A 71,502-nucleotide genomic window follows, 5' to 3' on the forward strand; every position below is an offset into this window, starting at 1 on the left:
CGGCCCCCTCCCACTGCTGCCGGTTGTGGTTTGTGGTTTCTGCCTTTAAAAATCGCCTGTAAGCTGAGCTCGGGGCTGCTGTTCTCTCTCTCTCTCTGAGTGAGGCAGGAGCCTCGTCTGCGCAAACGATTAAATCCTCTTGCTTGTTGCATCTCCTGGTCTGAGGACTGAGTTATTGGGGTGCAGCCTCCCGTGGATGTTGGGTATCCCAGTCTGGGGGTCCTACAAGAGAGAGTAGTCTTTTAGCTTACTGACACTGCTAAAAGTCTTCCAGGTACTCTTAGGCTACCAGGACCTCCTGACTAGTGGGAACACAGTGGCTCATGCCTGACGAGTCCCAAAGCCCTCTCTTCTCTTGTTTCCAGCATTCTTTCCCGGCCCTAGCAGTTTCCATCAAGGATTAGCAGTGCTCAGCTGAGGGCTTTGGATCCCTTTACAGATCCAGAGTTCTCATCTGGGAAGGTCCACTAGGTTTCCCTCAAGACTAACCCAACTGTCCCTTCCCTCTCAGCTGAGGCCTAACACCTGTCTGACTCTATGTCTGAAAACTGATATTTGGTTTATTTTGTCCAGGGTCTTAGTTGTTTAGGTTGAAGGGTAAAGCAGCCCTTGTCGACCCAATGCTGACCTTTCAGTGAGGGCTGGAGCTGTGTTTCTACCTCAAATGCTTTCAGCCACTGTGACTTACCCAGTTGGGTTTTGCTGTTTTGTTGCTCTATGTGTTTTGTAAGGCAAGTGGGGAAGACCCAAACTTCTTGCTCCTGCCACTGTTATCTCCAAAATCTGTAGCATTTTCACTCAGGCAAAAACAGTGTCCTACATACCCCCTCATCCAGCTGTCTTTTCTGAACTGCATGTCCTGGTTCCATCAGCAGAGGTCACTCTATTATAATGTGATGGCATCCATCATTTCTCCCTCCCACAACTATGGTGCCAAGATGTGACATGGCAAACATTTACCAAATGATCACAACTGGATGGCCATGTGAATAGTTTCAATATTTTCTATTTTTTTCTTTATTAAGAGAGGGTCTCCCTGTAGCCCCAGTGGGCCTGGAACTATGTAGACCAGGCTGGCCTCGAACTCACAGAGATCCACCTGCCTCTGCTTCCCGAGTGCTGGGATTAAAGGCATGTGCCACCATGCCCAGCTCCAGTTTCAATATTTTCTATGAAAACTTATGCCATAGTTGCTAGCCTTGTGTGTGTGTGTGTGTGTGTGTGTGTGTGTGTGTGTGTGTGTGTATATATATATGGCCAGTACATTCTCTGGGCTACATTTCTACCAACAGTCTTACCAACATACCAAGTGTCCAATACTACATTTTTTATTTTGTCAGTAGATTGGTCAGGAGAGGTCTTGAAGCTAGTGATACCTAAATACACCTGAGAGGAGGAAGGTATATGGGGATATGGGGGTAAATAGCTCTACCAGAGCCTTGAGGTACAAGTGTCTGGTTGGTGTTCCCAGAGGCATAGAAGAAAGCCATACATACACCTTGTGAGTGAGCACAAGGACAGCAGCCAGAGGGAACAGAAGCCAGTCACAAGACAAAACTGGGAGGACTTTTACCCTTTTCTCTGTGAAATCTGGCTGCCTAGCACACTTCACTGAGGTGCTATGAGATCAGCTCAGGACAGCTATGGGCAGGGACCTCTCCAGGAGGGGAGCAAAGCAGAGTTAAATACTGCAGGGGTCACACAGATAATAATGGAACTTGGGTTTAGCCCCACAGTGTCATGAGAGACCTGGACTAAGCATTTGTTGGGAGGTAGGGCAGAAGCCTGGTTAGTATAAGAGAGAACTTGCAGAGAAGTGTGGGTCAAGAGAGCTCAGTTCATTCTGTTTGAAGCTAAGACAGCAGCCTCATTGGGAGTTTGTAAGCGATTGGAAGACCATCAAAGAAGTCTGGGCCAGAGGATGGACCAGCACTCAGAGAGGCTGGCTATTGACAGGCATGAGAAGAAAAGTATTGCCTTCATGATCATCCAACTGAGTGTAATAATCTCAGGTTGAGCCAGAACACATACATGTACCTGTGAACTTGATAAACTACTAAAAACACAATCCCATGATTCCAGGTCTTTAGTCTCAGGGACAACCCCCTCCCAAGTTTCTGCTCTGGGTGAAGCCCCTGGAGGGTTTTGAGCATGGGATATGCCCCAACTAACATTTTTTGAAAAACATTATTTTGTGCTGAAAATAGATTTCGGGGCTAATGAGACCATTTGGAGGTCATTTAATAACCTAAGAATACAAGTTGAGGGTGGATGAAAGGGATATTTGGCTAGATTCTGATGGGTCAACTGATGGCTGGAGAAGTACCCCAGGGTCTTAGCCTCACTGCTAGAAGGTGGGGGCCTAAAGTAGACAACAGCCTCCAGGAAAGACTATAGGTTGTTATGTGAATCTAGAGTTCCCTGAAGATATCCCACATGGCTAGACACAGGAAGTAGGGTCTACATCCTCCATGTGGATGGACCCTAAGCCTGAAATGACGTCTGAATATGTTCTTACCTAAGGCCCAAAAAGCACACTTGCAGACAGGTGGCCCTGAGGTCTACCAGTCCATCAAGTTAGATGACTTCCTGGGGTCTGTTCCATAAGCCCAGGGTTGCTACTGGTCTGCTCATCAGTGCCTCTTTAGTATCTCCAATACCAATATCTCAGCTTCTGTCATTCTGGGATAATCTCCCACACCCCTCCCTCATCCAGAGCCTCCCTGTGACTAAAAAAAGACTGTCAGACTTATCTATGTAAAGTATAGCTGCCTCACAGGGGTGCAGGTTGTGTTTCTCAGAAGGTTTTCCCTCCTTTGATTCATCATCAATTTCCTCTTCCACAGGGCCACCCCATCAGTCTCATGAGTCCATCAGAACTCTCACACAAGAAAACAACCCTCTGGCCCTCATCTCCCTACAGCCAGAGTCCCATTTTATTGCTTCCCTTCACAGCAGTACACCTTTAAATGTGTCTAAGGTCAGAGCCACACTTTACCATCTCTTCTCTGCAACATACACAATCCAGTTTACACCCCCAGCATACCCACACTTCTGACCAAGGCCTTCAGGTCCCTGGGAACTGACTCCAGCCACCCTCCTTCTGCCATGGTGGCTTAGCCTTGGGATGCAACCGCTCTGTGGCTAATCTACTTCAGTTTTTGTTGGCTCCTCTTGGCCCCAATTCCTGTGGCACCTCTGGGGATCAAACCCTTGACTGTCCACATCCAGACCTTACCAGTGAAGGAGCTTCAAGGGTTCCAGCAAGGCCTAACGGAGACAGCACAACTGCACTCCTGACCCTGGCCCCGGCCCCACACCATGTGACCATACCATCAGCAGCTACAAAGCCCCTTCCCTCAGAAGGGTTATCCAAAGGACCCCACGGAGGGCTCTCAAGTAGCCTCCTTTGACCTCTATGCACACATGCCCTTGCTGAATTCCTTGCCCCCAAAATACTTGCTGGGCCCCCTCTAGCCCTTTCCTTTGCCCCCCGCCTGCCAAGCATACTGCTGCCACAACTACTTTGTTCCCTAAAGGACATACTTTCTGTTCTCTGTTGCCCTCTCACACTACAGTGGGGAACACTGATCACTGTGCACGGAGGACAAATGGACAAACTGTGGGGTTCGACCGCCCGAGTCGCGCCTCAGCGTCCGTCTGTCTGCAGCGTTCGGCACACCTGCTGGGTTCCCAGAAAGGACAGGAGTATTAGAAGGAGGTTTACGCGGAAGGAAACCCATAGTCCTAGAGGTCCAAAAGCCCGGACCCGACGCAAGCTCCTTTCGGGACTGGTCCCTCTCACCACCAGGTAGAAAAACTCTTACAAGCCTGGTCCAGGCCCCGCCTCCCGCCCCACGCAGCCCCGCCCCATCGCGCCCTCTAACCACGCCCTCTGCCCTGCCTTTTAGCCCCCCCGTGGCCACGCCCACGAGCTCCGCGAGGCCTGTCTTGCTGCGCAAGCTTCCAGAGCCAAGAGCTGCCCTCACGCGCCTGCGCTCTCTGGCCCCGCCTGGACCCCCCCCCACCCCTACAGGCCCCGCCCTCCGAAGGCCCCGCCCCCGCCCGTTTGAGAGGTGGGAGCTGTGTCTCACACCGCGCATGCTCCAAACCGCGGCGCCCCCGACTCGGCACTCGGCTCGGTTCGGGCATTTCCGCCTCTTTGTTTTAAACTCCGGACGGCTTTTTTCTCCTCCTCTTGGGGGGGACCCAGAGGGAGCGGCGCCCCCTCCCCCTCCCGGCGAGCCCCCGCGTGCGCCCGCTCGCCCGCCGCCCGAGACGCAGGTCAGTGAGCCCGCCCCGCCCGGCCTGGGCCCGCGCGCCCGCTCCTCAGGCCGCGGCCTCGGCCGGTGGCCTGGAGAAAGCTGCGAGCCCAGCGCCCTCGGCAGGCCCGGGAGGCGGGACCCCGAGGGCCAGTGAGAGGGCCAGGACTTGGGAGGGCAGGACCCCTGGAGGGCAGAACCCTGGGCCATGCTGGATCCCAGAACAACCTGGACCCGGGGAAACTAGGACCCGGGAGCAGGCACAATCTGGGGAGGACGAGACCTTACACCAGGCAGGACCCGGGACCAGGCTGGACCTGGGGAGAACAGAACCCCAAATCAGGCAGGACACAGGGCCAGGCTGGATTCGGAGAGGACAGGACCTAGGAAGGAACAAGGAACTCAGACGGGCTGGACCCTGGAACAGGCAGGATTCCAAAGAAAAGGACCCTGGAACGGGATAGGATCCTGAAGCAGGCTAGATCCAGGGAGCAGGACCTCAGACCAGGCAAGACCCAGACCAGGCCAGAATCACTGAGGGCCAGTCACTGAGCAGTCTCTGGGACTGAGCAAGTCCCACAGAGTTCTGGGACCCCAGGATAGGTCATCCAGGAACCCTGAGACAGGTGGAGACCCTTGGATTGGTCGCTGGGAGGGTCAGTGCTGGGGACCTGGCAAAATCTCGGGAAAGGTCATTGAAGAGGGCTGGATCTCAAGACCAGAGAGGACCTAAGAAATGCCAGGATCACTGAGATGGTCCAACTCAAGAGAGATTACAGAGACCTGAGACCACCACCACATCATGGAGGGCAAGACCCTGGGACAAAGCCATAGGAAGGTCAAGACTCTAGGACAAGCCCACTGTAGAGAGCTAGGATACCAAAACTAGCCCCCCAAAAGTCTGGACCCTGGCAGCCCTAAGAGCACTTTTGGGCCCAGAGACTGAACTGTGAGGAGGATTCAGGACATAGGCTCCAAGACCCATGGTGGGTTACTTTAAGGTAAGGGCCTTGGGGCAGGACAATGAGAAAGGAACTTAAGGAGAACATGGATGATAGCTGGGGCTTCATGGGGGGCCTGGAACTCGACACCTAGACCCCAAGACTCCACTGAAAGGAGTACTAAGACATTAGAGGATCTAGAGGTGGCCCATATCTGCTGCGCTTCTGCTGGACTCTTGCTGTGAAGAGCTTGATGTGGGGTCCTGGTTACCTTGAGTCCCATGGTTCAAACCCCACTTTTCCCACAAGGCCCACAAGTAACCCACCATCATGGAGTGGGTGAGGACTTGGGACAGATAGAAGGCAAAGTTGGAGCTAATGCTGGCTCCAGGGACTCAAGGGTATTGAGGGCACGCCTGTACCTGCCTGTCCCATGCCCTAGCCCCAAAGCTGCCTCTTTCCTGCCCTTCCAGCTCCTACATACTGTGATTTTTTTCCTAGCCTTGGCCATAGGTCAGTGCCTGCACCTTTACCACCCCCTTCCTCCCCCTAAGGTCATGAGGATGTGTTCTGAGTCTAGAGGTGTATCTAGTAGGGTGGAGGCACTCCAGTAGTGTGCAGGAAGGTGGGGTTGATCGGCAGGGGATCAAGGAAGCTGTTGCATGATGAGCAGCTAGAACGCACACTTCCACTTAAGCCCTAGAAAGGAGGGCATTAGAAGACCTTGGGTGGGGGGTAGGGAATGGTCTTTATTTCTCTGAAATCTCCCAGTCAGCCTGCCGTCTAGAACACAGTGCTTGTTGAAAGTAATGTACTGATCTTGACTGGGGCAATCACTGAGCATGTCCACTGAAAACCTGATGTATTTCCAGCTCAGAAAGCCAGGGGTGAGGGTTTTGGACCCTGCATAACTCCTACACAGGACTGGGGTAGTCAATAATGGACATGTTCCCCTGTGGAAGCTCCATCTAGTCAGGCTGCACTTAACAGGTGATGATGATGGAGTGAGATACGAGGCTAAACTCTGGGTTGTTTGGGACTGGTTGTTTGGGAACTAATCAGTTCCATGTTTCATCTTGAGCCACTTCTTAGTCCTTAAGGAGAAAATTAGTCTAGGTTCCTTAGCAAACTTAGTTGTGCCCCCCGAATGACCTAAAGTGGAAAGTTGTATTTGCCAAATGCCCCTATACTTGGGACCTTTGTACTCAGAGCTTACTTCTGGTTTATTCTTTTGCCATACCCTTTACTGTTTTAAAAACTTAATTTGCTAGCCGGGCGTGGTGGCACACCCCTGTAGTCCCAGCACTTGGGAGGCAGAGGCAGGCAGATCTCTGTGAGTTCAAGGCCAGCCTGGTCTACGTAGTGAGTTCCAGGACAGCTGGGGCTACAGGGAGACCCTGCTTCAAAAAGACAAAAAAAAACCCTTAATTTGCTGTGTGAAATTAAAGGCTTATAAAACTGATCATTTGTTCAGGTTTGACCAGGCTCTGCATTTTCCCATGTTTGGACTTTTAAACATGCGACAGTACTAAAGGGTTGTTTTATTTTTATGTTGCTATGCAACAGATTACCCCAAAATGTAGCGTCCTGAGCCAACAATCAGTTTTCTGTGGCGGGTGAGTTCTAGGCCAACCTAGACTACAGAGTGAGATCCTAGCTCAGAAACAAAAACTAGAGTGGTGTGTTATAATGAGGCTCTCTAGTTGGCATATAGCGGCTTCCTCTGATGTTATTTTAAAGGTTCAGATGATTGTGATGCATGGATCCTACACAAGAGGAATGATCAGACACAAACTGAAAAGGTTTCCAGTAATTAATATATGTACTATGGCAAACAGACCCCTGTGGATAAAGGAGGGTACTAGAGCATAGTGTCTAACCTCTGGGAAAGGGATTTCCAGTGTTCTAAGAGTTTGTCATGTTATTGTGCAAGAGACTTAGGCCATAAATTATAAACTAACCTTCATAAAAAGTTGTTTTTTGCCAGGTGTGGTGACGCATGCCTTTAATCCCAGCACTCAGGAGACAGAGGCAGGCGGATCTCTCTGAGTTCAAGGCCAGCCTGGTCTCCAGAGTGAATCCAGGACAGCTGGGGCTTCAGGGAGACCCTGTCTCAAAAAGACCGGGGGAAAAAAAAGGTTGTTTTTAGGCATTTTAAATATGTGGGGAGAGTCTTTCTTGGTACTTTAGGCTTTGTGTACTTGGTGATAAATGGCCTTTTTTTTTTTTTTTTTGTCTTTTTGAGACAGGGTCTCCCTGTAGCTTCAATTGTCCTGGACTCACTGTGTAGACCAGGCTGACCTCAAACTCACAAAGGATAAATGGCCTTTTCAAAACAGTGTGTAAGATGTGAGATCCTAAAGTTTGTGATATTTGTTCCTTGTGGAAACATATGCTCAGAGATCCCCTGCAGGCAGGAACCTTTGCTCACTAGCCCAGGTCTTGGGGGTGGGGGTGGACGGTAGCCCAGAGTACGCATCCAAGGCCACCTTGGATGCTGTTGCACTTAATGGCCACCTCCTTGCTATTTCAGGACCTTGAGATGTTCTACCTCAAGATCACAGGCTCTTGGGGTAAAACCTTGGTCATTGACTGGAATTGTTTGAGTTGTGTGATTTGGGTTTTAAAGCAAGGTTTGTTTGGTCTGTGTTGTGGCTCTTTAATGACCAGATTTGTTATTTGCTGCTTTGTTTGGTTGATGATCAGAATTGGATTTAAAATTGAAGACAGAATTTTTCTTTATTTTTGAGATACATTGAAGTTAAAGGACAGTTTCCTGTTGTCTGGTTTTTGTTACCTTCACACTTGCTGTTAATACTGTAAGACTGCTATGTAGTACATTGTGCTTCAAAAATGAACTTTTTTAATTCTATGAGTTGATAGTTTATCATTAAATCTAATGGGCGTGGTGGCATAGGCCTGTAATCCCAGCTACTACTCAGGAGACTGAGGAGGATCACTTGAACCCACAAGTTGGAGACCAGCCTGAGCAGCATAGTGAGTCCTTATCTCAAGAAATAAGTTAATTGCTGGGTGTGGTGGCACATGTCTGTAATCCCAGTACTCAGGAGGCAAAGACAGGTGGATATCTAGGTTATACAGGGCCATCCTGATCTACATAGTGAGTTTGAAGGCAGCCAGGGTTGCATAGTGAGACCGGGTCATTAAAAAAAATAATAATCACAAAGATAAATGAAGCCTTTAAAAATAATAACTTTCTTTCATCTGCAACATTTCTTCTTATAGAACTAAATATACAAAAGGACAGAGAAGATAGTAATACACATTGCCTGCTCATCACTAGATTGAGCAAACCCCCACTGACAGAAGCATCACTCATTGCAAATGCTATCTTGTGTCAGCCCGTTGTTGACTGTGTGCTGTTTTAAAGAGACTCTTTAATGTTTAGTTGACCCTCAAGAGTGGAGGTTAATTGGATTTTTAAAAAATTCATTGATACTAGGTGGACTTTGCTATATTAACAGCAAATTCTACATGTTTAGTAAGAAGCATGTGGATAGCAGAAAGATACTTGTAGATCTCCCCAAAGCCCCTGGATATACTCTGTGTCCTGTGTTGATCTCATAGGATCTTGTGAGATCCTATAGGACTTGCAGGTGCCTGTGGGTCTTGTGGGATGCTATAGGACCTACTATGACTTTTGAGTACTGTGTGATATTGTAAGGCCTAATGGAGGCCACTGGGTTCGCTTGAGGTCTTTGGGAGACTGGTTACTTGCTCTGTCCCTGGTTCCAGGTAGGATTTGGCCTGTATTAGGTGCATAGCAAACTATAACCTAAAGCAAATCATAACCAGTATCTTTTATGGCTCTGTCCTGAGGATGTAGTGTGTTGCAGCTATCGCCCCTGGCACGTGTTCTACTCACTGAGAGTGGGAGTCAAGTGTGAGCCTGTACACACACACACACATATAATTGAATTTTCTTGTGTATTTGATACACAACATCTTAATCCTGTTTACACCCCCTTCCACATCGGCATCCTCCCATTATCGCCCTCCCCCCTACTGAGCCTTTATTTCAAGGACTTTTACTTGTTTTTAATTTTTATAATTATTGTGTGAATTTATGTGTGTGACTGGGCATACACATTTCACAACACACAGTGGATTATTAGGCTTGGCAGCTGGCAGCAAATGCCCCCCCACACCCAGCCATTTCACTGGTCCCTAACCTTAACTTTTAAATTTAAGTACTTACAAAAAAACAACAAAATTCAAACCAAAAACACATAGTGGAGCAAAATTCTGTACAATGAGCATTTGGTTATGTTCTGAATGTTATGTCTAACCCATTTAGGTTGAAGTCCTGACCCTGAGGGGACTGTGTGTGGAATGAGTCTTCAGAAGGCTCTGTCCTCAAAGACAGAATTAGTGCCTTATCAAAAATCCTGAGAGCTCCTCCACTCTTCCTGCCCCAGAGGACTCAGCATGGGAGTCAGGCCTGAACAGTCTCTAAGTCTAGTCTGCTGCACCTTCTGTAACCCAACTGCCAGTGCTGAGTAAACATGTTATTCATAAGCCTTCCAGCGTAAGGTGTTCTATGACAGCAGCCTACAGTCTAGCACAGGGCATCGGATCTGGATCCCTTGGATGGTTACTGATGGTTGGTAGCTGCCATTTGGGTGCTGGGAACTGAATCCAGGTCCTCTACAAGAGCTGCCAGTGCTCTTAACTACTAAGCCGCCTCTCTAGCCCCACATGTGTTGCCTTTATTACAGAATGCCAACCTGTCTCCTGAACACTGTCTTTGCACCTCATGCCACAGCCTGCTTCTTATCAGCATGCTCCATTTTTGCTAATATAATGGGTCTATAACTGAGTCTGACCAGGTTTTTACTTTGTACTTCCCAGTTTAGTAATAAATTGAGCAGCTTAAAATACATTTATTTGGATTTCCTCTTTTGTGAACCTTTTTTATCATTTAGAGCTGAGATTGGCAAACTTTCTCTATCAAAGACCAGACGGTGACACTCAAACTTGATTGAGCAGTGGAGTGTGGATATGGCTGGGTTGCCCCTGTGACATCAAGTAGAGCAGCAGCATCCCATCCTGAGAACCTGAGTTTACCACGCCCTGGGTTCCCGTTGTGGTTCTAACCTGTTAGAGAGATGTACTTTTAAGCGCATAGTAGAGTCATACCCCATTAAACTAATCATGAATTGGAAAAGACATTGAATATCCATAACCTACCCAGCATCCAAACTTGGCTTCACACACTCTCAAATGTTGGTGTTTCTTTGAGGGATCATAGGTGAGCGGGAGTTGTGATTTGGTATGACCGCCCCCCCCCCCGCCCCCAGCACTGTTGATGGCTTTTCCAATTTTACCACTTAGGTGTATGTCTGCCATTTGTTTTAAATTGTAAGATATTCTTTACATCAGTTTGTTGGGTAGTATGGACTCAAGGTGTCTCCTGAGACCCATGGACTACCCTTGCTGGCCAGGCCATAACAGGCAGCTAAACCTTCCTGGAATCCTATGTCCCAGGAGAAAGGCACTGTGTGTTCTTTGTGGGCAGTTTCCTTCTGCAAGGAGACCTACGCAGCTGGGGCACTCTTTTTTTCCTAATGTTGAGTAGCAGCTGTTGTGTTCATCCTTTTCATGGATTACCTGCTGATGGGCATCACAGTTGCCTCCATCTGAGACTTGTGAGTGGAGTTATGGTCATTCACATCTGAGTTACTGAGCAGTCGTGTATTAGTGTCACTTTAAATTGGGAATTTTTGTTTGGTTAAAGATACGTCCTTATAGTCTTCTAGGAATTTGTAAAAGTAATGAATGGGTAATGGATTTTTATCAAATAATTTTTATGTGTCTGTTGGGAAGATTATATGTTTTTCTACTTTTATCTTTTGTTGTAAATAAATTTTCCTTGTTCTGTGCCCGCCTGTATTCCAGGGATAAACCCTTAACTGGTCCTGAATGACAGTCCCTTTGTGTATTATAGGATCAGGACTCTGCTTAGGATCAGACAGGTCTGTCAGTTTCCTTCCAGATCTCATCTTGCCAGGGTTTAGTGTGTGGCTAATAGTCTCATAAAGTGAGCTGGAGATTCTTTCTTTAGGTTTGTATGGTACTGAGGATCTGAACCCAGGGCTTTTTGAAGTCTAGGCAAGTGCATGTTCCAGCTCAAAAATACCTTTTGTTTGTTTGGGTTTTGTTTGCTTGGGGATTTGGCAGGTTTCTTTGAGACAGGGTCTGTGTAGCACCACCTGGCCTGGAACTCACTAAGTAGACCAGGCTGACCTTGATTGCACAGAGATCCACCTGCCTCTGCCTCCCAAGTACTGGGATTAAAGGTGTGTGCTACCACACCCAGCTCCCAAAATACTTCTTACCAGCTGAAAGGATGATTTGTTCTCAGATATGGTAGACTTGCAGGCCCAGAGTTTTCTTTGAAGTAAATTTTGTGACTACTTACTCAGCTATCATAACAGAAAACATAGTAGGTTTTCTACGTTTGTCTCAATTCAGCTATTTTTCTAGAAATTTATGTATCTCATACAAACTTCATTTTTATTGGCATGAAGTTGTTACTGCTTAAGGTGTTCCCTTCTCCATGCAGTGGTCATTGGAAGCCCACATGTTCCTCCCTGATCACTTCCCTGTAGCACTTGCTACTGTCTGTCATGATAGATAATATACCTCCTCACCACCTGTCTTAGGGTGTAAACTGTGGGAATTTTTGTTTGGTATTCCAGTCGTACAGCTGCAGCTGTGCAGCATGGAAATCACTGGTCACGTCTAGTTTAGATTAAAAACAATTAGAAGGCCAGGTGTGGTAGCCAGTGCTTTAACACTAGAAGGAGGGTCACTGCAAGTTTCAGGCCAGCCTGGTGTCTGTAGGGAGTTTTAGGCAAGCTAGGCCTACACAGTGAAACTCTTGTCTCAAATGAGTGAGTGAATGAATGGATGGATGGATGGATGGATGGATGGATGAATGAATGACTTTGGTTCTTCTGTCACACCAGCCACTCCTTTTAAATGTCAATAGCCTGGTATAGTCAATCAGTGGCCTCCAACCTGGGCGGAAGCCAGTTTAGGACAGGCCTGGCCTAGAGCTGGCTCCACTTCTTCATCTAAATGCTTCTGGCATGTCTGCCAGCCCTCCTTTGGTTTACCTGGAAGGACTTAGTCCTACCCTCCCTCTTTTCCTTCCTCTTTCTGTAGAAGTTTCCAGATTAGTTAATAGAGATGAGAGATGACTCAGAAGTTAAGAATGCATACTGCTCTTCCAGAGGACCCAAGTTTCCCAGCACCCATGTCAGACAGTTCACAACTTCCTTTTAACTCCAGGGGATCTAGATGCCCTCTTCTGAAGGCACCTGTACACACATGACATACACAGACCACACATTGCATTTACACAGACATGCACACACACGCAAAGAATAAATTTTTTAAAAATTCAGTTCTGAAAAAAATTTAAGGGTGAAATGATATGAGTTGAATGTAAGAGGAAGATCATTCTAGCACATTAGGATACACTGTCACCTGGTTACGTGTAATCAGTCTTTAAACCATAAATACTTGGAGCCCTGGGAGTGTCCTAGTTAGACTTCATGCAGCTTACCAAGCCCCTCACAAGCAATGCCTGTTCCCACATGGAGCAGAGCCCTGGACTTAAGGGCAGCACTAGGAGAATCCCCAGCCAGGCTCCTGGGAATCCTCAAAGCACCTGGATCAAGAAGCAAAGTGCTTCTTACATTCAGAGTGCCTGCTCTGGTGGAGGTTTCAGGTCACTCTACCACAGTTTCTCTAACTGCCCCCCCACTGCTCATCTCCACCCCTTTGCATGAGCACCTGGCTCACTGGCGGTGCCACAGTGACCACATGGATACACGGCATATTCAGTGAGTCTGTGACTAAGAGAGACTGCCTTAGTCTAAGTGTAAGGATACAGAAATTGCAGGTACCACATGAAGCAAACAATGAAGTTCTGCTCATTGTTCCTTTCCTGAGGGCCCCCAGGTCACCCCTGAAATCTGCTGCCCCCTGGGAGCTTCCACAGATCCCCAACTGCCTTTTGGGTCCCAAAGCAGTATAATGGAGCCTCCCTCTTTCCTTTATCGTCACAAGCTATATATATGCTCTGGACTAGGCAGGACTAAGAAACTCCAGGATGTCTCTGTGGTAGAGCCCTCTTCCCATAATTCTCACTTGGTTGTTTGAAGCAAGTAAACGAGCAGACACATTTACCAAGCAATATTAAGAGCTGCTGGAGGGTGGAGCCAGGTCCTTCCATGGTGATGCCCATCTCTGCTTCTCCACAGGCTTCACAATGTAGCTGCGACTTCAGACTCTCATTCACAGGTAAGTGCAGCTGAAGCTGAAGTCCATCCTAGCTGCCTGTGACAATGTAGTAGTCACCTCATATTTCCTTGAAATTGGTATCTAGCAACTGACTGTGGTGTTATTTGTGCCTCCCTCATGTTCCTCCACCTTTCTGATGGACCTTGTCCCATGGTTTGCTGTGTAAGACTTGTCTAAGTTCTAATGAGGATTCCTTGTGGGACTGGATATAAGACTTGCAGCAGTGTGCTTTGAAATAACAGCACCATTTTTGTGCTAGAAAATGGAAAAGGAACAAGGGGCAGAAGGAAGGTGCAGAAACCAGCCAGAACTCCGAGTGAGGAGGGATCATCATATCCAGTTGGTGGCCTGAAGCCTCCATGCCACGGGGTGAGGAAGGACACGCAGACGTCCAGAGGAGGTGAGGTCCAGGACTTCTTCATAGGTCCTTGTCACCTAGGGGAGGGAGGTCTGGGCCCTGTCCTAAGAGTGAAGAGTTTGGCCTTCTTCATCCTTAATGTTGAGTCTCCAGACCCCTTTTAGCTCAGGATGTGGCAAGTGTGACCTGTAAAGGTCTCTCTTTTGACTGGGAGAACAGAGGGAGGGCCAAGTATATGGGTAGTGGTCAGTCAGTTGTCTATGAGAGATGCATGGCTGGAAGTGGTGCTGTGGTCAGTGTGGGCCTTGCTGAGGCTTCATGGCCTTTCTCAGTCCTGTGTGTCTTATCTGAAGGGCATTGAGGTGATCACACTAAGGGGCAGTTAGTGGGCCTAGAGTTCATGGAGTTCTAAGTGATCACTTGGTGATGGAAGTGCTATCAGTTGGTTTCCTGTGGCATTGAGTGGACATCTTACAGTGTTCCCTCTCACAAAAAATGCAGGGTGAGGATGACTAAACTCCTGAGATGGGATTGGACCCAAACCTCAGCTATGATGCTCAAAGGCCATGTGACAGATACAGGTCAAAGTGGCCAGGGACAGGTTTGAGCCCACAGGACTTTGCCAGCCTCCTGTGGGGCTCTGTGTTTCTGGTGGATAGGAGAATGACCAGTGACAGTTCTTTGAGTTGAGTTGTCCTCTGGTTTGCTTTCTATTGCTGTGGTACAACACTGACCAAAAACAACTTGGAGAGAAATGGGTTTATTGCATCTTATACTTCTAAGTGACAGTCTGTCATTGAGGGAAGCCAGGGCAGGAACTCAGTCTGAAGACAGGAGCTGAAATAGAGTCCACGGAGGAATAATGTTTATTGGCTTGCTGTGCTACTTATAGCCCAGGTCCACCTGACCAGGGATGGCACCACTCACAGTGGGCTGGGTTCTCCCACATCAATAATCAATTAAGAAAATGTGGCCATAGGCCAGTATGTTGAAGGAAATTGTTCAATTGAGAATCCCGCCTCCCAGGTATGTCAAGTTGACAACTGAGGTAGTTAGCAGTAAGTTTGAACTCAACTGCAGCCTTGGCAGTATACACACCATCTGATGATGAGATGGGTTTGGCCATGTGCCCAACTAAGAAGCTAGAATGGGTCCCCATGTCTGCATCCTATGAACAGAGTAGAGGGAAACTGGTAAGGAAACAGATACCCTAGGGTCTCCAAAGGGAATACAGCCCTGACTAGTGTTAACAGTTGTGCTCAGGAAAAGAGGCTAAGGAAACTTTTGCCTTTCTGGAGCTGCAGCCAAATAGACATTGAAGCCCTGAGATCTTGGGATGTGGGATGACCTGCCACATCCCGCATGTGGTGCCTGCCGCTGTGGGGACTCTTCATGCCCATCCATGTCTCCATAGCCCTGCCCTCATCCTTTCTCTCCACCTCAGTTTTTATAGAACAGACCCTGTTCAGTTACCCAAAGGGTCACGAGGAGGCACTGCCTCTAGTCCCAGTTCTAGACCTTCCTGGATCTAACCAACCTGATTTGCTTCATACAACCTCCCTGCCTGGTGCCCCTACCTCACCAGGCTCTCAACTGGGGAGAGAAGGGATGTTGGAAGCAGAAAGAAACCAAGGCTTCATGGAAACAAATGTCTTGTTAAGGAGGTTAGCACTGCATTCTGAAGTCCTTGTTCCATGCCTATACTGGCCACAGCTTCCTGTTCTAGTCCACCATGAGACTACTGTTGTGGTTCCTCTGGTTAGGAAAGTGGGTTCCATCCAGGCTACTCATATACTGTTTCTGGAGGGTGTTGGCTAGATAGAGTGTGAGCCATAGGTAAAACATAAGCAAGTGAAACATTGGTTACTTCACATATGCATTTCTCTTGCAGAAGCCAAAGATGTTGACCAGGAAGATTAAACTCTGGGACATAAATGCCCATATCACCTGCCGCCTGTGTAGCGGCTACCTCATCGATGCAACCACAGTGACAGAGTGTTTGCACACATGTGAGTGTGGCCAGATCTGCCCTTTTCTGGATGGGTTAGGAGTCACTTCAGCATACTCCCTGGGACTTTGGCTTTGGTATAGCATGACAGGACAAAGTAAAAAGTAAAGATCCTGAGGGGAGGTTGGAAAAATTACCTCAAACTGGGGGTGCTGTGGACAACTTCCTAGAGAGAAGTTTCTCTCAGAAAAGCTGAACACGGGAAAACTACATTTTCTTTTTGTCTGCCAGGTTGGCTACTGGTGTAGTGGTACTCATTTCTAGCAGGGAAAGGTGCCTGTGTTATAAAAGGAAGTCTCTTCATTTTCCAGTCAGGCATTCATGGGTTTTAAGGGGCCAGTAACTGATGCCTTTGACCTGTTCAACTTGTCATGCTTCAGTCTGTGCAGGATGTGGTTTCGTGTCTCACTGGAAGACAGATGTCCTGTGTGGGTCCACTTGGTGGTGTGGCTGCTGCATGAGGGTGCATCTGGTGGCCACTGAGTGGTGAAAACTCACAGCACATATGACTTCCATTCTGTTCTTTGCATTTTTGAAGAATTTTTAGGTTCAGGTTAATTATATTGTTAGAAACTGGTAGTATAATTTTGTGTTCAGCAGTTTGATTGAATTTTACCTAGTTTTGTTGTACAGCACAATATTGTCATCTTTAGGCCAAAATAGAGATATCTTAAATGTTAGTCATAGTCTCACAATCTTACGACATATCTTTGGCCTTGGGCAGCCGCTCCTTGCTGTTTTGTCCCCACTCAGTTCCTGACCCAAGAGCGTGGAGCAGGTGGCACCTACATGGTGCAACCCGAAGGCAGACACTGTTTCAGGGGCCAGAAACTGTATAGAAGAGATTGGCTGTGCAAATTCCTCTCAGCCCTTTGGGAATGCCTACTGGCACCTCTCCTGGGGGTTGCTCTCACCCACTCCCCTTGGACAGTCTGCAGGAGCTGCCTGGTGAAGTATCTGGAGGAGAACAACACCTGCCCCACCTGCAGGATCGTGATCCATCAGAGCCACCCACTGCAGTATATTGGGTGAGTACACGTGGTCTGGTACTCCCTGGCCATGATGTCCATACATCTGCGTGGTAGTGGCCACTCCACTCTTGGTCCTCAGAAACTAGACTGAAGGTAGCCAGTGCCATGCCAATGAACTTTCAGCAGCACCTGCCCTGGAGGGGCTAAGTTTTCTTAAACTGAAAATTAAGTTTGAAGTGGAAGGCACCGTAGACCCACCTTTCTGAGGTAACTTGTCCTTGGACTGGCACTTGAGCCCAGGAAGTGAGCAGTGTTTCTGACTTTGAGGGTCACTCTGAAGGAAACGAAATCACATACACATATAATATGAGGGAATCAGAGAATATTAATTAAAGAAAGAGGTGTGTGGGTTTTCCTTTAAAGTTGTACAGCATGTTACATGTACAACTTAGAGTCTCTCAGGCACCTTAGCACAGGGGAGCAGCAGCAGATCAAGCCCTTGCAGCCTCCTAGAAAGCACTACTGATGCCACCATTTCTGCTTTCCACACTGAGACAAGAGTGTGTTTTCTGTGTGCCTTACTTCATTGCCGAATCATCTGTTCACAGCATCTCTGGGGAAGGCCACATGGTCCATACGCCCTGTGGGGTGGATGTCTGGCAGTTTCTAGAAGCTCTCAGTGTTTAGTACTGTTCTGAGTTCTTTTGTCCACATGTGGAGTGGGTGGGGGGCATCTGGTTTAAGGAATTTTCATCCTTCCATTGGCTCTTGAACCAGCTTCCTATGCTCTTGGTACTAGGTTTTTAGTTTTGTCACTGGTAGCTCTGGACACATCTCCTACCGTAGTTATCCCTAAGCTTGGTGTCTTCCTTTGTATTAACTCACTATTGGGGCTTCCCTGTGGTGCCACCTGTCTCAGATGCTCTGTTCTGCTTTTTCTGTTTTGAGAAGGTTCTTGTGTCTCATTGGACAGACTCTGTCACCTACTTTTTGTCTGTGGTACAGTTCTGCAGAGCTCAGAGTCAAGTTCCCCATATGATCTGCTACTAGCAGGTCAGGGGGCTCCATGAGGGCTGGGAGCAGGAGTCTAGGGTTGCTGGAATTTTCCCCACTGTGTCTATGGAAGGCAGGGCAAAAGAGCTATTTTGGAGGCAGACTCTCTCATCAAGGCACAGGCTGTCATTCTCCCACAAGAATTGAGGGAGGTACACAGCAATGGGCCAGGTACAGGGGCCTGGTGTGAAGTAGGTGAAGAAAGCAGGGAGTCAAGTGTAGGGTAGGATCTTGGCCTGGGTATAGTGACTCAGGCTGTGAGCTGGGTGGAGACAATGGCCTTTCATGGGCCCTTGGCCTCTAGAGGCTCTTAGCATATCTCTGTCTCTGTCTCTCTGTCTCTCTCCCTCTCTCTCTCAGCAATGGGCCAGGTACAGGGGCCTGGTGTGAAGTAGGTGAAGAAAGCAGGGAGTCAAGTGTAGGGTAGGATCTTGGCCTGGGTATAGTGACTCAGGCTGTGAGCTGGGTGGAGACAATGGCCTTTCATGGGCCCTTGGCCTCTAGAGGCTCTTAGCATATCTCTGTCTCTGTCTCTCTGTCTCTCTCCCTCTCTCTCTCTCTCTCCCTCCCCCCCTTCTCTCTCTTCCTCCATTTTGCAAGGTCTCGCAGGGTCTTATAGCCCACACTGGCCTTGAACTTCTGATCTTCTTGCTTTTATCTCTCAAGTGCTGAGATAATGGGTGTGTGCCACCACACCCCATTTATATAATGCTGGGGATCAAACCAAGGACTTTTTGTACACTAGACAATCCCTCTTCCAACTTGAGCTATATCACCAGCCCTCTTAGCCCCTCTCTCACTGATAATATCTGGACTCCATCTGGAATTGACTAGGTGGTAGCTTCATACCTTTCCTGATGCCAGCCTCTACTCCTGACTTTACCTGCCCCTACCCCTCAACTGATTCTCTACCTACAGGGCTAGGTAGTGTAGAATATAGTCCCTGTGGTATCATGTTGAGGATTTTCTTGACTTTGGCATTTACATTTCAAGACTTAGGGTGGAAAGATGGTGGGATGCCAGAGATGGTGCAAGACTCATCCCAAGCAGATGCTCATTCTCAACCAGAAGAGTCTGATGGAGACCATGTAATGAATGATGAAAGAGAGTGTGTCACTGTCAGCCTGGAGTGTGAGCATATTCACTTTAAAGAAATGACTACATTTTAAGAGGCTTCCCCCTAAAAAGTACTCTGTGTTGTGCTTTCCCATCAGCTCAGCCCTTCTCTGAGAAAAGTTTCCATTCTACTAGCCTCCACTTCCTAGCCCTCTTGCTGGGCCTCCAAGGTAGGCAAGGCCTGGCCACATTGCTTGGGTCCCATGTATGGAGTTCTGTGGCTACCAATTCTGTTCCACATAATCTTGATCTAGAAGCCACGCTGGTGCTTGAAGGTGTCAAGTACTTCAAATGCATGGAGGGCCCCAATCTACAAAGTCCATCTACATTTGCACCTGAGTTTATGCATTCTGGTCTAGATGTAGACCATGTTTCCTCACATGAATGGTGGTATTAAGAGTTTGGAGCGCTGTCTGGCCACCACATATGGCTGTGCCTTAAAGCCAAGAGATTCCATAGTATAAGAAGTTGGTGTGTGTCGTGAGTTTTGGTCTTATAGCACCAGTGGCTACACTGTAGTAGGACTTGTTCGTGAGTAGTTACCGGACTAAGCCCAGGACGAACAGCTAGATTTTTATGAATTTGGTGAAATATAATCATAAGTTGTTGGATTCATAAGGGCCTTCTTGTTATACAGTAAGGTTTAGGGGCTGGATAAGAGCACCGGCTGCTCTTGCAGAGGACCCGGGTTTGAATCCCAGCATCCACATGGTGACTAACAACCACCTGTAACTCCAGTTCTAAGGGATCTGACGCCCTCTTCTGATCTCCATGGGCAGCATGACACGGGTGCGCTTACATGCATGCAGGCAATACACCTATACACATAAAATATTTAGAAATTCAAATTGATTTGAAAATTAAGAAATTGTCTAACACTTTACCTGAGAAAAAGTAATTCCTTGTCATAATTGTGCTTTATGCTTAAAAGTAGCAAACTAGAGTAGGAACCATATTTGAGATAAAGTAGCTCTGCATCTTCTCAGAGAACCTTATAGATGGATCAGAAAGAAACAGAGCCTGGTGCCAAGAAGCCCCAGGGTGAAAGAAACAGGGACAGATTCACCCTCATACAGGGGTACCGACTGCCCCCAAGATAAGGGCCCTGCATGTTTGCCTATATCCAGGAGGCTGAGCCTAATTCTGTCCAACAAGTTGAGGGCACTGTTCCCAGAGTGACTTTCTCGTCGGCTGTCGTTATTTCAAATGTTCTAAATGAACCTAAATTAAGTGATACATCAATTCAAGTGCTAAATATTTTTAGATAAAGATTTCGTTTTTAAATTTTTTTAGATTTTTATTTTTAATTATGTGTTTGTATGTAGGTATGTGCACATGCGTGCAGGTACCCTCAGAGGCCAGAAGAGGGCATCAGAATCCCTGGAACTAGAGTTATAGGCAGTTGTGACCTACCTGACATGGGTCCTGGAAACTGAACTTAGGTTCTCTGGAAGAGCAGTAAGTGCTCTTAATCACTGAGTCATTTCTCTAGCCTTCAAATTTTGTTTTTATTTTATGTGTATGAATATTTTGCCTGCATCTGCATATGTGCACTGTGTGTATGCCTGGTGCCCATGGAGGCCAGAAGAGGGTGTTTGATCTTATAGACAGTTGTGAGCCGCCATGTTGGATCAAATGTAGGTCCTTAACTACTGGGTCATCCCTCCTGCCCCCTTTTCTAGGATTTTGTTAGCACATTCTTTTCACTGCACACCAGGAGGAAAATCTGACCCAAACTGCAAATTCGTGATTCAGAAGTTTGAATTGTTAAATAGAAAACATAGGTAATTGTAGCATTTACATTCCTGGCTGACCCTCACCTGTTCTCTCTTTGCAGTCATGACAGAACCATGCAGGACATTGTTTACAAGCTGGTGCCAGGCCTCCAGGAAGGTGAGTCCAGATGCTGCTAAGCGCAAGTTCACAGCTGGGGTCTTAGATACATAGACTGTGTTCATCTTGGGAAAAGACAAAGAACACCTCAAAATAAAATGCTAAGATCTCTAGAAGCATTTTCAGGAGTTTTACTCACTCAGCAAAGCACATGAAGACCCCTGTGTGTTGTGGCTGTGTCAGCAGGGCCAGTTGGTTCTGCTTCTACTTGATGGCATTTCATCTGTGATGCTACAGTTTGTGTCCTAATGACAAGAATTCTTTTTAAAAACCTTTTGGTGTGTGTGTGGTGTATGTGTACACACCACATCTGTGCAGGTGCCTACAGAGGCCAGAGAGGGCATTAAGATGCTCTGGCACTGGAATTACAGGTGATCATGAGCTGTCTGGCATGGGTACTAGGAACTCAGGTCCTCTGGAAAAGTGGCAAGTACTCTTACCTGCTGAGCCATCTCTTCACCCCCCCACCCCCAAAATTCTCTTAAGTACCCAGTAACAGTATCTTTAGGATGAAAGTTGCAGTGATTCTTTAACATCAAATATCTACATGTGTAGTCAGGACCCACCTAACACTTGACCCTGGGGCTGACCCACAGGCGTCCCTTGGGTCCCTCCTCTCTCTGTTTTCATCTTCCCATAGGTAACATCCATGTCTAGATTTACAGAGGACATGCCATGATGTCCTCACATCTCCAAGAGATGGAAAAATTGCTAGAGGATCCATCTGGTGGATCTTTCTGGCTCTGGTCTGAACTTTGAGCAAACCCTCTTCTGGGTGGCTTTCTGCCCTTAGCAGGTGCTGTTGACATGAAGTACCATGTGGTAATCCATTAGTGTTCCTTCCAGTCCTGCATGCCTTCATTTCCTAGTTGGAATTCCTCCGTAAAGATACTGCTCAAGTTCCCTGAGATCCCACTTGTGTAGGAATGGGAGAACAGTTGCTGAGTCTCTGTCTATTTTCATGGTAACAGTTTGCTTGCCATTATTGCCCCACGTTCTCAGTTCATTGCAGTTATTGCCCCTTTGAAACTTAAATCCTCTTCTCTGTGACCAGCTGCCATCTCACTTTGGGAAGGGATCCCTGTAACAAATCTGTTGTGTGTCCATAGCTCCCAGAACAGGGAGTGTTAAGGCCACCCAGGTCTCAGTGCTTGGCAGGCAGTGATGCCCTGAGACTACAGGTTAGGAGCTGGGTGCAGAGTGTTGCTTCATCCTAGACCTGTTAAAGGAGAGGGAAGCAGTATGGGTGAAAGATCATCTGGAGTAGACATGTTGTTTGCTCCTCTCCTTGTCCTCACCACCCCCATGTTCCCCTCCAACATAGTGGTTTTTTGGGGGGGCGGGGGGTTGTTTTTTGTTTTGTCTTTTTGAGACAGGGTCTCCTTGTGGAACTCACTACATAGACCAGGCTGGTGTTGAACTCACAGAGATCTGCCTGCCTCTGCCTCCCAAGTGCTGGGAGTAAAGGCATGCCCCACCACGCCTGGCTTTTTCAGCATAGTTGTTTTAACTCCACTTCTTTATTTTGTTTTATTTTATTTTATTTTTATTTTATGTGTATGAGTATACTGTCTGCGTGTATGTGAGTGCACGTGTGTTGTGCAGTGCTGCGGAGGTCAGAAGAGGGCTTCGGATTCCCCTAGAACTGGAGTTAAGGACAGTTTGTAGCCACCATGTGAGTGCTGGGAACCAAACCTGGGTCCTCTGGAAGAGCAGCCAGTGCTCTTAACCTCTGAGCCATCTCTCTAGCCCCTAGTTTTGAAACTCTTTAACAGTGTGGCCATACTCTTAATGAAGGTTGTCTACAATTTGGGGGCTTTTTATATTGTGAAACTCCAATTGTAAAACCCATTTCTCAAGACTGGGACCTACTGCTGGGCCTCTGGATAACCTGGAACATGTGTTACCCACAATGTACAGTAGCAAGACAGCACTGACCCTTTAGTTCCCAGGTTTAATTCTTGCAGGAAAATGCCACTGTGGCTCCAGCCCCTTTCCATTGTTTTGTCTGAATCCCAATGGGACCCTGACTCTTTTGTTTTGCTTCTTGGTGATGCCTTCTTGAATGGCCTATCTATTTTGTGGTTCTGGACCCAACAGTCTCTGACTCAGTTCTGTTCTTTGGCAGATGATGGGGGGAGTTTGTTTTTAGTTGTTTCTCTTTTGGTTTTGTAATTTTTATTTTATGTGTATGAATATCTGCTTGAATATGTAGGTGCACCTGTGTCATGCAGTGTTCTCATAGGCCCAAAGAGGGTATCAGATCCCCTGGAACTGGAGTTAGGGATAGTTGTTAGCTGCCATGTGGGTGCTGGGTCCTTTGCAAGAACAGCAAGTGCTTCTAACCAGTGAGCCATCTCTCTAGCCCTGGTTTTGTAGTATTTAAAAATCTGTCTTCCCAGAGACAACATCTTTAAAATTTATCAAAATACCTACTTTTTCCTTTGACAACACCGCCTTTTCTGCATTTTCCTTATGGTGCCCACAGCTTGCTCCTTCTACTAAGTCAGTATGGGGTCATGAGAATTCATGTCACTCACTCACAGTCCTCTACTGATGGATATCTACCATGCTTATCATCTTTGACTTTATTAAATACTACATTTTTTTAATATTTATTTGGGGGAGGTAGGATGTATAGAAGTCAGAAGACAACTTGGAAGAGTCAGTACTCTCCTTTTACCACATGAGCCCTAGATCAAATGCACCTCACCAGCCCATCTTTGCTGAGCCATCTCACCAGCCCCATCTTTGGCTTTTAATAATGTATCCTCTTAATGAATAAAATTAAAAATATCTGTTGATTTTATTGTGGAAGTCAGAGTTACAGGGCCAAAAAGTATCTTAAGTTTTTTTCCTCCATCCTTATTCACTTGCTAGAACATGGACTGGTTCTCTACAACTCACATGCCCTGTCTGACTGAGCTAGCTCCATGTGGTACATGAGCTCAGAATGTTTGTATTTGGAAAATTTTTAAATAATATTTTGTGACAGATATTTATTATAGTAATTGAAATTTCATAGTACGTGACATCTTATTGGAATTAGCCAGGTTCGTTCATTCATGTAGTATCTGTTTTTGTCCTCTGGTGGCAGTTGTGGTTTTTCTTTGTTCATTTTGTTAGTTCACACTTATTTCCCTTTTATTAACGTCCAAGTTACCATGACAAAGTTTGAGACTCAGAAGAAAATTTGTTCAAATAAAATATTTCCAGGTGACTATTTTAATCAAGTAGCAACAGCAATAAATCCTTAGGAAGCCCATCAAGGGGAGTTTGTACTTTGTCGAGGCCCAGTTCCTCTGGAGTGGAGAGTCCCAATTCATTTAAAGTTGGTGTAAGTTCCTGGATGACATACAAAGGGGTAGATTTCCTTATGAGGTCCTGGTTTATCCTTAACAACCTCTAGGATGTGAACAGCACTAGCAAAATCATTTAACCATCTTCATGCCCGCAAAGCAGCATCAATGATTTTGGGCTCAGGAACCAGATCATAGCCAACAAGTGTGTTCATTCCTTTACAAAATTCCCAGTCATCTGTGTCTAGCTTGCTGAAGGATGTTACCCAGCTAGCATCAAACTCCTCATCTGTCTCATGTGACCCATGAGAATAGCAGCAAGCTGACTGGACAGCAGGGGCAGGGTCAGGAGCCAAGGAAGAGTATAGGAAGCCTTGGGGGCTGGCTTGGGTGGCTGCAGCTGCGCAGCCACAGAAGGCAGTGGAGGGCAGCGGCAAGCATGATAGCAAGCCCAGTTGAGTATTTGTAACAGACCATGTACATGTGGTTGTGACTCAGAACTGCCATTTTGCATACACACTGCATATCTCAGCACTATACTTAAAATTTGACAACCTCTTGAGTGCCTTATGTTCTCACTGAATGGAGACTCTTCTTGCTCTCAGTACATACCATGCAAAAACAAGGAAAGAAAAGAATGGATCTCAAGTGTCAGACTACCTTTATGCTGTCTAGGCACTGCTACATAGCAAAATACTGTGTTCATGCAGTGACAGTTGTAGATGCCTCAGAAGCAAACATGCCACAGTGTTTCCAATCCACAGGAACGCAGTATCAGAAAAAAAAAGAAAACTTAGAATAGCTCATCTGAAAACAGAGTCTTCACAAAAATAAAATCAAAGATGCTCTAAAGTCATCTGCTGAGGGGCTGAAGAATCTCAGTATATGAGTGCTTGCTGCCTGAGTTTGAAAGTCTACATTCAGATCCCAGTACCCACATAAGAAGTTGAGTGTAGGTCTCAACAGTTAAGAGCAGATAATGTTCTTCCAAAGGCCACTAGCTCAATTCTCAGCATCCACTCAGCTTACAAACTCCAGTAACTCCAGCTCAGGGGGATCTAACAACTCTAGTTCCACAGGCACCCACACTCAAGTGCACATACACAGACACACATACAGACATGTTGAAAATAAAATCTTGAAAAAAAAAAAAGACTGAATGTGGCTGTGTGTATTCCTATAACCCCAGTATCGAGGTAGGCAAAGACAAGAGGATCACTGGGGCTTGCTGGCTGCCAGCTCAGCACCAGCTACACTGAGAGACTTAGTATCCAGGAAATAACTAAGAATGATAGAGCAGGATACCTGATGGCCTCATACTACATGCTCAGTGCACATGTTTGTGCCCAACACATACATAGTCAGCTACTGATTGGCTGACTTATCAAACAGAAAACATTTATTTACTAATACCAACCAGTTACAGAATGTTTGATTACAGCTACTGAGGAGAAAACATGTCCACAGAAGATAAGCTTGCTCGAGACCATTAGCCTTTGGGTGAGAATGACTAAGGGACCTGAAGACACTGAAAGTGGCATCCGAAATCAGTCAGAAACAAGGAAGAGGGCTTTGAGGATTCTGTCTGTTTTGTTGTTGTTTTGGTGGAGTTTTGGTTTTGGCTCCTAGCGTCACCCTTGTGTATTCGGAGTCAGTCCTGAGTGGAAGTGCTAAAGAAGAGCTTCTGGGAGGGGCAGGGGCCCGCCCCACCCCGTCCCCTGGAGTGGGATCCGCTAAGATGTTTCTAAACCAGTGGAATCAAGATAAGTGTGGGTAAAAAGATATTTCTGAAAAAAATTAACAAAGCTGACAAAGATGTAGGCGTTTGAATCTTCTGTCATTCATCAGCAGGTACTTGGTAGACTTCATTCTTGTGACCATAGACATCCTCAGTTCTCTGAATTTCTGTCAGATGGCTTCTCAGCCTTTTGACTAAGGTCAAGTGTAAGCCCAGATATCCTGATTTTTCTACCACACACATTTTGGTGACTTGGCAGCGCTAAAATGTGTGTGTGGGGTGGGTTAGAAGTGTGTACACACTCATTTGTATGTGCTTGGTTCTTTGTTTGGGTGAAGGGTAGAAATGGGCATTTTTCTGGATGAGAAGTAGCACTCCTAACCACAGTGCCCCAAAAGTGGATGGTTTAAAAGTGGATTAGTGTAAAATACTAATTTTATTTTATTTTTTAATTTTTTTTAAATTTTATGTATATGAGTTTATTGCCTGCATATGTGTAAGTCCACCTGTGTCATGCAATGCCTGCAGAGGTCAGAAGAGGGCATCAGATCCCCTGGAACTGGAGTTGTGGACAGTTGTTCGCTGCCATGTGGGTGATGGGAATCAAACCCAGGTCCCCTACAAGAGCAGTCAGTGGTCTTAACTGCTGAGCCATCTCCCCAGCCCCCAAAATACTAATTTTAAAAAATATTTTATTTTTATTTTCTGTGTATGAGTGTATTGTCTGCATGTAAGTACATCTGCGTCATGTAATGCCTGAGGAGCTCAGGAGAAGGCATCAAATTCCCCTGGAACTGGAGTTATGGACAATTGTTTGCTGTCATGTGGGTGCTAGGAATCAAACCTGGGTCCTCTACAAGAGCAGCAGTACTCTTAACCACTGAGCCATCTCTCCAGCCCCTAAAATACTAAATTTTGCTAAAGGCCCAACAGTGTTTCATAATGAATTCAACCTAATATTTTAAGGCAAAACAACATTTATATCAGTAAAATTATTTCAACAATTATGTTGCTTGAATCACAGCTACTTGTGCTGGTAAACCTTTCATCATTGTTTTAGTCAAAGTCTCTAGAGGAACAGTACTGATAGAATGATTGGGATTTATTAGACTGGCTTATATGATATTCTCTAGGTAGTCCAACAGTGGCTGCAACACTAGAGAGACTAGGAACTCAGTCGCTACTCAGTCCACCAGGCTGGATGCCTTAACGGTCCCAGTCTGGTGCTGAAGGCATGAAGGATTCCTGGAGAGCCACTGATTTTCAGTCTACATTGGAAAGCTAAAGAAGCTGGGTTCCGGTGTTAGTGAAGGGCACTGGCAGCAGCATCATAGATGCACTCACCAGCAAAGAGCAGAGGTGGGAAAGTGAAAAGCAGTACTATTTTCCCCTTTATATCTGGGCCACTGCCAAAAGGTGCTGCCCACTTGGGAGGAGAATCTTCCCCCCTTAGTTAATCCTTCCATAAATGCTCTCATAGACCAGCCCAGAAGTGTGTCTCTTGGTCGATCCCATATCTAATCAAGTTGGGAACCAAGATTAACTGTCACAGTCATAATAACAAAACACCTCAGTTGCCAGCTTATAAAGAGAAAAGCTTTATTTTGTCTCACAGTTTGGGAGAGTTTCAGTCTATGATTGGTTAGTCCCATGACTTTGGGTTATGTTGAGGTAGCATGTTGTAGTGGGAATATATATGTAGTTGAGCAAAATTGCCTGCCTAATGGTGAAGGAAACAGAAGAGAAATCGGACAGCAAGATGACTTAATGGGTAAAGGCACTTGTCACCACCAAGACTGACTACCAGAATTCAATTTCTGGAACCCATGTAAAAGTGGAGGAGAGCCAAGCATGGTGGTACACACCTTTAATCCCTTTAATCGGAGATAGAGGCAGGAAAATCTCTGAGTTCTAGGCCAGCCTGGTCTACATAGTGAGTTCCAGGACAGCTGGGGCTACAGGGAGACCCTGTCTCAAAAAGACAAATAAGTAAATAAATAAATAAATAAATAAATAAATAAATAAATAAATAAAAAGTGAGCCAGGCGTGGTGGCGCACACCTTTTATGCCAGCACTCGGGAGGCAGAGGTGGATCTTTGTGAGTTGAAGCCAGCCTGGTCTACATAGTGAGTTCCAGGACAGCTGGGAGCTGGGGCTATAGGGAGACCCTATCTCAAAGAGACCAAAAAAAAAAAAAAAAAAAAAAAAAAAAAAAAAAAAAATGAAAGGAGAGAACTGACTACATTCAGTTGTCCTCTGACTTCCACACATGCCACAACATGCATATACACATGTACACACACACACACACATACACACATCCGAGGACCAAACCTTTAACGCATGGACATATAGCCAAGCAACAACACTACTGTACAGATATCCTAGGTTATCAGAACTTAAAAAGAGAGGCAAGGTCTTCATCTACCACACATTGTGGCGAATCTTTTCCAAACTATAGCTACTGATACAGCAGCATCTTTTGGACTTCAGTAAAGTGTGAAGAAAGTTTCTGTGTTTGAGAATCCATTTAACTGTGCAATTGTGAAGCTTCCCCTGACCTTCAGTTGGATGTGATTGATCTACTATAGGTTGGCCTAATAAGAGGCAAATACTCAGAAAAATTTTTTAGTTTCATGGCCACATGTTAAGTAGTGGCTCCCACAGTATGCTTCTAGACTAATATATTTCTGTGTGAAAGACATTTTGAGAGATGAAATAACATAAAATCTCATGGCAGATGAAGGCTAAAAGGGGACTGTGTGCAATCTGTTATAACATTAGGGAACACTGTCCTTTTTTTGGCACTACTGGGGATTGAGCTATCATTGTGAGGCAAGTGCACCACCACTGACCTACAGCCCAAGCCTGAAGTAATAACTGTTAACCACAGCTGAATAAGTGTTTTCCCTAAAAAGACCCCAATCTTCTTGTCAGTAGACCTATATTACAAAAAATTATACTTCATTATCATTACCATAGCTTGATTGATAAGTGCTCTGCAACTGAACTATATCCTTAGTCCCATGTTACTGTATTTTGAATTTCATCAATAAGAAGCTGTGGAAATTTGTTTCCCTCCTGTTACTGAGCTCCCATCAGCATCTCAGTTTTGCCTTCTGGTCACAAAGCTTCAGGTTTGCTTTTCTTCTTTACAGGGTAAGTCTGTACCAGCTGGAACACAGCTTGGCCCTGAGTGGGGCTGGCATATATAGAGCCTGGCTTACTGCCTTGTAGAATTCAGTCTTTACCCCATGGGTCATACCTTGCATGGACCCGGTAGACACTTTTTTCAGGGTGACTCATTGGCAGAGCATTTCATTGGGAATAGCTATGAAGTTTCAAATGTCTTTATGCTTCAAAATCCCAAGAGCGTCCTGTTTCTTTTTTGAGTCACTTAGTTGTGGGCATCACATTGGCAGAACCTGAGCTGGTGGCATCTTATAGTCTGTCTTTTCCATAACTGTGCATCACGGCTTATGCCCCTTGGTACATGCACTGTTTGTAGTGGCACCTGTTGGATTTACTTTGCCTTTGACTCAATAGCGCTGAAAGATTCATAACCTCTGTAGGAGTGTTGTCGAGCAGAGTGGGATATCGTGTGCACTGCAGACCAAGTCAGACTCCTGTTGTTGGATGTGCATCATTTAAGTTGTGTGTGATTTTTCATTGTTACAAATAAGACCTCATACATTTACATGCTTACCTTTAGGATAAATAACAGAATTTTCTGTGTCATTGGCTAAATTTTAATGTATATTAGATACACAATGCCAGAGAAGAGTGTAGTTACTGTTTCTGTATCTGAATATCCCTGACACTGAGTATATTAGTCAGGCTTCTTGTTGTGACAAATACCTGAGAGGAATAGTTTTAAAGGGACAAAGGTTTGTTGCTTTGTCTCAGTTTCAGGATTTCATGTCGACCATGGTGAAACAGAAGAATGTGGTGGACAAGTATGACAGAGCAGAGTTGCTTACATTTTGATGGCTAGAAGCTGAGAACAAGACAGACAGAACAAGGCACCCTTCAGAAGGATGCCTACTACCCATTTCCTCCAGCCAGTCCCCACCTTCTATATCTCTACTCCCTCCCAATAATGCCAATAGATTATTACTCTATCAATGGACTAATCCATTGAAGTCAGAACTCTTCTGATCCAGTTACCTTCCATGACCTCCACAGCTGGCAATCTTAAACATGAACCTTCAAAAGCTCTTTCAGATTCAAACCATACACTGGGTATTGTTGTTTTTATCCTTTTTTAAAGAATTCTGATTCGTGAAAAGTAATGGGCAGTAAACATGGTATCAGTGGCTAGTTATTTCTAACTTTGGTAGGTTCCATTGATCCCTGGATTTTCAATATTCGGGTCACAGCTCTTTCTGAGTGAGACCATTTTGGATGGCTTCCCTCTGTTAGGCTCTGTGCTCCACACTCTGGTTCCAGGGCTGCCTTTCATACATTTAGGTATGGATACCTCTCCTCCCCTCCTTACATTTATTTATTTTATATATGTATCTGTGGGTGCATGTGGGCCATTGTATTCATATGGAAGTCAGAATATACCTTGTGGGAATCTCTTCTTTCCTTCCACCTTATGTTCCCCAGGATTGAACTCACATTGTCAGGCTTGGCAGAGGCACCTTTACCTGCTGAGCCATCTCTCTGGCTTGGGAACATCTCTTCTAGCTGATACCTTTGCCATCTCTTGGGCTGAGCCCTCAATTTCCTCTAGTCTAAAAGGGCCCCTTTTCTGTCCAGGTACACAGCTTATGTATCTTCAAGATACCTATAGTCAGGCTTCTGTAGTGCTTCTGTTTAGGCTTTGTAAGAAACATTAAATTCTAAGCTTTTCTTTCAAGCCCTATAAAACTTAGAACTTGGTTTATGACAAGGAATTCTAATCTTTAAATCCCACCATACCCTAGAAGTCTTTTCTTCAATTTGTTTTGTTTTGTTTTAAATATTTTATTATTTTTATTTTATGTGTATGCATATATTGCCTGCATGTAGGTAAGTGCACCCGTGTCATGCAGTGCCCTCAGAGGTCAGAAGAGGCTGTTGGATCCCCTGGAACTGGAGTTACAGATAGTTGTTAGCTGCCATGTGGGTGCTGGCATTCAAACCTGGGTCTTCTGCAAGAACAGTCAGTGTTCTTAACTGGTGAGCCATCTCTCCAGCCCCCATGGAAGACTTTTCTTTAAGGAAAGGCCCTGATGCATTCCTGATCCTGATGGCCTGGGGCACTGGAGCTCTTCTCCCTTCACCTTTTTTTTTTGGGGGGGGGGCTTTTTTTTGGGGGGGGGGTCTCTTGGAGGCCCCAGGTGCCTGGAAACTCCCTAGTTGGCCCGGCTTAGCCTTAACCCCACAGAGTCCCGCCTGCCTCTGCCTCCCAAGTGCTGGGATTAAAGGCATGCGCCACCATGCCTGGCTTCCCTTCACCTTTTAAAGTAGCCAACTGGGAAAGACTGTGAGGTCAGACCCCAGCCAGTGGAGAAAAGACAGAGTCCTCTGGAGTTTAGATAAAAGCCCACCAAGCTTCTGGGTCCTGTGTGTGCTTACTGGATCTGAGTGGCCACATAAGACACCCTTTTGCAAAAGCAAAATCTGCCTTCCCAAGTTATTTTCGCTTTGTCCATGTGTTCTTTGTGTGGTATTGATGGGGTCCTTGCACCTCGGATTTTATTTCTGACATCTGGACATGTCTAGGACCTGTTCTAAGCTCTCTAGGGCTCAGGTCTTTAGGGAAAGACAAATGTGCAGATAAAGTTTAATGAGGTAGGCATGGTGGTGCACATCTTTAATCCCATCAGAGGCAAAGGCAGGCAGATCTCTCTGAATTTGCTGCCAACCTGGTCTATATAGTGAGCTCCAGGCCAAAAAAAGTTTAATGAAACATTAAACTTTTAATGAACATAAACTTTAATGAAGCATTTCTTGGTTGACTACTCATAAATTATCTTTCACAGAGTGAATTTGTAGGATTTTTTTTATATGAAAAAGTCATTTTAAGTTTCCTTCACCATCTGTATGTTCTGAGTTGTGGCTAGCATCTTTTACATGTCACTTGTATCTGAGTTCTAGTCTAATGGATGGAGCTTTTGCTGAAAGTCAGAAGGCATTGATTATTTCCTATAATATGTAAGGTTATCAACCTGGTTTAGTCAACAAGTATGCTGTCTAAGGACAGACCAAGCTGCTTTATTGGCCAATGATCCAGAGAAACACTGAAGCCCTGGGCAGCTTTGGGACTGACTGCCTGTATTCAGGACAACTTCCTCTATGGGCTGGCAGTTTCTGTTTCCTGGGTTGTTTTTTTTTTTGGTTTTTTTTTTTTTGTACTATGACTACTGGCCACAGACACTAGGGGGCAACCTTCACCCAGCATCAGACAGACATGGCCACTGGCCACTGCTGTAGTCTGTTACGTGACCAAGTGACTTTGGCACACAAACCAGGCTTCCAGGACAGGACTGTACTGAGGCTGTTTTTGTCTTCCTGTATTATTTCCTGCCCTCAGCCCAGTGAGAACTCTTCTGCCCTCCTTGATGGCAGCAGGGACGGTGGATGCCCCAGACAGCATGTCTGGATCTCTAAGCTGCCTGTGCCAAAACAGTATATGAGACATGAATTCACTGATAGCCACACTGTCAGTGGTCATATATAAGGGGTTACCAGAGCCACTTCCTCAGGTCTATAACAGTACACTCTATGAAAGTCACCGGTACTACCACCTCAGGGTCTGTTACACTCTGAAGGTCACCTAATTCACCTCCTCAGGGTCTGTCACACTCTAGGAGTACCCCAAGCTGCCTCCCTGGGGTCTATCATGCTCCAGGTGATGATTAATTCCACATCATAGGTAGCTGAGGAAGTTGAATCACAGTCTTGGGGCAGGATCCCTATTGCTCCAGAGTCTTATCTTGCTGCACCTCACATGTTATATCCTGTCTGTTCCTGCATGCCTGCAGTGTGGACATTAAGGTGCCAGTTCTGACCCATGCTTATAGCCATGCCTGTTACTTTCTTCCTACTAGCATCTTTCAAATTTCATAACCTAACTGCAAATTCCTTCATGTGATATTTATGAATAGTTTTACTACCTAAGTCCTTTCCTACGAAGATTTAAATTCTCTGTTAATTCTTAACAGCGGAAATGAGAAAACAGAGGGAATTTTATCACAAGCTGGGCATGGAGGTACCAGGTGACATCAAGGGGGAGGCGTGTTCAGCAAAACAGCACTTAGATCCCCGAAACGGTAAGTAGCTATGTGGGCCACCATGAAATTCAGGGGCTCATTTATCAAGACTTCTCTCACAGAGAGCATTTTTTCTGTGCCTTTGGTGGTTTTACTAAAAAGTGACAATTTTATAGCCGGGCATGGTGGCACACGCCTTTAAACCCAGCACTTGGGAGGCAGAGGCAGGCAGATCTTTGTGAGTTGAAGGCCAGCCTGGTCTACATAGTTAGTTCCAGGACAGCTGGGACTACAGGAAGACCCTGTTTCAAAAACACCAAAGGAAAAAAAAAAAAACAAAAACAATTTTTTGGTAGGTGGTGGGCCTAGGAAGAAACAGTGGAAGGTGGATGTCCTAAGATAAGATTTAACTTTGCTTTCTTGACAGTAAAGGGGCCAGATAGCAGTTGTGTTTGAACATAAAGTTAATTGATATTTTTAAGTCTGTATATATTGTAAATTATTCAGTCTTTAAGTCCTGACACTTTCTGGTAGACATACAAGTTCTCAAGAAACCTCTAAACCACCCTGTCTGTTCCTGTCAACCTAAGGAGAACTGTACCTAGATTCATGAGGAAGCCAAGCTAGGTTGGGGTGGAACTGGGTAGGGTGGGTGACGATGGGAATCCTGTTTGTCAAACAGTAAGGTTCCATGAGCCAGGCTCCTTAAGAAGGGAGGTAGCTTGCTATGGTGAGTACTGAATAGTCCTGGGGGCTTGTCTCTGCTGTGTTCATCAGTTTTGGTCACTGTCTTCATCTTCTCAGCCCCTCAAGACACATAGTCCAAAACCTACCTTACCCAGCTGTAGCTGTAGTGAGACCTTGTACCACAGAGTTACTTGGTTCTTTAACAAACTGACAGAATGATTTTGACCCCATCACTAGGTTCCTTGTGTGTATGCTCTTAGAGTAATTATCAGCAGCATTTTGAGTATACTGTGAAGTTTTATAAATGTAATATTTTGGCCTTCTTAATATGGGTAAATATTGCTTGTCTGAAATGCTTAGGGCCAAAAGTGTTTCAGAATTGGGTTGATTTTTTATTTGTTATTTTTTCATTTGGGAGTACTTGTATATACATAATGAGATACCGTGTAGAATTTCAAGTCTAAAAGTGAAATTTATTTATGTATCACATTCCCCTTCTACACATAGCACAAGAGTAAGTTTATACAATATCTTTTAGTGCTTCTGCCTTTGACTGCAGTCTGTCATGTAGGGTTGAGTTTGAAAGTTTCTATAGATACCTCAAAAAGTTTTACATATTGGAATTTTTGAATTTTGGATTAAAAGTCTTCAACCTGGACAACATTTTCTGTTTGTGCTAAAAGGTGAAACCAAAGCAGATGACAGTTCAAATAAAGAGACACCAGAAGAGAAGCAGGAAGAGGACAACGATTACCACAGGAGTGACGAGCAGGTGAGATGCTTCCTGTCTGTGCATCCTGTGTCTGTACCCTGCAGCATCTTGTGAAGAAATAACAGGATGAAACACCATAGAGTTTCTTCACTTTACAGGTCCGTTTTATTACTTCTTACCCTGGCCCTAACCTGCACTTATTGCAGGCTGTGACTCAAGCCAGGCATGGTGGTGCACACCTTTAATCCCAGCACTTGGGAGGCAGAGACAGGCAGATCTAGTGAGTTCAAGGCCTGGAATTCCACGCCAGCTGGGTCCGGGAGACCCTGTCTCAAAAAAAAAAAATAAAAAACAACAAAAAAAAATGTACACGCTGTGACTCTGCCTGTGCTTCTGTTTCCCTACCCGTAAAATGGATGGTGGTGATTCATGCCCTGGGTTTCTGTGAGAGTTCAGTTGAAGCAGTTGGTAAACTGAAAAGATGAATAAAGCACCAGCCATTTCAGTGAGGCATTAGTTTAGGTTCACACCAGTTTCCTCTTGTTAGTGCCCTTATGTATCATTGCTATCTTGTCAGTTTCTCCTTGTGATCCCAGAAGTTGCATTGTGTCTGCTGATTTAATAGGGAGCACAGACTTAGTGCTGGTTCACGTTTGTGATAAAGTGTGCCTTGCCCCTGTTGAGTTCTTTCTCTGTGCAGTTTCTTTGCTCTGGGTCCTGACTGGTCAGGCTTTGGTATCACTGCTGCCCTTAATTTCTCTCTGGACCATTCTGTGTTCTGATGCTTTGAGTATGTGATATGGGGTTTGTGTTGCTTTCTTAAACATATCTTGAAGATCTTATTTAATAATGAATTTATTTAGCACACTTGTGTTTATTGAAGTAACTGTCTTGTGTTTCTTCCCTTTCCTATTGACCCATCCAGTGTCAGGCTGATTTCTTCTTTTTGTCTCTCAGTAGTTTGGAAATATTGTATCTTTTTATTCTGGTAGTGAGTACTCTTAAATTTTCAAACATGCATAAATTTACATTTTTAAGTCACCTAAAGTTTTGTTCCAGATTTTTTTTTATGAGAATTGGGGTTTAGTAAAGATATTTTATTATAGCCAAGCATGGTGGTACACACCTTTAGTCCCAGCACTTGGGAGACAGAGGCAGGCAGATCTCTGAGTTCGAGGTCAACCTGGTCTACATAGCAAGTTCCAGGCCAGTTGGGGCAACAGGGAGTGCTGGGACTAAAGGCATGTGTGCCACCTCGCCTAGCTTATTGCTTAATTTTATTAATGTTTTGATGTAACCTGATGGCTCATGCCTATAATCCCAGAATTTGGGAGACTGAATTAGGAATATCACCACAAGTTTGATGCCAATTTGAATGAGACCCTATCTCAACAAAGCAAAACTTAAACTAAAGTTGGTTGTGGTTTGGGGGATTATTTGTTCGTTTCTTTGTTTGAGATAAGGTCCCATACGAACCAGTCTGCCCTTGAGCTCCCTATATAGCCAAGGATGGTCTTGAACTTCCAACCTTACTGCCCCCACCTGTAAAGTGCTAAGATTACAGATAAGCACCACCACCCTCAGAGATGATAGGCATGTACCACTATACCCAGTTTATGCTTCCAGATGAAACCTAGTGCTTTGCTAAGCAAGCACTTAACTTACTAAGCTACATCCTCCCAACTCCCATTCCCCAGTAAAGTTTGTTTTGTTTATTTTTGTTTTGAGACCTGATCTCCCTGTAGCCACAGTTGGCCTGGAACTCACTATGTAGACTAGGCTTGCCTCTGTCTCCTGAGTGCTGGGATTAAAGATGTGTGTCACTACACCTTTATTTAGCTCCCAATAAATTTTTGATGCAAAAGTAGTAACTGTATAGATTTAGTAAGTTTCATGCTTTTACTTTTATAGGATTTTTTGTTTTATGTTGTTTTGTTGTGTTTGTGGTCCTAGGGGTGGAACCTAGGGCCTCATATATTGTAGGCAAGTCCTTTACCACTGAGTTACATCTCCAGCCCTCTTTTTGCGTTTTATTCTAAGGCAAGTTCTCATTAAGTGTCCAGATTGGCCTTGAATTTACTGTGTAGCCCAGGCATACTTTGAACTTGGGATACTCCTACCTCAGTCTCCTGAGTAGCTAGTACTGTAAACCTTTGCCACCAGACCCAGTTCTTTTGGTATTTTATTTTGTTTCCCACACTGTTGGATTTGGGGTTTTTTTGTTTTTGTTTTTGTTTTTTTTATTTTATGTCCAAGTGTTTGGATAGTGAACATTTCAAGTTCTTATATGTCAGTGAGTCAGTGAGTGTATTCATCACATCTGAATGCTTTTTTTGAGACAGTGTCTCCCTGTAGCCCCAGCTGGCCTGGAACTCGCTATGTAGACCAGGCTGGTGTTAAACTCACAGAGATCCGCCTGCCTCTGCCTCCTGAGTGCTGGGACTAAAGGCATGTGCCACCACATCCAGCCTTTGAATGCTTTTTTAAAATATTATTATTATTTTTATTTAATGTGTATGAATGGATTGCCTGCATATATGTAAGTGCATCCATGTTGTGCAGTGCCTATGGAGGTCAGAAGAGGGTGTCATCCCATGGAACTAGAGTTATGGGCAATTGTTAGCCACCATGCGGATGCTGGAAATCAAAACCAGGTCCTCTGTAAGAGCAACAAGTGCTCTTAACCGTTGAGCCATCTTTCCAACCCCAACCTTTTTTTTTTTTTTTTTTGGTCTTTTTGAGACAGGGTCTCCCTATAGTCCCAGCTGGCCTAGAACTTGCTGTGTAGACCAGGCTAGCCTTGAACTCACAGAGATCCTTCAGCCTCTGCCTCCCAAGTGCTGGGATCAAAGGCGTGAGCCACTGGGCTCGCTCCAACTTTTTATTTTTTAATCAGGGTTTCTGTGTAACCCTGGTCGACCTGGAACTCGCTATGTAGACCTCACCTGGAATTCACAAAGAGCTGTCTGCCCCTGCTCCTCAAGTGCTGAATTAAAGACATGTACCACCACACTTGGCTTCTTCTAACTTCTAAGATAAGTCCTTCCACTAGATAGATTATGTGCTTCCAACACTTAATATCAAGAACAGATAATAGACTCTGGGCATGGTGATGAATGCCTTTATTCCAGCTCTTGGGAGGCAGTCAGGTGAATCTCTGTGAGTCTGAGGCCATCTTGGTCTGCAAAGCAAGTTCCAGACCAGCCAGGGCTACATAGTAAGGCCCTATCTAAAGAAAGGAAGGGAATGAAGGAGAGGGAGAGAGAAATGGAAACCAAGAGAGCTGAGGATCAACTTAATGGTAGAACACTTGCCTGGTGTTCACAAAGCCCTAGGTTCCATCACCAAGACAAAGGAAAAGAGGAAGAGAGGGAGGGAGGGGGAGAGAGAGAGAGAAAGGGGGAGGGGGGAGGAAAGGAGAGGGGAGGGAGGGAAAGACAAAAACCAGGAAAACAAATGAAAAAAAAGGCTACCTGACCTGTGTGTCTGTTCCTGTTCTGTGCCCTCTGTGTGCCCTGATAGTGTGGCTGGGACATGTAGCATTTAATGGCAGAAGGGTCTTGGCCACTCTAGAACCACAACTAAGTGATACAAGTGGACCGTGACTATGCTGAACCATGACTTGACTCTAGCTCTTGTATTTGGTTCATCAGGGAATTGGAAGGGATCCTGTTCATGGTTGCCTGTGAGTACACAGGCCATGCTCACCCCTTTATCCTCTTCCCTTCTCTCTCTGAATAGAAGTGGCCTCCACCTCACTCCTTGTCTTCACTACTAACTCAAGGAACAGGCTTATCGACAGTGAGTGATCTACATGGCCTCACTGGGGAGACAAGTTTGTGGCTTGCCAAGCTGTACAAAAGTAGATTCAGTTTCCATACTCTATGTCTTCCAAAGTATTGATTGACACAGCCTTTATTTCTCCATTTCCTGGGGCAAGGGGACAACGGGCTCTTTCTGTAGGAGCCTCTCCTGTCCCCTGCAGGCAGTCAGGCTCCCACCCAATGCAGTCAGACTGTGGTGAGGGTCCCAGGAATCTGGGAGTCTACCTCATGTTCGTCCTTGCGGCTCTGCCTGAGGAACTTCATTTCTTCTCCGTCCTCTCAGATTGACCCTGAGCTTCCTGGGTCCTCTTTTCTTCTCTTTTGCCCCTGTTCCAAGTGGCAAGGTCATCTGCGCAGAGCTGTCAGATGTGTTATAGATGTCTTTTTTTTTTTTTTTTTTTTTTTTTTTTTAAAAATGGTCAGCCATAGCTGGCCTGAAACTCACTATGTAAACCAGGCTGGCATCAATCTCACAAAGATCCATTTGCCTCTGCCTGGGATTAAAGGCATACACCAACATGCCAAATACAGATGTTTCCTTGAGAAATAAGTCATATGTGTTACCAAAGACCTCTTTCCTACGGCCTGGTTGCTTCTTCAGGAGTGGCCTGAGTAGCAGGTGGTTGAGCAGGTGACTCTTGTCACATTTCTTTCTCTCCTGAAATGCTTTCTCTGGAGATGTTTTCCACAAGATCTTCTTAGACACACCCCCACCCCCAAAACCTGCCTTGGGCAAGGGGCAGCTGTCAGCATCGGGGGAGGGGGTGAGCCTGTTCCCATACAGGTTCCTCCCTAGTTCTCCAGTGTCTTCCTGACTGACTTTGATCACTGTGCAAAGTTTCTGTCCGGCCCCAGCTACCCACTCCCCAGGAACTCTTTTGCAAGGGCAGAAAGGTAGACTGTTACCTCCCGCGAAAACATACCCAGACTTTTGGTCCTGGGAACTTCCAAGTCCCTTTCTGGCTTCCCATGTCTCAGACTCATCCACATCACAGCTTTGACTGCTCCTGTTTCTGGTGTAAGAATTTGATTTATTCTCTTTCTGAATTCTCCTTGAATCTCTACCTAAAGAGACCTTCCCAGAGCAGCCTCTATACTCCAAGTGACTCTTTGACTGTTTCCCCACCTCTGTTCTGCAGTCCCAGAGAAGGCAGCAGTGCTAGACTGCTTCTGAGTACCTTATAGCTGTTATAAGAGCCGAGTTACATGCTACATAGCAAGAGGTGCAGGTGCAGAGAGTGGGCGAGAGCAGCAGGTAGTCTGTGGCTTGGTTCCATAAACCATCTCTGCTGCTTAAAGGACATTCCTGTGTGCTCCCCTGTAATAAAGCACATCCTCCACCCTGCAGCCTCAACCTCCCCTATATGTACCTCAGGGTGTGGGCAACAGCACCTCTATGGGGAAAGGACTCACATCAGTTACCCCTAACCTACCTGCCTCAGTGGACTGTGTCTTACAAATTCTGGTCTGGTGGTCTCTTCTCATCTCAGATCTAACTGATGCAGAACTTTCAGAGGTCTTAGTTTCCTGCTTCTTAAGCCACACAGTCACCTACTCTTGTCTCATAAATGGCTAAAATTCAGAAACGTGCAAAATGAATGTATTCTGCTGTACCTGTTTCACACATAGGAGAACACTGTGGGCATAGGTGTGAGCACATTATTACTTACAATATGCAACCAACCAGACATTCACAGCTACATAGGTGTCAAGTGGGGAAGTAGGGGCAGGTAGTCTGTTCACAGAGCTTAGGACATGAGTGTTACTAGATGCATGCAAATTTAGAAACATTTCCCATCCTTAGGGAGAATATTTTGTTACGAACCTTTTCTCTTAAAGTTTCCCCTATCTCATACTAATCTAAGCCAACTTTCTTTTCGTTAATATTTGCCTAGTGTTGCAGCTTATTAAATATCTTCCTATCTAGCATCTGCTAGGTTATTTGTTTGTTTTTAACCAAATAAGGAATTTTCTTTAGCTGACAAGTTATTTATTTAAATTTCCCATGAACACTGGTAATTCTGAACTAATTTCTGCTTTAGACTTTCCATGTTTATTTTTTTCCTATTTCTTTTCCAGCACTAGACGGGGTTGGTGGCATAGAATTTAATCTTTTTTTGTTTCTATGTGTTTGCAAGTTAAAAGTTCTATGTTACTTTAGTGGTTAAAAATTCCTTAAATGATGTACATTTTCAAAAGCCCAAAGTTGGTATAAGTCAGCACCCTCCTTCCCAAGGTTCCTTCTGGTCTCCCTTCTCCTGCCTATCAGGATTTTTCTGAACCAGTCTTTTCATAGTTGTTTGCAAGTGGTTTTATTTCATTCTTGCTCTAGAGTGTGATTTAATAATCTGTTTTCTGTCCGCAGTGACAGAGCCCTCTGCTCTCCTGGCCAGTGCTTTCCTCTTATTATTGAACTGGAACTGTTTCTTCCTTTTTTCTTTAGTCAGTTGTTTTGTTTTGTTTTGATTCAGATTTTTAAGACAGGGCCTCATATACAGGAAGCTTACCTGGAAAAAACTATAGCCAAAAACTTTGAACTGCTAATCCTCCTGCTTCCACCTCCCAAGTATTGAGTTTTATTGGGGGGGGGGGATTGTTTTGTTTTTGTTTTTGTCTTTTTGAGACAGGGTCTCCCTGTAGTCCCAGCTAGCCTGAAACTCACTATGTATACCTGGCCAGCCTTGATCTCAGAGATCCACCTGCCAGATGAAAAGCATGTGCCACCATACCTGGCCCTTTATTTTGTTCGGGGATGGGTTGGTTGGTTGGTTGATTAATTTTGTTTTGTTTTGTGAGACAGGGGTCTCCCTAAGATTTTTTTTTTTTTAATGTGTCTGTATCTATATGCCTTGTGTGTACAGGTACCTGTGGAAGCCAGAAGAAGGTGTCAGATTCCTTGGAGTTGGAGTTACAGGCAGTTGTGAGCTGCCCAGTGTTGGTGTTAGGGACAGAACTTAGGTCCTCTGGAAGAGCAACAAGTACTCTTAACCAATGAGCATCTCTCCAGCCCCTTGTTTGTTTTTTTGGTTGGTTGGTTGGTTTTTTAATATTTTATTTATTATTGTTATTTTATGGGTATGAGTGTATTGCCTGCATGTATGTAAGTGCACCCATGTCATGCAGTGCCCATAGAGATCAGAAGAGGGTGTTACCCTGGATCTGGAGTTACGGATGGTTGTTAGCTGCCATTTGAGTGCTGGAAATTGAACTTAGGTCCTCTGGAAGAGCAGCCAGTGCTCTTAACCACTGAGCCATCTCTCCAACCCCTAGCCCCCTTGTTTTTATTTAATTGTTTTGCTTCCTGATCTGTAGGATCTGTCTTTCAGATAATGTCTTTCATCATCCAGGGAACTCACTCTCCCAAATTCTGACCTTATCTTCTGTCCCTCTCTCTCTGCAGGTCTGTGGGGTCATCCATCTGTTTTCCTTGCTCTGAGCTTCCTTGATTCTGTTACTTTAATTAGCACCCTAACCCCTAAACTTATTTTTATTGAGACACGGTCTCCCTGTAGCCCCAGCTGGCCTGGAACTCAGTATGTAGACCAGGCTGGCCTTGAACTCACAGAGATCTGCCCACCTCTGCCTCCCAAGTGCTGGGACTACAGGCATGTGCCAGCACGTATAAGAGTATGGTGCCACACACCTTTAATCCCAATGCTTGGGAGGCAGAGACAAGCAGGTCTTTGTGAGATCGAGGCCAGCCTGGCCTACATAGCAAGTTCATGCCAGCTGGGGCTACAGGGAGACCCTGTCCAAATAAATAACAACAAAAAGAAGGTTAACAATGACTGAGGTAAAACTTTCTGGAGTATTGTTCTGATTTCAAAAAGGCCCGCTGCCCCTAAACTTCTTAAGGGTCATTTCCCAAATAATCTTTCAGAAACTTTGTCTTTCTTGAGCTAAGACTAATCTTCAGTTCAGCCACTCGTTGTGTTTTTAGTTTCAGTTAATTTTTTGCTCTTTTTAGAAGTTACATTGGGCAGTTTTTATGCCGGCCTGTTCTTTACTCCATATCTTACATTTTTAATTCTTCCTCTTGGATCTCTTGCGGTTTTACTGATACACATTCCCATTAATTCCCTTGTTAATTCTTTTATCTGAATTTTTAGAGACTTGAGTGTACCCTTGCATTGGCTACTCTGAGAGAGCACTGTGGTTCCTGGTACCTCCCACCCCACATCGGAGGTGGGGCTTTCTCCACAGTCCTAGGATAAGGGTTTGTGTCTCTGAAGCAGATTCCCTTTTGTATTGCTCAGCACCCTTGACTGTTACAATCCAACAGCAACTTTTAGTTAACTCCACTTGCCGGTCTCCATCCCATACCTGCACTCTGACCTTGCTAAGCAGTGGCTCATCTAGAGCACCTTTCTGGGTGCAAGGACAGGGCTTTGCTCATGGCACTTCCTCTGCCAAGAGCACACTGACCTCTGATTCCTTCACAAACCTTGCTGCATGCATGATTTGCCAGGACAAGGACCTTGGCAGATCAGACATAACTCTCAGAGCAGCTGTAGATTAGGAAGACAGAATCAATAGGTTAGGGTGTTTCCTAGCATTATAAGCAGACACTAGAGGTTTTAAGAAAAGGTATAAGGGTATGGTGGCACACACCTTTAATCCCAGTGCTTGGAAGGCAGAGACAGGCAGATCTTTGTGAGCTCTAGCCTGGTCTCCATAGCAAATTCATGCCAGCTGGGGCTACAGGGAGACCCTGTCCAAATAAATTACAAAAAGAAGGTAAACAATGACAGGTAAAACTTTCTGGAGTATTGTTCTAATTTCAAGAAGGCCAGCACTCATAGATGTGGGACCTAGTGCTCATCCAGGAAAGGACCGAGAAGCAGTGGGTGCCTCTTGACTTTGCTTCCTTTCTCCTGCAGGTGAGCATCTGTCTGGAATGCAACAGCAGCAAACTACGGGGCCTGAAGCGGAAGTGGATTCGATGCTCAGCCCAGGCGACAGTGCTTCACCTGAAGAAGTTCATTGCCAAGAAACTCAACCTTTCCTCCTTCAATGAGGTAGCCATCAGCCAAGGAGCTGGGGTGGAGCCTTTATTGCCTTTCTTATTTGTTCAAAAAAAAGAGTATGTGACATGCATGCCATAGTGCTTGTGGGGAGCTTGCAAGAGTCACTATGTCAGTCCTTCCACTATGTCAGTCCTGGGCATCAAACTCAGGTCATCTGGCTTAGTAGCAAGCACCCTTACCCAGTGAGTCATTTCATTGGCCACTTGTTCAGAGATTTTTTTTTTTTCAAGATTTTATTTATTATTTTATGTGTATGCATGTATTGCTTGCATGTAGGTAAGTGCACCCATGTCATGCAATTCCCAAGGAGGACAGAAGAGGCTGTCGGATCCCCAGGGACTGGAGTTACAGCCAGTTGTTAGCTGCCGTGTGGGTGCTGGGATTTGAACCTGGGTCTTCTGCAAAAACAGTCAGTGTTCTTAACTGCTGAGCCATCTCTCCAGCCCCTTTATTTTTTATGTGTATGAATGTTTTGCCTGCATGTGTGTGCACATGCATGCCTTATGCCTAAGGAGACTAAAGAGGGCATCAAAACCCTGGAATTGGAGTTAAGGACAGTTATGGGAACCAAATCCAGATCACCTGCAAGAGCAGCAAGTGCTCTTAACTGCTGAGCCATCTCTCCAAATTCTGACTTAGAGGTTTGTTTTTTGGACAGGGTCTCCCTAAACCCCACCCTGCCTGGAACTCACTATGTAGACCAGGCTGGCCTCAATCTCACAGATATCCGCATGCCTCTGCTTTTCTAGTGCTGAGATTAAAGGAGTATACTGCTATTCCCGGCTTAGGTTTAAAGATTTTATAATGGGAAAGAAATCCTTAATTTGTTTTTCCCATCCTGACAGGATGTATGAAAGAAAATATTAGTGAAGTTGTGAAAATTCAGAGACTACATTATACTTGTACATAATAAGGAGGGTCTCTTGGGAGTTTGAGGAGTGGTTATTTGTGTGTGTTGTGGGGAGGGAAGAAAGGAAGGAGGAGAAGAGAGAGAGAACATGATGTATGTGCAGATGGGTGTGGGGTGCCTATGGATGTGCAGAGGCCAGAGGAGGACCTTGGGTGTCTTGCTCTACTGCTCTGTACCTTCTTTTGAGAAAAGATCTCTCTAAACCTGGAGCTTAGCTAGTGGCTGCAAGCCCCAGCAATTCTCCAGTCTCTGCCCTCCCATAGTATTGGGGTTAATGGCCCCTGCATGGCCATGCCCAGCTCTTTACTGTGCTGGTATCTGAACTCAAGTCTTCATGCTTGTGCAGCAAGTGCTCTTACCCACTGAAACATCCCTAGTTCTGGAACTGTTTTTTAATTTCATTAATGGGTGGGTGGGTGGGTGGGTGGGTGGACGGCGGGACAGACGGTAGGTAGGTGGATGGATGTGACTCTTTGAGGTTGTGATCAGTAACTGAAGATGAAGTAAACTGGGAGACCCATAGCTTGTTGGACAGACAGGAGCTGATGGCAGAGTTGTGAGCACATGGGCTCAGAAACCCACTGGGTGAGCACATAAACCATCAGCAGGAGCTAACCTTGTTGCTTCAAAACAGCACTCAGGCCCTGTGAAAAGTGACTTGTGGAATATATAAGCCACTGTCAGGACAGAAGGTCCAGCATGTTACAACAGACACAAGTGAGTGGTAACTTGAGAGTTGTTTGAAGAGCAGTATGTGGAGCTGTGTGCCACCTGGCAAACCAGTATCCCAGTCGGAACCTGGGATGTGACCATATTGGAAGAGGGTCTTTGCAGATGTAACCTCCTTAAGGATTTTGAGATGAAATATCTCACATTATATCATCATCCTAAATCTAATGACAAGTGTCCTGTATTAGTATGCAATAGAGGAAAATTTGAGACACAGATCAGGCCAAAGGAGTGCCAGATAACAGGAGCAAAGACTAGAGTGACCTTACCAGAAGTCCCCCAGAAGCTTGGAGCAAAAGGATCTTCTTGTGTTCAGAGTGTCCCCCAGAACCACATGCTGAAAACTTGACCCCAGCCTCATGGTGCTAGGAGGCAGAGCCTTTGGGAGGTATTTAGATCATTAGGGCTACACCTGGGGGAAAGGGGGGAAAAAGGTCTCTCTTCTGTTCTTCCAGCCTGCAAGAACATAAGCAAGACCCCAGAATATGCCCACTTGTGACCAGAATTGCAGCCTCCAGCAACATGAAAAATTAACTGTTCATCAGTTCCTTAGTCTGTGCTAGTCCCTTATAGCCACACAGACAGAGACACTCTCAACAACCCTGCCATAGTGCACTTTCAGAACCTTGGGCTCTAGAACTGTGTATCAGACCCATGAACCAGGGTTTTAGACTGTCAAGGGACCCAGTCCCAGCCCTCAGCCACCCCCACAGGTGGCTGGGAGGAGGCAGCAGACACAGCATGAGGATGTGACTTGATACTGTGTCCTGGATTTGATTTGTGTTGGGAAGAAGAGAGAAGAGAAAATGGGAGGGGCAGGGGAATTTTGAGCCCTGTGAAGGTGAAGGTGCCAGTCTAGACTTGAAGAGGCATCTATGCACTCTGCAGAGCCAGGGGCATGGGGAGACTTCAAGGGGGACTGCCCTTGAAAATGGGAGGGGCAGGGACATTTCTCCCTAAGAAGCGTCAAGGAGAGGTGAGATATTTTCAGTGTAGCCGACCATTAGATTATGAGCATCCCAGGTGGATCTCACTGCCCTCAGAGCTCTGTGGTCCCTAATGCTGCTTGAAGGATTGGGGGTATGGGGCACTTTGACAGATATTGAACAAGACAGAGGGATGCTAGTACTAAGGGCTAGTCATAGGATCTGCTGCAGGATGAATGCTATTGCTGTGGCTTACTGAACTGTTGATGGCTAAGCCTTTGGGACTGCAAGGGTCAGTGAATGGGCACAGGTATTTTCATCTCACTGCTTCTCAGGGCAGGACAATTACTTAGATGCAGTGAGCAGGGCTTCACCAAAGCAAAGTCTGGAGCCTGAGTAAGGACAGGGGTCAGGTGCCCAGGTATCACAGATGCCCAGAGCAACCAGGCTGGGCCTCTTAAGAGCACCTAGTAACACAGCCATGAAGGGCCCCACTATGCCTGTGACCCTTGAAGAAGTTTTGGTCTTAACAGGAATGGTCCTTTCGTGTTATAACTTGTTTGCACCTGGCTTCTGCTTTGGATGAAACAGGTAAATGAATAGGCAAGCTGTATTCCCACACAACTGGGGAGGGGCTCGTTTTAGAGCATGTGGAACTTTTGTTCACCTAACTGAAGCCCTTTTCCCACCAGCTGGACATTTTATGCAATGAGGAGATCCTGGGCAAGGACCATACTCTCAAGTTCGTGGTTGTCACAAGGTGGAGATTCAAGGTAAGACTGGGTGGTGCTTTTGTGTACTAGGTTTTTAGATAGATACATAGCTGGCCCTTATCTTGCTATGCATGTCTTCTGTCTTTGAGTTTGAATGTGATAGTTCCATCACAGATACTGCTGTGGAACTGCTCTCTTTCTAGAATAACTCACCCCAGCCAGGGTCTTCACTCACCACCCAACTTCACCCCCTGAGCCCAGGACTGGAAAGCAGCTCTTCCCCCATCTAGCCATGTTGCTGCCTGGGAAGAAGGGGAAGGAGACCACCAGGCTAATCAGGGACCAGGATAAGCAGTGGTTGGTGCTGAGCAGGGCAGGGGTTGGAAGGTGAAAGAGACAGTACAAGAGGGGACCAGAGCTAGTGCAGTACACAGGAGAAACAAATTGGGAAACTTGGCAGGCAGCACAGGCCCTGGTATGAAATCCAGATACCATACAGGTGACCTCTGGGTCACCTGGGACCAATGACCATGACTCCATGTCCACACAGAACAGGATTCAGATGTCACACCACTGGTGCAATTATGTGCCTGTGGTCAGAGTGTACCACATGGGCACCTCCTTCAGCTACCTGTGTTTTTGTCTCACAGAAGGCACCCCTCCTGCTACACTACAGACCCAAGATGGACTTGCTGTGAGCCCAGCCAGACTCAGCCCGCACCTAGCTCTCCACATAGCAGCCATGCTGTGGAATACTGCTTCTGGGTGCCATGCGGACCAGATTTCTGAATAGAGAATATTTATAACTTTTGTATGAGAGAATACGCTCCCAACAAGACACTACCAGCACGCGTTTACAGAGGATGAAAACACTTCGCAGTTCGCTCATCTCTGCTTCAGGTCCACAGATCAGAGAATAAATGAAATCGTGTGACCCACTCCCACGCCACCTCCGACACAGCACCTTTGCTTGCTTCCCGGGTCTTGAAAATCTGGGTTCATTTCAGTTTTAATTCATGGGTTAGGTTTCCAAAAATACTTTTCCTTTTAATGATTCCTTCCTAAGTTATTGAAAGTCTTTTCATGGTAAATATTTATGTTACCTTTAGCTTCCTGAAAACTTAAAAAAATATATAAAAATTTAATTTAAAAGCATACCCAAAGAGGCTTGCAGTAATGCTATGATTTAGCCATGAAGTTTAATTTCCCACTTTATATAAAGCAGAGGCCCATTCCCAAGCTTGGGTCTCATGCTAAGTCCTGGGCTGGCCTGGCATGCAGGGCCATTCATCACCCCCTCAATGTCATCTGACTGCAATTCCGGCACACTCAGCAGGGCAGACCAGAGGTGGTGTGGCCAGTGCAGCACTGGCTTATCGAGAAGTTCTTGTAGAAATGCTTTCCTTCGAAAGGCCATCACTGAATTTCCTGCCTTTTCCTTCCCATTTTCCTTCTACTGACAAGCTGTGGTGGTAGTGCTTATTAAACAGCTCAGGCCATCCTTTGGGGAGACCTAGGAAAGGCTTCAGCATTTACCAGGCAGCCTCCATGTTTCTGGTGGCTGGTGTTTTCAGGCTCAGCTTCCTGCTGGTAAGGAGGACACATATGCCTTGTGGCCCTTTTCTTTTTCATGGAAGGTCGCCAGGCCGCTTCATCACTTGAGAAACAACTCTTGTCCACCAGAACCCTTCACTTCCAAAATGTGATTTTGTTGATGAATTAGAGAATAAGATGCCAGCCATTCACATTTATTCCCTCTTAAGGCAGAGGTGCGGGTATAAAGGCAAGAATGAGGAGAAGGGTTACTGTCCTGGGGTTCCCAGGGACCTCTCAGTCCAGGTGCCCTCTTACCTCTTTTACCTCCTTCCCTCCCAGGCCCCATGGGAATTGGAGGACCCTATAATCACAGAGGTACCTCTGTCCTTGGTGGGCAAAGGAGGGTTTTAGTGTGTTCCTGAGGACCAGGCTTTCTGAGTCTTCACCATAGCAACTGGAATATTTTTCTTGGCTTTGCTTTGACAATTAGGGTTGGGCTCATCAACCACCTTTGCCTGTTTTCTTCTACTTTTTCTGTCTCATGCACAAAGTGTCAGAAGCAATGACTAGTGAGACCTAATGTTAGTAATAAGGGAACGTCCACATTAACTCATCTTTAATGTATGACCTTCTAAAACACAAAAGCAAGCTCTTTGTTAGGAATTGATCAAAATTCACCTCTTTTTTAAGCCCAGGACTGTTTGATTATTCAGTTTCCTGAGTTTGCTATTCATCCAAATCATTTCTAGTGTTACTATACAAGGGTTTATGCGTAAAAATTACCTGTCTACCTCAGAACACATGTGCTGCTGAAACATTCTGCAAGACCGTGTTCTCACAATGCAGTTTAGAATTTAGGTATTTTCCTGTGTGGTGAAACTAAAGGATTAAACAGTTAGAAGCCTCCAAATTCAAATAAAGTTAATTTACAGTTCAGATCAAACTTAGTATCTCTGTATAATCTCACGGTATATATTTGTAACTTTGTAGCTACTTTTGGAATCACTTGACTTTGCTATGGTGCTAAGTTGATAGATCTAAGTGTTCAGCGAGGCGGACATCGCAGCCGGCACCAGTGTCCCAGCCGGGTGCCGCTGTCCCAGCAGCCCTGCTTCTGTCACCATGTTAACCTGATAAACCTCAGCAGCAAAAGTTCCTATTTTTCTAAGATTCCATCATGAGCCTGTCTGCACTGCAGATGGTCTCCCAATGCCCTTCTGCCCTTTGGTCTGACCTGTAGCCTTACCTCTCTCAGAGATGGAGCAGAGTGAACCTGCGTCAGATGGAAGCTTCAGGGCGCTTTGTTTCACTCCTGCCAAGCTCCATGTGACATCAAAGGCTGAATTTTTTTTTTCCAACATGAGTGCCAGGATTGGTTAGTGATCGGTCCTGTCGAGCTTCTCAGCGGATGGAGCTCCTGCCAAGTTGTTTTCACAGCTGCCGATGCAGGAAACCAGGTGCATCCAGCCGGCAGCCACGGGACCAGCCTCCCAGCACTTGGTCTCGTTCACCATTTTCACAAAAATAGAAAACTCAGATAGAATATATAATATTGAATTTAAGATTTGGGGGGTAAAAAAAGAAAACTTTATAAAATTATTTATTCTATTTTAAGCCTTCTATCATATTTTCCCATCCAATTGTTTGGTTTCTGTGGTCCAGCTTTATTTACAGGCATATAAGATAAAATTGTGAGGTGTTTTGCAAGCTTCTTTTACTTTGTGTAGCCTTCGGTTTGTATGTTTTCACAGGGATGAAGAGCATTTCTATGCTTTTGTGCAATAGGTTCCAACATGCATTTATTAGATGTGTTTGAATTGTGATCTAGCATCGGTTCTACTAAATTGAAAGGGAATATAGGTGGGATTTCAAAATACGTGCATTGAGCAATTTGGTTTTGCCTTTTCCACTGTTGTTATTATAAGAATGCTGTTATTGGGACTGTGCGTGTGTGTGTGTGTGTGTGTGTGTGCGTGTGTGTGCGTGGATACTTGCCAGCAATATTCAAAAATAAGCAGTAAGGCAGATAGTATGAGGGTTCACAGTCACCTGGAGTGCACCTAGATCCTTGAGCTGGGTCTGTGGCTGAGCCATCCTGGGAGTTGGGATCTCAGGGTCTCTGCCTACAAACCTGGCAGTGCTGCCCTTCACAGGCCTATTGGCCCTGACACCTGGCCAGCATCAAAGTCTTTGGAGCCTGGTGTGTTGTTTTTGAAGGCACACAGGGTGGTTCATAGTGCTCTGAAATATATTAGATTGAATGTTCTAGGAATGAGCCAACTGAGTTCTGTTGAATATGCTCCTGAAATATTGAAAACAAATTTAGTACAGATAGCTAAATCACACACAACACACGAAAACAATGTCTGTTTCCTCAGGAAATCATTGAAGCCCCAACACATCACATGTGACCTTAACATGAAAACAGAGGTTTTCTCCGCCTTTATATTGAAATACACCAAGTGAATAACTGGGATACGTAGATTAGAAAAGTCACTTAATTGTACCACAATCTGCATATCTTGTGCTCCTCCAGGCAGGGATTGCCACCACTTAGGCTCCCATCAGGAACATGCTGCACAGGGCTACAGCTCTTTGGCTCGGTGTTCCTGTTGGGTGTCATTCACTCCCATCCAAGAGCATAGTGAGAGAATGAACTCAAGCGTGCCCATGAGGTATATGTGTGGCTTTAGCATGAGCATCTGTTCCAGCTCTCAGCTTGTACCAGACACATTTTTCCTATAGTGGAAGTAACATCAGGTCAGGGACAGCAGCACCACCTGAGCTCTCACCTTGGAGTGCAGCCACAGCTAACAGCTGTCACAGTGTATGGAAACGATGATGCAGATACAGATTTTTGACTGTTTAATTTGAAAGTTTACATTTTTTATGATTGTGTTAGTGTGTAATTTTTGTACCATCAGTGGCTAGTTTTTGTCTAAAATCTTTTTTGGAATATTGCTTAATGTTTTGATTTTATGATAGTGAAGCTTGTATTCAGTGTTTTGCCAATTAATATTATATGCTTGTAATAAAAGCAGAAGAAAAATTTAACTAAAACCTTCCAGACTGGAAATGTTTTAACTAAAATATTTGTAAGTGCTTGAGACAGATGATCTGTTACAGAATATAATCAGCCTTCTGCATCCATAGGCTCAGCCAACCAGGGATGAAAAATACTCAGAAAAAAATGCATAAACCAAAAATACAGACTTTCTTCTTGTCCTTATTCCCTGACAGTTATTTATATAGCATTCATAGTGTATCAGGTATTACAGGTCATTTCAAGAGTTCAGGAAGATGTATCATAAACAAACCCTATGCTGTTTTATAAAGGGGACTTGAGCATCCTCAGACTCTAGTGTCCACAGAGGATCCAGCCTCTTCAATGCTGGGGGCTCCTGTGAGTGTTATGAGAAACGTTCACCATTGAAGTGTGCCTCACCTTTGCTCGGGAGCACAGCCTTACCGCGTGCGTGCACATACCTGGATTTACTAACCCTCTGTTCCACATCATTTCTAAAATGTTGCAATTGATTCAGCATTGGTTGCCACAATTTGGCAGAAACTCTGAAGTACATGTGACTTATCTGTTTGCCGAGGAAGTGCTCTTTGGTCTGAAGCTGGACAACAAAGGTGCTGGAAAGGAGGCTCTCAGTGGGCTGATGGAACATGTCTCCTTGTGTTAAACAGTTTACCCCTGGAAAAGGAGAAGAAGTACTAGTTAGACTTAAAGTTTCTAAAGGTTAAGACAACAGTCTTAAACCTGAAAAAACTAAAGTTGGAAGGCATTAGCATCGGTAAGCCTGAGAAGAAAGTTTAGTCTTAAGAAACTGACTTGAAATTTCTTTATGTGTGTATGCACATGTGTGAGAGAATGTACAAACTCCAGCTCTATCTCGCCACAGTGACAGGGTTTGTAACTGAATCTGGAGCTAGGCAGTGGCCACCAAGCCACAGTAATCTTGTCTCCCCCTTCTCCCCACCTGCTGGGGTAAGATGTATATACAACCACATCTGGCTTTTCATGTGGGCTCTGGGAATTGAAATTCAGGTCCTCATGCTTGCACAGCAAGAGCCATCCCCCCAGCCCCTGACTTAAGTTTCTTTTACTTATTTTTGGCAAGTCATCCTGCAGATATCAGAATCAGCTATACCACAGGAAGTAGAGAGTAATAGATACAAGTCCTCAGGACCAGGTGGGTTGCTGCCTACCCTTTTCCAGATGAGATTAGTAGGTGGCAGGGTCTGAGATTCTGAGACCAAAGCTGCAGTACAAGACAGTTCCCAAATGGAGAAGGTGTTTTCCCCAGAGAAAAGAGCGTTGAAGTCTTTCATCTGGTGCTGTGCCTGCCACAGTCACTCCAGTCAAGCACGGCTTACTTGCCCCCAGTTGCTGCATGGAACCAGGCCTAGGGCCTTCCTACCCTGGTAGGTGGTGCTCTTTCTCCAGTGCTTTTCTGTGTGCAAGCTGCACCTGACCATGAGTGGCATCACAGACTCAGATGTAGTCTTGTGAAGATCGCATGTAACCCTTAACATGCAGCAAGCAGATGGAAACTGGTGGTATGACTAAGACATCAACAGGCATTTCTCTCCAGAAGCACACACTTCCCACAGAGGTTCTAAAACACAAGACTGAGTGCTTAATTCTTGGTTTTAAGGCTAAACCTTTTCTAGATGCACCACATCCTCCAGCCTGGCCTGTATGGGAGACCAGTGTCATGGAACCCTCTCTACATCAACTGGAAAATATCTCTTCTGCTAGAGAAAATTACCTTCTTTTACCAACATGTAGCTGTACATGTGAATAACAGTCTCCCTGTTAACCAGGGTGTAGTAGCTCACATCCTGTAACTCCAGCATTCAGGAGGCTGAGGCCAGAAGACTGCAGCAAATTTGAGGCCAGCAGGAGGATTATGAGTTTTTAGACAGTCTGGGCTACAGAAGACAAAAAATAAAGTTGGTTTTGTTTTTTTTTTTAACTTGCTAGAGCAATACGAGTACTAATTGGAAAAGAAGAGGTCAAACTACACCTTTTTGCAGATGATGATACTATGCCTAAGAGATCCCAAATGTTCCATCAGAAAAGTCCTAGAACTGATCAACACTTTGAGTATGGTGGCAGGTATAAAATCAATCTACAAAAAGAAGTAGCTTTTCTATATACCAATAACAAGCAATTGAAGAAAGAGTACAGGGAAATGCTCCCATTAACAATAGCTGCAAATGATAGATGATAGATAGATACATGATAGATAGATCTTGGTAGGGCTGGAGAGATGGCTCAGTGGTTAAGAGCACTGACTGCTCTTGCAGAGGACCCAGGTTTGAGTCCCAGCACCCACATGGCAGCTACAAACCATCCTTAACTCCAGTTCTAGGGGAATCCGAAGCTCTCTTCTGACCTCCACAGCATTGCATGACAGAGGTGCACTCACATACATGCAGGCAATACACTTATAAAAATAATAAAATATTTGAAAAATATTTTTTATGGAGGACAGGTGCTTTCTATTGCAAGAAGTTGAAAATGCTTCAGAGGGAATGTCAATCTAGGCAAGAACCTGTGGGGTTTTCCATGGATTTGATTTCAGGAAAAAGCAAGAACAGAAGACATGAGCAAGAAAGCTTTTAGTTTGATTGTCATAGGATAAGTGGAAGAAATAGCCAGCGCAGTGGGACATGCCTTTAATCCCAGCACTCAGGAGGCAGAGGCAGACAGGCTCTCTCAGATCAAGACCAACCTGATCTCAGTTCCAGGCCAGTTGGGGCTACAGGGAGACCCTGCCTCAAAAATAAAAGAGGGAGGGAAGGAGAACCTGGTGTAGACTATGGCACAAGGGACCTTAAAAATGAGGTGGAAGTAAGTTAAAAATGAGCAGTTACATAGGTGGAAACGGCAAATGTGGAGAAATTCAGAACTGATCAGAATGAAAGTGGTTTTTTGCCGGCTCTTCCCATTCTTCATTTCTCCTCCTCCCCTCCCCCCCAAATGAAGATGCTCTCTAGGCACACTGCTATGACCAGCCATAGACTAGTGTTCAACTTAGAAGGGATCCAAATCTAACTGGAAAATGCCACTCGTTCCTACTAAAGTCCCCCTCAGAAGCATTTCTAATCTCTTGGAAAAGAATCTGTCCCCTCAGCCTCATGCTGCTTTCTGCTTAAAACTTCTTTATGGCATCATTCATGAACCACCAGTTCCCGATGCTTCAGCACTCACAGCTGTTATGATGACAGCGGAGGTCTCTTGCTCTTATTCCTGCTTTACCTGACAGGGTGCTCCCCTCAGATTCAGTACAGGGTCTGGCACTCTGGACATTTGATAACTGCTACTTCTCTCTCCCACACCCTCTTAAGTTTCTTTCTCCTTACCCCACAGACCGTCTGGCCTTTCTAGCAATGCGTAGGGCTTCTAAATATTTTTGTTCATTTTTATGTTGTGTCTATGAGTGCTTTGCTTGTATGTTTGTAAGCACACCATATGCTTGTAATACCTACAGAAGCCAGAAGTGGGGGTCAGATCCCCTGGAATGAGAGTTACAGCTGTTAGCTTCTGTGTGGGTGCTGGGCACTGAACCCTGATCCTCTTGAAGAGCAGCCAGTACTCTTAACCACTGAGCCATCTCCCCAGATCCCCAATGGTTAGTTTTTAATCCACTCCTTCTAAGATCCCATCCTCAGGTCATCCCATGTGGGTGAGAAATCCACAGGCTATGCTTATCTATGTACCCCTGGTCCACATGACCCTAAGCATTACTGAGATCCTCTCCCACTGGGTTGAGGGTTTGAAGACACCACTGGGAGTAAGGGAATGCCATGCCTTCAGTCTTCTCAGTTTGGAAAGTAGGACTTGGAATAGTGGAGCCTGCCTGTTCTTGGGGTGGGTTATATCTAAGGGAGAAGTTTAAAGACTATATTTGCTCCCATTACTCCCAGCAGGGTCCTGAAACCCACAGAAGCTTTGGAGTTCTTTGGCCCCATGGAACCACTGATGCTAAGCTAACCCTTTTATTTTCTAGGATAGGAGCTGTGTCATTGCTGTTTCACTGCGCCTGGGACCAGCCTGTGATCAGTTTCCCCGGAAGAGCTGTCTTCCATCAGTGCCCACTGGCCGTTCTGACCCCGTTCGCCGCTTCTGCTCTCCCTGCCCTCATGGACTGGTGGCCAACGACCCACGAGCAAAGGGAGAGCCTCCCACAGCTGGCCCGAGCCTCCCGCACCTGGCCCGCCGAGCCGCCCTGCATGCAACCTCTATGGGAAACAGTGTGGATAACTCTTAAAAAACTAAAAATGAACCTACCATATGATGCAGTTATACCACTCCTTGGCATATACCCAAAGGACTCATCCTATTATAGAGACACTTGTACAACCACATTTGTTGCTGCTCTTTTCACAACAGCTAGGAAGCAACCTAAGTGCCCCTCAGCTGATGAGTGGTTAACAAAAATGTGGTATGTTTACACCATGGAGTTCTATTCAGCAGTAAAGAAAGATGAAATGATAAAATTTGCAGGTAAATATATGGATCTAGAAACTGTTATACTAAGTGAAGTAACACAGACTCAGAAAAACAAACGACATATGTTCTTCATATGTGGCTCCTAGCACCAAATCCTTTTAAATTCCAGGTCCTTTTAATAAGATGATGCTATACAGCAGTCCCTTCTGCATGAAATAACTACCATCATCACGACTTCAGCTGTGCCTGATCACTGAACAGCCTCACAATTGGGCTTGTTGATGATTGTGCTCATTCATTAAAGGAGGGCTAAGCAGGGTCATTTGACCCTCACCACATTATCCAGCCACTCTTCCAAGCCAACTATATGTAATTTGGCCCTAATCACACATGGCCTCTGGAGGGCTAAAGTATACAATTTGGGGAAGGCTAGGAAGAGAAGGCATGACCCATGCTGGATAAAGGCTTTCCAGATTGCATACCATCAGGTCATACATACACCTCAGCAACCCCTGTTATCTCGGTAAGTAAGCTCACATTATCCAGCCACTCTTCCAAGCCAACTATATGTAATTTGGCCCTAATCACACATGGCCTCTGGAGGGCTAAAGTATACAATTTGGGGAAGGCTAGGAAGAGAAGGCATGACCCATGCTGGATAAAGGCTTTCCAGATTGCATACCATCAGGTCATACATACACCTCAGCAACCCCTGTTATCTCGGTAAGTAAGCTCTAAATTCATAAATGGAGATATCCATGTATGAAATTCTCAATAAAAAAATTTTTAAGGTGCCGGATGTGGTGGCACATGCCTTTAATCCCAGCACTTGGAAGGCAGAGGCAGGTGGATCTTTGTGAGTTCAAGGCCAGCCTGATCTACATAGTGAGTTCCAGGACAGCTGGGGCTATGGGGAGATGCTGTCTCAAAAAATAAATAAATAATTAAAAAAATAATTTAAGTTAAAAAAAGCACATAGACTGGAGAGATGGCTTAGTGGTTAAGAGCACTGAATACTCTTGCAGAGGACCAAGGTTCAGTTCCCAGCACCACCATGACAACTAACAACTGTCCTAACTCCAGTTCCAGGGGATCCAACACCCTCTTCTGACCCCCACAGGCATTGTATGACATGGTGTGCTTACATACATGCAGGCAATAATATAGTCATACACATAAAAATAATAACTTTAAAAATAAGCACACACTAGCACTTTGTTGGATTTTGATAGCTTCTGTCTGATAGTGGAAATGAGATGCCCCTGGGACTCACTGAGCTATATACACTGAGCATGGATCTGTTTAGACCATAACCTTGTCACAGGACACGGCAACTTGCTCCACAGATAATACTATGTCTGGATTGTTTTTGGATTTTGTTTGTATGTTTAAAAGATTATTTTACTGTTACTTATACCTATAAAGTATATATTGGTGTGCCATGAAAGCAATACTAATCCCTTAAGAGTATTTTTAGCCAGAACCTCTTAAAAAATAAAAGCATCTGCCCTTTATAGAAACTAGGCCATGCTGCACATCGCTGTACCACAAAAAGACTTTTGATGGAAAACATGGGGTCACTAGAGGTGGGTGACCCAGATCAGTCAAGGTCGTGAGGTGTGTAGTCCGGCTCAGTGGGGCCATTGGAATTGTTCAAAAGGGATTTACACAGACCACTGCTACCCACCCTCCAATCTCAACAGTATCTGCCCTCAGCAGTCATTTCTTTTCCCTTACCCACTCACTCCAGAGCGGCTGGGACATGTGGCACCATCAGCTGAAAATCCTAGTGTGCCCCTGCCCTTAAGATGGTGGCCAGTAGGGGCTGGAGAGATGGCTCAACAGTTAAGAGCACTGACTGCTCTTGAAGAGAACCTGGATTCGATTCCTAGCACCTACATGGTAGCTAACAACTGTCCATAACTCCAGTTCCAGAGGATCCAATGCCCTCTTCTGACCTCTGCAGGCATTGCATGACACATATACATGCAGGCAATACACTCATATACATAAAATGAAAATAACTTTTTTGAAAAAAATAAGATGGTGGCCCGTATGTTGGGATGTAATGTACAGAGCCATTCTTACAATCCTGATTTGGTTATTTGTCGTCATCTTTGTCATTACATAGTGTATTGTCCATGTCTGTATCTCAAACTAGACTGTTGGGGCCATGGGGCCTCTGGTGGGACAGAATCAGAGGGTGTGCCAGTTTGGATTTCAATATCCCCTAAAGGCCTATGTGTTAAAGACTGGTCCCCAGAGTAGTAGGAGGTGGTAGAGCCTTTAGGGACTGGGGTCTGGTAGGGGACCTTTAGGTTACTGGGGTGTGACATTGGTCAGGATTGTGGAGCACAGCCTTGTCTGCTCTCTTTGCTTTCTGGGCATGCAGCTTTGCTCCACCACATGCTCTGACCATAATGCACTGTTTCATCAGTCCTAAAATCAACAGGAACAACTGACCATGGACTGAAACCTCCCAAATTGTGAGCTAAATAGACCTTTCTTCCTGCAGCTGCTGCAGTATGTGAAAACTGATAAACTGACGGGGGTGGGAGAGGTTCCTACTGGAAAGCTCCCTTCATCAATTTTTTCCCCCTTAACTGGCTTTTCTTCTTCAGTTGATCATCTCTGGAAGCAGCCCCCTCCATGGCTTAAACCTCTTGGCTCTCAGTCAAGATTACTGTGAATTCATGGTTCACATCCCTAAGGTGGCTTATTTACTCACGACCTCTGGGGTCTTCCGGAAGCCTTGTTTCTTCCGGGTTAAGTCCATAGCTCCTGCACTTGCAATTGGAAGAACTGACTGGTTTCTTGCTGGATCTGGCAGGCATTCTCTGGGTTTCCATGTGGGATTATATCATCTGAAGTCTCCAATGTGAGAACAGAATAATAAGCAGTCTGTGGAATCCTGACATTCAAGAGAATATTTGTAATGTCTTGTTTTAAGCATGATGCAAGCATGATTTATCAAAACATTGTGGTGTTTTGATAAATACCTTTTACCAAGTTAAGAATTTCACTCCTATTATGGCTTATGAAAAAGTTTAGTCGGAACTGGGCATGGTGGTACATGCCTTTCATTCCAGAATTCAGGAGGCAGAGGCAGGCAGATCTCTGTGAGATCAAGGCTGGCCTGGTCTACAGAGTTCCAGGACAGCTGGGGCTACAGAGAGACCCTGTCTCAAAATGAAAACAGAAAAAAAAAATTCTGTTAATCTTGGGGCTGGGGAGATGGCTCAGCAGTTAAGAACACGGGTTGTTCTTGCAGAAGACCCAGGTTTGAATCCCAGCACCCACCCAGCACCCAGCTAACAACTGTCTGTAACTCTAGTCCTAGGGGATCCAACAGCCTCTTCTGACCTCCGCAGGCATTGCATGACACGGGTACACTTACCTACGTGCAGGCAATACATGCATACACATAAAAATAATAAATTTTTTTTAAGTTTTTAAAAAATTCTGTTAATCTTTTTGCTTTGATTTGAAGATTTAACACACACAGATACATGTAGCCTCTACTTTAACCAGGATCCAGAATAGTTCTATTACCCCAAGGAACTTCTTGAAGCAAACTGCTGTTATCATATCCTAGAACCATGGCAGCTATTGATTTTAAGTATTGTTCTCTGTTTGAGAATGGCATAAATAGAATTGTCCATATATAACCTTTAGGCTTAATTCCTTCATTCTGGTTAATATTTTTGACATCCATCCTCATCATCAATATTCTCTTTTTATATGCTGAGTAGTATTCCCCTGTCAGAACACAACAGTTTGTTTGCTAGTGACCCGATAAGATATATTTTCATTGCAGTTTTTGTCTCAGGTTGGGTCACAAGCATGGCATGTTAGGGGTTTTGTCACGTTGATAAATACCTGAGGGAAACAAGTTATAGGAGGAGAGAGATATCTTGACTCATGGTTTCAGTCCAAGGCTAGCTGGACTCATTACTTTGGGACTACAATTAGGCAGAATACCATGATGGTAGAAGCATGTGGCATAGGATTCTTACCTCATGACAGAGGAAGCAGAGAGAAGACGTGGCAGGGGATGATGCCTCTTCCCAGGACATTCCCCCAGTGACCTACTTCTTCCCATTTTGCCCCTCCTCCAACTTTCACCACCTCCCAACAATGTCATCATATTATAAATTCATCAAAGGATTAATCTAGAGTCCAGAGAGATGGCTCAGCGGTTAAGAGCACTTGCTGCTCTTGCAAAGGACCCAGATTTGGTTTCCAGCTCCACATGGAGAATAACTGTAACTCTGGTTCCAGGAGATCTGATTCTCTCTTCTGGCCTCTGAGGGCATTGCACGCACATGATACACTTACATACTTGCAGGCACAACACTCATACACATAAAAAATAAATTTAAATATTTTTTTCGAGACAGGGTTTCCCTGTAACTCCAGCTAGAACTCCTTATGTAGACCAGGCTGACCTCAATCTCACAAAGATCTACCTGCCTCTGTCTCCAAAATGATGGGTTCAAAGGTGTACACCACCACGTCCAGCTTAAAAAATGTTTTTAATTTTTATTGTATGAATCTTTTGCCTGCATGTGTGTAAGGTGTACCACATGCGTGCAATGCCCTCAGAGGCCAGAAGAGAGAATCAGATCTAGAACTTGGTTGTTAGCTGCCATGTGGGTGCTGGGAACCAAATCCAGGTTCTCTGTAAGAGCAGCCAGTGCTCCTAATGGTTACTGTTAGATTTTTGGAAAATCAAAGGAAAGAGGAGTAGGGGACAAGAAACCAGAGCCAGACCTGCAACAGGCAAGCAATATATCTTCCTTTATTCAAAGAAGATACAGTGAGCGGTAGAGGCTGTCTGCAGGAACCAAGCATCTACCACTAGACAAAGCAGCGGGCACTCTTAACCACTGAGCCATCTCTCCATCCCCTCATATACATAAAACTTTTAAAATGATTAATCCATTGATTAGGTCAAAGCCCTCAGGACTCAATCATTCCCCAGGAGTTCATCAGCTAACAATGAAGCCTCTAAGTCATATTTTTCAAATCACATCACACTAGGGCTGAAGGTGGAGGTCACTGGTAGAGCAGCATTTCCATAACGTGTTCAAAGCCTAAAACAATAAACTCCCAGCAACACACACACACACACACACACACACTCACATCAAATTATTTATTTTAAAGTTTTCATATTCTTTATGTAAATTTTCCCTCACTTAAAAAAAAAAAAAGGGGGGGCCGGGCATGGTGGCGCACGCTTTTAATCCCAGCACTTGGTGGCAGAGGCAGGCAGATCTGATAGTTCAAGGCCAGCCTGATCTACATAGTGAGTTCCAGGCTAGCTGGGGCTACAGGGAGACCCTGTCTCAAAAGACCAAAAAAAAGCCAGGTGTGGTGGCACATGCCTTTAATCCCAGCACTTGGGAGGCAGAGGCAGGTGGATCTCTGTGAGTTCAAGGCCAGCCTGGTCTACATAGTGAGTTCCAGGACAGCTGGGGCTACAGGGAGACCCTGTCTCAAAGGGACCAAAAAAAAAAAGCACTGAGTCACCAAATCACAAATAAATGTGATTTCATCATGAGGCAAGTTGGATACTAAAAGGCCCCTGCCTGCCTTCTAGCATGTGCATGTCTCACTGGGGCTTGCCCAGAGCCTAATACTTCTTCCTGCAAGCCTTTCACGTGTTGACTTCAATAGATGGACCTGGGTATGGCCAGGCAACCAAGGCCTCTCTGACCTCAATGTATCAGAGGAGGAGTTGTTCATACAGAGGTCACAGTGGGAGTGCATCCTGCTGGTGGCTCACACAGACAACCTGCTACAGTCCTTTCTGTGGGTGTGCATCACCTGACTGCTGGCTGTTTATCCACACCCAGAGAAACAGCTGGAAAAGCCAATGGTCCATTGGCCTTGTAGGGATTTTGGTGAAGAAAATGAGAACCGAGAACCTGTGCACCTAAGACTGAACTCCCTGAGTCTGCTGGGCCCTGGCTTTCTGGGAGCCACCATCCCATCTACAAGAGGCCATTAGCCCCTGCCACCCGTATACACCTTTGGATGCCCATGACCTCCTATCATGTTTCATGTAATGACTGGTTTATGACCCCTTTGTCTTCGCTTCCCCTCCCTTGGGTCTTTCTTAGTGTCAACTTGACTCACCTGGGTTGAGGGAACCTCAATTGGGGAATTTCCTTCATTGAACTGGCCTGTGGCCATGTCCATGGAGCATCTTCTTGATTGTTGAGTGATGTGGGAGGGCCCAGCCCACTGTGAGCAGTGCCACCCCTAGGAAGGTGGGCCTGTGTTGCATAAGAAAGCAGGCTGAGCTGGGGACAGGGGAGCAAGCCAGTAAGCAGAGTTCCTCTGTGGTCTGTGCTCCAGCTCCTGCCTCCAGGTTCCAGCCCTGAGTTCCTACCTTAGGCTCCCTGATGAACTGTGACCTGGGAGATGTAAGCTGAATAACCCTTTCCTCCCCAAGTTGGTATTGGTCAGAGTGTTTTGTCACAGCAATAGAGAAACAAACTAGGATAGGCTTCATCCCCTGGGCCAGATACAGAATGGCCCCAAGATATTTCCAGAGTCCAGGAGCTGCTAGAACATTTGGGCAAGCCCAGATTTCAATTCTGATTCAGTTTCTTCTCCAAAGTAGATAAAAACTTAATTTTTAAAACACTTTGGATAACATCTGTTCTGACATCAAAGCCTTCTGCCAACATGGGATCTAAGACTTTGTAAATTCTTTATGTAAATACTAGATCTGTCCCATGACATCTCACACCAGGCTTCTGAACAAGAGAACTGGCACCACCATTTACCTCTGAACTTCTGAAATCAGATTGTTTATTCTGCTATTTCAAGTGCTAGAGGAAAGAACCAATGGCAGAAGCTATGTATGGAAACAAGAGGGCTGCTGGAGGGATCTGACTAAGTCATGAAGAGTCTACGCCTCTTCTGTTTGTCTGTGAAGAAAATCAGGCCATGTCTGCCAGCCTAAAGATGCTCTGTACACCACCCTGTTGCCAGAAAAACCAGGCAGGGCACTGGGAGCATACAGGAAGCAGGTATTTTATTTAGGCTGCAGCCTGGTCCAGCATGTGTCGTTCATACCTTGGGTGACAGTGAGGAGGAAACTTATGTATCGATTAACCATCAATACAGTCTCAAAATTAGGCAAATTACAAATTTAGAAAGAAAGCATATGTTTTAAAAATCCTCTGTCTGAAGTCACTACAGAAGTCTCCATCTGAGACAAACAGAATTGAGGAGGTTTCATCAGGACACAAGGTCAGTGGTTCTATGGAGATCTGTTAGCATTCTAACCACAATATTATCAGCTGAAACTTGCTGACAGAGACAGAGGGAGAAAACAAGGATTAAAATCCATATTTTCCTTAATAGTCCATCAGGCTCTACATCAATCCCCCTTTTGGGACTCTTTTTTTTTATTTTATGTGTATGAGTGTATTGCCTGCATGTATGTGAGTGCACCCGTGTTGTGCAATGCCTCGGAGGTCAGAAGAGGGCTTCAGATTCCCCTGGAAATGGAGTTAAGGACTGTTTGTAGCCACCATGTGGGTGCTGGGAATCCAGCCCAGGTCCTCTCTGCAAGAGCAGTCAGTGCTCTTAACCCCTGAGCCATCTCTCTAGCCCCTGGGACTCATTATTTAGCACAGAGTTAAACTATAGAGTCCCATTCTCTTCTAGATTTAGGACCTCACATAATGCCAGATGCTGGCTGTGGTTCTTCTCTCCATAGTAGTTTCTACTGAAGAGGTAATGTACCTCATACAGAGGGGAGCCAAGCAAGAAACCAAGACGGGTTCCGAACATTAATAGAACTGTGCTGATTAAGCTTGTAAAACCTCCAAAAGCAGAACAAAAATCTTCCAAAGAGTTAAGGTCCCAGTCATGATCCCTCCTGGGTTTGTCCTGGTACATGGGCTATCTTTCTGATAACAGTGGCTATAGTTTTTACAGTTTGCCCATTGTCATCGCTTTGGAGGCAACAGGCAGAACTACTGAATTTCCCACAAATACCTCCTTCAGCAAGCAGGTATTCTAATGCCAAGCAGTTTGGTGTCAGTATATACCCAGTCAGCTGAAGCAACTTCTACCAAACCTATGGCAAAACGTGTAGCAAAGGTTTTAACAAAGGGCATAAGCAGAGGATGGCGATGCATTACAGTGAGAAGCCAGTAATTCTGCTGTGCGCAGAGAAGCCAGCCTCTGGAGTAGCTGGAGCAAGGCTGTAGTTTCCTCAAGCTTTTGCTGTGCCTGGACTGATCAGCTTCTGGTATGCTCCAGGCAGGGCTGAAATCTCCTCAGGTTTCGGTCATATACAAGCTAGTCAGCTTCTGAAGTGACTAGAGCAGAGATGTACTTCTGATGCTCAGGCTCGTCTGGTGTCCCTTTTTTCCAGATTGTCAGTCGAAAGGGCTCGTCAGGTTCTGGAGTGCATTTCTAATCTATAGCTGCAGGTTTGAGTCTAGTATAATGAATCCAGGGACCTACTTCTGCAACCTTAACTGCAGTGGGGGTGGATAAAATGACTGTGAAAGGACCTCTCCAAAGAGGTGTTAGAAGTTGAACATTCCACCTGGCATAGTAGCGTACACCTTTAATTCCAGCACTTGGGAGGCAGAGGCAGGCGGATCTCTGAGAGTTCAAGGCCAGCCTGGTCTCCATAGTGAGTTCCAGGGCAGCTGGGGCTACAAGGAGACCCTGCCTCAAAGAGAAAAAAAAAAAAAAAAGAAGAAGAAGAAGTTGAACATTCAGGGCCACAGAGATGGCTCAGTGATTAAGATCACTGTTCTTCCAGAAAACCTGGGTTCAAATCTCAGCACCCACATGGCAGCTAACAACTGTATTAACTCCAGTTCCAGGGGATCTGACAGCTTCTTCTGTCTTCCACAGGCATTGCATGACACAGGGGCAGTTACCTACATGCAGACAATATACGCATACTCATAAAATAAAAATAATAAATATGCCTGGCGTGGTGGTACACACCTGCAGTCCCAGCATGTGGGAGGTAGAGGCAGGCGGATCTCTGTGAGTTCAAGGCCAGCCTGGTCTACATAATGAGTTCCAGGACAGCTAGGGCTACTGGGAGACACTGTCTAAAAAAAGACCAAAAAAAAAGAAGTTGGACATTTGATTCCTTAACCCAAACTGAATTTACTGGCCTAAATGAATGTACATCTGTTGTCAGGCTCACTAGCAATCAATCTTTCCCTCACCCATTGGTTGAAAGACTATAGTGTTTTCCCCAAGGCTTTGGAGTTGCTGCCTCAGGGCCAGTTCTCCAGTTTTCTTTAGGTCTCCTGGTAATGCTTTGGTGAGAAGAGGTGGTCTTCCATACAGTGTCTAATAGGGAGAGAGTCCAGTTTTCTTTGTTGGAATAGACCTGATTCTCAGCAAAGGTATTGGATGAACTTCATCGTAAAGGAGGTGAGTCTCTTGGCAGTTTGCTTAATTCAGTCTTAAGAGTCCTGTTCCTACATTTTCTACCTTGCCAGAGGTTTGTGGCCTAGAGGCATATGTAACTTCCATCTAATGTTCAAACTTTTAGCTAGTAATTATACTATCTTGCCATAAAAGCAAGTCCATTGTCTGAATCAATGGCGATGAGGACCCCAAATCTGGGAACAATCTCCTGGAGGAGCATTCTGGCTACCTCTCAGCGTTTTCTGTGTAGGCTGGAAAAGCCTCCACCCAACCAGAGTAAGTTCATACAAGGACTAAGAGGTATTTATAACCCTGTGAGCATGGCAATTCTGTGAAACTCACTTCCAAGTCCTCAAAACAAGTTCCTTCCATGCTTTGGACTCCTGGAGGAAGCACTGGCCCTTGACATGGGTTGTTGTAGGCACATGTTTTACACCACTCACGTATTACCTGAGAGATGCCTGTGAGCTGGGGAACACAGAAGTGTTGACTCAGAGCCGTCTCAAGTGCCATTTTACCCATGTGAGCTCCCTGGTAAAACTGCTAGTACTTCAGGGATGGCTCTCTGAGCATCAGTTTCCACCACCTCCCTGGGAGAAAGCATCCACTTTCAGTTTTGAACCAGTTCCTTTCCGTTTGTGAATAAACTTCCAGTCTGTCAGAGGACCAAGGCTGCGGTGACAGTTCCTGTTTTACTTAACTCTTTGTAGGCTGCAAGTTTTGCATCTTAGTCAACTCTCCAGTTTCCTTAAGCAATTTAAAATGTCTTCCTTTTGGTGTCCCCAGCAATGCGCAACTGCTATTCTTGTTTTTTTTTTTTTCTTGGTCTTTTTGAAACAGGGTCTCCCTGTAGCCCCAGCTGGCCTGGCACGTGCTATGTAGACCAGGCTGGCCTTGAATTCAGAGAGATCTGCCTGGCTCTGCCTCCCAAGTGCTGGGATCAAAGATGTGTGCCACCGCACCCGGCCTATAACTGCTCTTCTTTTGGGAGCCCAAACAAGCATCTAGAAGATTAAGGGTTTTTCACTATATTTTAGGTCTTTTCCTTCTGAATTAAACAGTTCTTTTTCCTTATATAAGGCTCCATGCAAATGAAGAGTAGTGAAGGTGTATTTAGAGTCTGTGTAGATGTTGGCAGAGATTCCTGCAGTCATTTGGAGAGCTTGGGTTAGGGCAATGAGTCTGCCTTTTGTCCCTATGGGCAGAGGGTCGGCTTCAATGATGGAGTCTGAGGTGGCCACTGAATACCCAGCAAGACCTGTTCCATCCTATATGAAGTGGCTTCCATCAGTGAAGTATTCTACATCTGGGTCCTTGAGGGGCTGGTCCATTAGATCTGGTCTGCTGGAAAACATTTCCTCCATGACTTCAATACAATCATGATCTGGCTGGCCAGCCCTAACTGGCAGCAGGGTGGCTAGATTTAATGTCCTCATGACCTCAATGTGGACACGTGGGTTTTCACATAACATTCCTTGGTACTTGACCATCCTTGCATCAGTCAGCCAGCGGGATCCTTAAAATTCTAGCAATGACAGTACTGAATGGGGCACTCAGACTGTCAGTGGTTAATTTAACCTATACCATGGTTAATTTGTCAGCTCTGCTACCAGGACAATTGTGGCAGGTAGCCAGCCTTGAGTAACAATCTGCAGAGATTTTTTCTAACAGAAGAGATAGGCTAATGGCCAATGTCATGTTCCCCATATCTGTGTTAGAACTCCCATAGCTATTTTGGACCCTTCATTGACATAAACCAAGCCAAGAACCTTGGTGAGGGCCTGTTTAATGTCCTCAAGTGCCTTCTATTGTGTTGGTCCTCATATCAGGAGCTCTTGTCCACCCCCCATCCCCCCGCTTTGTGGCTTCATGGAGAGTTTTTGCTATGACTGAGAAGTTGGGGATCCAGATTTGAGAAAACCCAACAGCATCCAAGAATTCTCAGATTTGGTGGAGGGTTGATAGAACTGTAATTGAACAGACTGCTTATTTTCTTTCTGAACCAGGTTGACATTGTCCCTGGGTCAGATGAAAGTCAAGGTATTTGACTTTATTCTGACAAATCTAGGTCTTTTTTCTGGAGACTTTGTAGCCAGTCTCTCACAGGCAAGAGAGGAGCAGCTGTGCTACTTCTATGGATTCCTCTCAGGTGACTCCTGACAATAGCAAGGTGCAGCCACACTATTTAGCAGGAAAGGCCTTTAAATCAGAAGCTAATGCTGTCCCAAAGGTAGTTGGTGAATTTTTGAAGCCCAGTGGTACTCTAGTCCTTTAATTAGAAGTAAATGTTAATTGTCCTTTACTTTCATTGGAGTCTTCCTATTGGAAGGCAAAAGTGGCTGGCTTGAGGGTGCCAGTCGAAAGCAGAAGAAAGCATCCTACAGGTCTAGGCAGGTGAAATAGGCTGCCTCTGTTAGGCATCAGGCTCAGGAGAGTATATGGACTGGGAACTGAACTATCTCAGCTAAATTAACCTAACGTAAATTACTCCATTTTGCCCAAAACAGCCATTTTGAAAAGTGCTTTTACCCGACCTATGAAAAATACCTAGAAGGGAGAGGCTACTTTGAGTTCCAGGAAATGGCCTAACTGCAAAACCACAGGGATTCCTAATCTAGGCCTGCACTTGACTAGCTGCTTCTTTCTGTAAACCTGCTTCGCTGGCCCAAGCCCACACCCATGCAATGACAAGCTGTTGATTGGTAAATTTAAAGTTTGCTGTGTTTGAATTTTACTATGTTATGTAAACCTGACTGGCCCACAGATGTTCTGTTTGAGCAATGCTCTCTAATCCTATAAAAGCTCTGACTGACTGATGTTCGAAGCTGCTTCTATCCCCGACATAGACAGCCCAGCCAGCTAAAATAAAATTTTGCCATGCTACTTTTTTTAGTGGTGTTGGTGATCTTTTATTCAGGAGCAGTATATCTTGGCATATAACAGGAACCACTGGATGCAGTGTGACTACGGTCTGGTTTATTGCTTACAAGTACTGGACTGGCTGGTAGTCATTGGTTCCCAGTTTTTGAATGGGCAGGAGGGGTGTGTTCCAAGGCAACTGGCAAGGTTGGAGGATTCCATATTTTAGGAGTCTGTCCAGATGTTTTTGGATTCTCATCTGTGCCTTATGAGCAATGTAATACTAATGTGAAAAGGTTCAGCCCCAGGCTTTAATCTTACCATCACAAAAGGAATATTTTTAGCCAGCCCTGGTGGATTATCTTCAGCACATACTCTAGGTATTTTGAAGGAGAGTTCTGGTTCCTGTTGTGGCCCTTTTGTCAGACTGAAGAGATACCATTTTTCTTCTTGGGGAATGGTAAGAATTAAAATCTTCCAGCAGGGTGTGGTGGTGCACTTTGAAGACACACTGGAGCCAACAGTTATGAGCTAATTCTCAGAGATGTCTAGAGGTTGAGTGTATGCATAAAGTACATGATAATTTTTACAAGACAAACATAAACTTAAAAGCCTTCTTTAAAAACCAGTAAATATACAATACAAGAAGTTAAAATTTAAAGCAATCCCCTTTAGAAACAGGGAAAAATCTAGACTCCCATTGTGGATATCTGGCATTACTTCCTTAGTCTGAAATAAAAATGTATTGCTTTTATATGATCCCATCAAGAATCCAAAACAAAAATAAATTGCAAGAGCATTAGGACATGTGATTAAATACCTGTAGTTCAGGGAACTCCTAGGTATCCCTGTTACCAGCAGGTTTTTGGATATTGATTGCCATTTTGAATTATGCCATGAGTTTGGATTGAGATGGCAGCAAGGTCACACAGGTCACCGCCATTTTGAAAATATCATTGTCCAAGATGGCAACCAAGCCATATGACTGTACCCATATTGATGATGTCATCAACCAAGCTGGAGACCAAGTCACATGTTTGTCTCCCTCTTGGTGAGGTCAGCAGCCATGATAGCAACCAGGCCATATGGCCATGTTAGTGAGCCTAGTCCCATAATAAAACAAGCCCATCTCCCACCAGGATACAAGCCCTGTGGGGTACACATGCCTCATAGATTAAATTCAGACAGCAACCATTTTTACTTTTACAAAGCACCCCAGTTAAGTTATACTTGGTACAAAAGGAGAAAGCGCCCTCAGATATATATAGGCCCCACATAGAAAAGCAAATCAAAGGAACCCATGTCTCTCACCAGCCATAGTAGCTGTACTGCCAAGCAAAGTTCTCGGGATCTCTTCATTCCTAGATACAAGCTATGCTGGTGAACAATTATTTCCCCTCCCCAAGATCGAGTGTGCAGTGGGCTCGGGCTGGGAGAGGTGAGGCCAGAGGCTGAGGAGAGGGAAGGTCCTCTGATTCCTCCTCTGGGGGGGGGGCTGCTGGGCTCATGGCAGGGGGTGCGGCCAGAGCATAGGGAGGCATAAAGAGGAGCTCTTCCTCCGGGGCCAATGTGGGGGAGGACCGGGGGTTTTGAGGGCCCCTTGGGTTCCTTCTCCTTCAAAGGGAGGAGAGTGACTGGCACTTTTGAACTTGGGGGAGGAAGGTGAGGTTTCAGTCATTCAGGAGGGTCTGTGACCAGATAGCTCCAGCCTAAGATATAGAGGATCTGGTCCGGGTGTCCTGGGGAGCCAAATACAACCCTTTAAATGAGAGTTAAGTCAAAAGAGCCCTCCGAGGGCCAGACAACTTTAAAGGAGGGCCATTCAATGGAACCAAATGTCCTCAGGCAGCCGGGCTTGACATGTACGTAGTCCAGACATCCTGGAAGCCAGAAACCTGAGAAATGGTCAAGGACTAGGTCAAGGGGCATAGAGGAAACATGTTGACCCATCTTGGGAAAGATCTCAAGGAAGAATAGGAGGAGAGAAGGTATTAAGGCAAACAGGAACAAGAAAATCATACGATAACGAAAATGAAACTGTGAGAAGGAAGCAGAGAGAACCGAAGAAGGAAGCTCCCTGTGAGCTGGCGGAAAGTGCGCGGAGTCAGTCGGAAAGACTGCTCCTTTTCCAAAGGGGGCCATGCCAGAATATCCCCTGGATTCCCACCAGGAGAGGACTTGGGGCGTCCCCCAAACTCCTCCAGCTCTGAGACCAATAGCGCATCTGCCTGGTCTCCCTTGAGCCCCAGATTGTCCAGACACCAGAAACAGAAACCACAGGAAAACTCACTGAAGTTGGCCTGCAGACGAGCGCTCTTCCCAGAAAAGGGGTCTGTCCAATATTCCCGAATCCTGGACGAGTCCCCATAATGTTGGGTCTGAGGTTCAGGAATGATTGGAGACCACCCACCAAAATTCGAAATTTAGAAGATTTTATTGAAAAGCATTCCAATTCTTGGACGTCCAGTCGGGCACAGACTCCAGGAGCCAATGAATGGAGTCTGGCCAACAATGAGCAGGGGTTTTTATTGGGTACTCTTGAAAAAAGCCCGCACAAACTGGGCGACCTTCAAATTGATTGGATAACTCTGAATTCCTTGTGGAGGGGGTGGATTTCATTGGTTATAGTCATGGTCAGCCGCCTGGAATGTCTCAATTTTTCCTTTTACGGTAGGATGCCCCTATCGGCTTCTGAATGCCATTTTATGGTCATGAATTTCAGTTGGTTTCAGCAAGGCATGTCCAGGCTTGCCTAATCTTAGGCCATAGTATGGGGCAAAGGAGACTTACAGTTTCTAGGAACAGAGACTTAAGGCTGACAAGATGGAGGCTGCTAAAAAAAAAAATGGAGCCAATGTGACCTGAATCAACCTTCAGTTTATACAATACCACCCAAGCTAAGAGCACCTTAAACGTCCCCACGAGGGGAATGGCCAGTGACAGACCAAATGAGTCTTGCTCTAAGTGTATGACACCGGCAAAGGGTGGGACATGGGAGGCATACAGAATAAACTCACTCCTTTGGAATGGTAAGAAATTTTAGAAAAGATTTTAAGGGTGACTATGGGGAATGGCTCATTCCCCATAAGCTGCATACCTTCTATGAGGTAGACTGGCCTGCTTTTAATGTAGGATAGCCATCTAAAGAGACCTTAGGCAAAAAGGTCATTGCAGAAGTCTATGAAATAGTGATAGGGATCAGAGGCCACCCAGACCAGCTCCCTTACATTGATTCCTGGCAAGAGATAGTTCAGAAACAGGCCCCTTGGTTGAGAGATTGCCTAGACAGACAATCCAAGATGATGTTAGCTTGGGCCATAACAGCTTCGAAATCTCAGGTCCAGAAAAGTCCAGGCCAAGTGAAAAAAAGACACTGAGAAAAAGCCAGTTTTGTTTGATGAACTTTAGGATGGCCCACCCTATGATCTACCAAACACTGTAGAGACCCCTGAGATGATCAGTCAGCACTAGGGGACCCTCACCCCTAGTGCCACTGGATAGTA

General features: G+C 45.3%; 1 protein-coding gene and 1 pseudogene across 3 annotated transcripts; one reads left to right on the forward strand and one right to left on the reverse strand.

Moving 5' to 3' along the window:
* The first annotated feature begins 4,089 nt into the window (after positions 1-4,089).
* On the forward strand, positions 4,090-51,400 carry Pcgf3 (polycomb group ring finger 3). Of its 3 annotated transcripts, XM_008825876.2 has the most exons (11): positions 4,090-4,284; positions 13,498-13,537; positions 13,797-13,937; positions 15,787-15,904; positions 16,835-16,931; positions 20,881-20,936; positions 33,129-33,236; positions 34,547-34,635; positions 43,280-43,417; positions 46,684-46,764; positions 47,355-51,298. In XM_008825876.2, the coding sequence occupies exons 4-11, from the start codon at positions 15,796-15,798 to the stop codon at positions 47,400-47,402; spliced, it is 726 nt and encodes a 241-aa protein (XP_008824098.1). In that variant the 5' UTR covers positions 4,090-4,284; positions 13,498-13,537; positions 13,797-13,937; positions 15,787-15,795; the 3' UTR covers positions 47,403-51,298. The 3 variants fall into 3 exon arrangements, with proteins under 3 accessions (XP_008824098.1, XP_029415724.1, XP_029416003.1); XM_029559864.1 differs by lacking the exon at positions 13,498-13,537; XM_029560143.1 differs by lacking the exons at positions 4,090-4,284; positions 13,498-13,537 and having other exon boundaries at positions 13,915-13,937; positions 47,355-51,400.
* On the reverse strand, positions 24,162-29,246 carry LOC103728438 (annotated as a pseudogene).
* Positions 51,401-71,502: the final 20,102 nt, after the last annotated feature.

This window comes from Nannospalax galili, unplaced genomic scaffold (assembly GCF_000622305.1).
Source record: "Nannospalax galili isolate Female #2095 unplaced genomic scaffold, S.galili_v1.0 scaffold1630, whole genome shotgun sequence".
Taxonomy (NCBI): Eukaryota; Metazoa; Chordata; class Mammalia; order Rodentia; family Spalacidae; genus Nannospalax; species Nannospalax galili.

Excerpts from the sequence above, each read along its gene's own strand:
- Pcgf3 (XM_008825876.2), top strand. The coding sequence starts at position 15,796 with ATGTTGACCAGGAAGATTAAACTCTGGGACATAAATGCCCATATCACC. Across the intron at positions 15,905-16,834 it reads GACAGAGTGTTTGCACACAT|TCTGCAGGAGCTGCCTGGTG; the intron begins GTGAGTGTGGCC and ends CCCCTTGGACAG. Across the intron at positions 43,418-46,683 it reads ACCTTTCCTCCTTCAATGAG|CTGGACATTTTATGCAATGA; the intron begins GTAGCCATCAGC and ends TTTTCCCACCAG.